Source organism: Mixophyes fleayi, chromosome 3 (genome assembly GCF_038048845.1).
Source record: "Mixophyes fleayi isolate aMixFle1 chromosome 3, aMixFle1.hap1, whole genome shotgun sequence".
Lineage (NCBI taxonomy): Eukaryota > Metazoa > Chordata > Amphibia > Anura > Limnodynastidae > Mixophyes > Mixophyes fleayi.
In genome coordinates this window covers 23,746,991-23,819,079 of record NC_134404.1, presented here as the reverse complement: position 1 = coordinate 23,819,079, position 72,089 = coordinate 23,746,991, and the positions used below count along the sequence as shown (strand labels likewise).

At 41.0% G+C, this 72,089-nt stretch overlaps 2 protein-coding genes across 2 annotated transcripts; both read right to left on the bottom strand.

Annotated features, from left to right (window-relative positions):
- Positions 1 to 28,790: 28,790 nt before the first annotated feature.
- LOC142142610 (interleukin-17A-like) lies at positions 28,791 to 31,402 on the bottom strand. The gene is made up of 3 exons (XM_075200484.1): positions 31,338 to 31,402; positions 30,693 to 30,901; positions 28,791 to 29,283 (listed from the first exon to the last, which is right to left on the bottom strand). The coding sequence occupies exons 1-3, from the start codon at positions 31,362 to 31,364 to the stop codon at positions 29,046 to 29,048; spliced, it is 474 nt and encodes a 157-aa protein (XP_075056585.1). The 5' UTR covers positions 31,365 to 31,402; the 3' UTR covers positions 28,791 to 29,045.
- Positions 31,403 to 41,487: 10,085 nt separating this feature from the next.
- Positions 41,488 to 42,940, bottom strand: LOC142142608 (interleukin-17F-like). Its single transcript, XM_075200483.1, has 2 exons — positions 42,858 to 42,940; positions 41,488 to 41,818 (listed from the first exon to the last, which is right to left on the bottom strand). The coding sequence occupies exons 1-2, from the start codon at positions 42,926 to 42,928 to the stop codon at positions 41,581 to 41,583; spliced, it is 309 nt and encodes a 102-aa protein (XP_075056584.1). The 5' UTR covers positions 42,929 to 42,940; the 3' UTR covers positions 41,488 to 41,580.
- Positions 42,941 to 72,089: the final 29,149 nt, after the last annotated feature.

Here is a 72,089-nt window from a genome sequence, read left to right as displayed (position 1 = left end):
GAATTATTATACTATGTCTGTGCCGCTAATGATTTAAGTGCTGTCAGCTGGAGAGGTCAATGCGCAATCAGCCAATCAGAAATCCCCGTCATCATTATTGCGCATCGTTATACCAGGCCTCCAATACCCGCAAGGCATACACCTCCAAAGAGGGGTATCTGTGGGTGGGTACAAGTCTAATGCAGTTGAACTGATGTAATAACACCCTTACTGTATTCAATTTACACTTCTCTGCCCCTTCCCTCCTCGACTCCACCGGTCCTGTCTGTCATATGCAAATATCTAGGTTTACACTTTTGTGTTTGTGCAGTATGAAAATACGTAAAAAAAAGTGTAAGCCCAACTCTAAATCAGCCTCACTGTGTTCACATTCTACTGCCACGTGTAATCTGTCTCCGTCTTGACTCCAATTAGATAAAAGTTTCCAACTTTTCCCTTCCAACACTTTACCACAATGTACTGCTGTGAATTGCTCCCTCTTGAAGCCACAAGATGGGTACTCATCTTATCCACTGTTCCACGTAAAGGCCCGGCCAACATTATATTGTGTCAGTGATGAACACAATAAATCTCGCAGGATGTGAGTAGATGACTGAGAAATGGAAAGCCACCTGACCTACTTACTGCGCCCTTTTCGGTAAAAGATTTCTAGACAAACTTATTCTGGTAAGTTCCCCCTCTCTGCACATGCACGCTGCTTAATCTGTACTGCTAACTAGTAACGGCCTCCTCATTCAATAATCATACCTCATTCCTAGTTATGCATTTATGTCTACATCTAATATTGGAGATACAACACTATCTATCTATCTGTCTATTTAATATCTATCTATCTATCTATCTATCTATCTATCTATCTATCTATCTATCTATATGATTTCTATCTATCTATCTATCTATCTATCTATCTATCTATCTATCTATATGAATTATATCTATCTATCTATCTATCTATCTATCTATCTATCTAATATCTATCTGTCTAATATCTATCTATCTAATATCTATCTCATATCTATCTATCTATCTATCTATCTATATGAATTATATCTATCTATCAATCTATCTATCTATCTATCTATCTATCTATCTATCTATCTCTATGAATTATATCTATCTATCTATCTATCTATCTAGCTATCTAATATTTATCTGTCTAATATCTATCTATCTAATATCTATCTATCTCATATCTATCTATCTATCTATCTATCTATCTATCTATCTATCTCCTATCTATCTATCTATCTATCTATCTATCTATCTATCTATCTATATGAATTATATCTATCTATCTATATGAATAATATCTATCTATCTACCTATCTACCTATCTATCTATCTATCTATCTATCTATCTATCTATCTTTCTATCTATCTATCTAATATCTATCTATCTAAAATCTATCTCATATCTATCTATCTATCTATCTATCTATCTATCTATCTAATATCTATCTATCTATCTATCTATCTATCTATCTATCTATCTGAATTATATCTATCTATCTATCTATCTATCTATCTATCTATCTATCTATCTATCTATCTATCTAATATATATCTGTCTCATATCTATCTATCTATCTATCTATCTATCTATCTATCTATCTATCTATATGTCTATCTAATATCTATCTATCTATCTATCTATCTATCTATCTATCTATCTATCTATCTGTGTATGAATCCACTTGATTCCTTTTAAACACATTAAATAACTTCACTAGTTCCAGTGGAAGATTGCTTGTTTACCACTGAGCCTAGTTGTTACAACGACATAAAGGGTCTGACTTGCTGCAGTGATAAGTGAAGAGCCGGATCCCTCTCCTATTAGGTATTTTAGGTTTTGGCTGCAGGAAGCCTAGAGACCAGTCAGCTGTTGTTTTTTCATTATTTAAAGACTGTTTCCACAAAAGGAAAAGCAGATGATGCTCTACGAGCCTGTGGACAACGTGTGATAAAATATTGCATTACAAGCTGTGTTTGTATGTTCTGGGTGAGTTTTGTATACAAAGTCCCAGTGACTCTGTTGACCACCTCACAGGTCACAATATTATTTTCATACACTTTCGGACAAATACTGCAGCGACCTGGCTGGATGGTAAGAGACAGAGCAATGACACAAACACACAGCAGTTCCTAGCACATCTAGGACACATTGGCACACAGCAGTGGCAAAAAGGAAAAACGGGGGTCCGCCCTCCCTCCCACCCCCCGCTATGTTGGGTCTTAAAAAGGAATTCAAAACTTGCGAGATCCGAGATGTTTAGTTCTCCAGGAACCGAGCCTGAGCATATCTATTTTGGATCCCTGTTGTTTTCTAAAATTACATAATTTTGCAATTTTTTTTGTTCCTAAATTATTATTAACCTCAAAAACATTAATTTCTAGTAATTTCCAGTCAATTTTTGTCAAGTGACAAGAACACTGCTACCCCTCCTGTTTCTGTGTGAGCAATGGCACTGAGCAATGTCACTGGAGAATGAAGAGTGACAAGAACACTGCTACCCCTCCTGTTTCTGTGTGAGCAATGGCACTGAGCAATGTCACTGGAGACTGGAGAGTGACAAGAACACTGCTACCCCTCCTGTTTCTGTGTGAGCAATGGCACTGAGCAATGTCACTGGAGAATGAAGAGTGACAAGAACACTGCTACCCCTGTTTCTGTGTGAGCGATGGCGCTGGATCTCCTGGGGAGGGAGGTACTTATGGAATCCAAAACCTGCGACATCCGACAACGCAACAATGACGTTTTGCCTTGATTCAGATCTGAGGACGCGCGAAAGTACCGAACCGGCTCGCAAGCCTAATCAGATCCCCTAAGTTCGGGTGGGCTCGGTTTTCAGAAAACCAAGCCCGAGCATCTCTAAAAGTTGTTAATTTTTTTATAAAAACTTTTTTGCATTCTGATAGGACTTTATAGTGCACCTATGCCTATAAGTACTTATACCCAGCTTCAAATGAAAACGTATCTTGAGATTTCTTGGATTTGAATACGGGCGTACGTGCATACAAGTTACATGCTTTTTTAGTTTAAACGCAAGGTTAAGGTTTTCCCAAAGCTGAATCAGGCCCATCCTGTATAACTAACCCCAGCCCTCTAGATAATGTGTTACCAGTGTAAGATGCTTCTTTTCAGTACTAGAAAATAGACTTGTCCCTTTCAACATTAACACTTTTTGCTTTCTACAAAAACAGAGCCGGTAAATGTGTAAAGTAATAATCCGGAACTGACTCAGATTTTTTCATGTACGTTGTGGCTTCTAAAAGTCTTTAGTACGACCGCAATTCTTTTTATGTGGTAAAGCTGAGGAATAGAGAGACAGACTGTGAATTGAAACCATGTCTTAGTACCTCTTAAACTTGCATTGACATTTGTGTGCTGGAATCTCAATTCCAGGTGATAATGTTCTTAGAATTCTAACATGTTTCTACATGTCCTAGAAACTGCCCCAATCTCTGGCCATACGCCGTGTTCCCCGCTTGTGCCAGAAGACTACTGGGCCCAGATATAAATTACGGAGTTATTATTATCAAGTGTGCTCAAACATTAAACTAGCGTCAAATTAGCTAAACAATTTTATGTCAGGGATAAGCCCCTCTAGCTACTCCCTGATTAAATATCTTATCTTATATTCTAACAGTCATAGAATATATCACCTCTATTCTGTCAGGAAACCGCTCCTGAAACCCTTTTTCAGTCACAAACCGCACTCTGCGCACTCGTGACTTGGAAGCATACTGTAAGGGAACACAGGATTCCAGTCCCAAATCCCATACTCACCTCTTTCTCTAAGGCTACAGATTTCACTGGTCCCGTCCCAACACAAACGCAGGCTTCACACCTCTCAGCAACTGCCACCAGCTACGAATAAGGCCCGTCCAAACCTATGACTTAATCACCCAATTGCGCACATGCTGTGCTCTGGTAGCTAAATAGTTAACTCTTCTCACTCTGGTATCTAAAGAATGAATCCAGCCAAGCAATCCGTCTCTTCTAAACAGGCAATGGATTCATTTAGAGCAACAAGGACAGAACTATTACATTTTAGATTTAATATACAAAAAGTACAATGCTTACAGATAATAAAAACAATTAGATAAAGATTTGACATACAAATAAAAAATTGCAAACAGTTATAAAAACAAATGGGATGAAAGTACAGAGCATCACTTACATATAATAATCTGTATGCCTGGGGCAGGCAGGAAAGATGGACAGTCCTTCAATTAGATTGATCCCCAAGAAGCTGACAGTGGCCTAGTGGTTAGCACTTCTGCTTTAGAGCACTGGGGTCATGTGTTCGCTTCCTGACCATGGCCTTATCTATGAGGAGTTTGTATGTTCTCCCTGTGTTTGCGTGGGTTTCCTCCAGGTGCTCTGGTTTCCTCACACACTCCAAAAACATACTGGTAGGTTAATTGGCTGCTATCAAAAATTGATCGTAGTCTCTGTCTCCCTCTCTGTATGTCTGTCTGTGTGTGAGTGTGTGTCTCTATATTACGGAATTTACACTGTAAGCTCCAATGGGGCAGGGACTGATGTGAATGAGTTCTTTGTACAGCGCTGTGGAATTAGTGGCACTATATAAATTGATGATGTGTAATACGTTAAAAATAATGTATAATATTGTATTTAACAATAGATTTTGAAAGACATTTTGATGTTACCCTCAAAATGTCACTATGGTGTGAAATGTTTTTAGTGGCTAATTCTGTCTTTAAAAAAAGGATTATTTATGTAAAGGAATACTTTCTTCATCTGTGTTGGTTTATATACAGTAAGGATTAAATATAATTGTGCACCCAGACTATGTGAATAAACAGTGGGCATCACAGTGACTCAGTGGTTAGCAGTTCTGCCTCACAGCACTGGGCTTACAAGTTCGATTCTCAACCATGGCCTTATCTGTGTGTAGTTTTTATGTTCTCCCCGTGTTTGTGTGGGTTTCCTCTGGGTGCTCTGGTTTCTTCCCACACTTCAAAAACATACTATTAGGTTAATTGGCTGCTATTAAATTGACCTTAGTCTCTTTCAGTGTGTGTGTTAGGGAATTAAGACAGTAAGCTCCAATGGGGCAGGGACTGATGTGAGTTTTCTGTACAGCGCTGTGGTGCTATATAGATGATGATTATTTTATTTTCATGAATCTACCTATTTGTCTACTGCATACATGGGCATAACTACTGGGGTTAGCAGGGTTAGCAGCTGGCAATGGTTTTGCCAGGGTCCCTCTGGTGTCGGGTCCTATCTAGCTGCCACCCATGTTGCTCTTGGCTGTGCACAGAGTAAAAGAGAGTGGGGTCCACAGTCAGCAGAGAGCTTAGTTCTGGCCAGAGATGAAGAGGATGCTGATGAAATTGGGAGTTTGCACAGCGGAGCAACAGACAGCCAGAGGAGAAGGGAGGGGAAGGGAGGAGAAGGGAGGAGAAAGGAGGGGAAGGGAGGGGAAGGGAGGAGAAGGGAGTGGAAGGGAGGAGAAGGGAGGGGAAGGGAGGGTGCTTTTTTAACACTGCATATCTGTGTGTATCTAGCAAAACGAAAACATGAGGTATAAGTTCATATTTTGATCAAAGAGCTCACAACTGTCTTTTTTGTTTTGTATACATATATGGGCATTTATATTGCCACGCAGCTGGCACCATATATAATATGGGATATACTGAGTGTGGGTTTGTTTTTGCCAGGGTGTTTCTGTACCTAGAAACTTTGGGAGCCCCATCAAAATTGTGCTATATACCTCACAAGTTTATAGTTATGCTACTGGCTCCTGTACGGAATGCTCCTATACCAACATGGCCCTATCTAGGCCTCTCTGCACCATGGCCTCATTATCTTGAAGACCCCTGCACCATAATGAACTATTTGACCATTTGACTATTGTTCCCATTGAACCATTTTATCTCTTATTACACCTTCCCTTTAGAATATAAGCTCTCACGGGCACGGTCCTCTACCTCTACCTCTATATGTCTGTTTCTAAGACACATTTAAGACATTTGAGTTCAAATGCAGACAAGATAGCCACCGGAGACAGACAGACATATCCCTGCAGAGTTTGCTCCTTCCAGCATCCCTAAAATCCACAAAATGCCTGCCAGAGACTTTACTAATTAGATCACATCACCCCTGTATCAGTATTGCTATTCCCCCCACCACCAGGGATTTGGGGACAAGCACCCTGTGGCACTTGATTGGGGCCTAAGATTGAGGCCTAGTGCTTCCGTTACAACCAGTGACCTTGTGGGACTGACTCTGTCCTCCCCACCCTAGCCCTCAGCACCTTCTCCAGGCTCGCCAGGCAGAAGGTGCTGAGGGCCTGGCTGACTACGTCATCAGCGGCCAACCTCTTGTCTCATCCATAGTGGCCACTTGCTTTATCCACAGCCTAGCCCCTATTCTTCCTTCATGATTCATGGTCTGCTGAGCTCCCTTCCTCCGCTCAAAAATCTACTGAGTTTGAGTGCTACCACAGCTCACCTCACTAATGTAGATCCTCTTCCATCCTGCGCCAATGTCTGCTGGAATCAAAGGCCTTGAACAGTGCCTCAATACTGCACCCACCACCAGAAGGGGCATGATCCTGTCACCTGGAATCTCTTCTCTTCTACAGTTTGTGGGATGCAAGCCTTAGCCCCTGCTCACCTTCCTCTATATCTTCTACTGTCTCATCCTCTACTCTGTCCCATTCTACTTTCTCTCTGCCTGGACTACCTCAGACCCACCTGCTGCCACTATGAACCTTACGCTTAGTGCCTTTGTGCTCCACTACTATGTACCTCTACTCTGTCCCATTCTACCTTCTCTCTGCCTGGACTACCTCAGACCCACCTGCTGCCACTATGGACCTTACGCTTAGTGCCTTAGTGCTCAACTACTATGTACCTCTGCTTTGCTGATTGCTTTCCATGTCTCTATATAGCCCCATCAACTTGTCCATACCTTAAAACTAAACTGTTCCACTAGATTCTACTGTGTCTCCTCAGTCCCCTCTATAATGTAAGTGCTAATGGGTAGGGTGCTCTCATGCCTGATGCTGTTGTTGAATTTTCTCAGTATGATATGTCATTTGTTCTGCTCATTGCATCCATGCATTGATTATCCTGCTAATTTGAACCTATGTAACTGTTATTAGGTTTACTGTTTTCATATTTGTAATATATGCCAGGCGGTACCGAATCTACATACAAATAAGTGATGGTTATGATGACTTGATGCTGGTGGACAATCTGATTGAATGTGGGAGTATATTCCACAGAAAGTCTTGGAAGTGGCAGTGTGAATATTTTATCCAAGGATACTGCAAGGTTGACGTTAAGGATAACACACTGTGATCACTCCACTGGCAAACAGAGGTTTATTAGGTTTTGATTATATATCATATGCAGCATGTATCCTAAGGGACTTACAATGGGTTTTATTTTGAGAAAGTTACACCTTTCCATGAATCATAGTAATAAGCTGTGTTATGGCATTAGCTTAATCACTTTGACCCAAGATGACTTTGTAAATATTTAGTCTATTGATATGTTCGTTTTATTGTACACTATCTCTTGGCAGTCTACAAGTAGCAAAGTTGTCTAGACGTGTTAGATTATCTAGGATCACATTGTACTTTGCAATGTATTGTTTTTTTCTAAACACCTAGACTAGTTTACACTAAGCTCTGCTGCGTGAGGAGGTCAGTCAGTGGTAGTCATTGGGCATGATGTTTTCAGCATAAAAGTATAATATGACCATCCTCATGGGTGTCTTGGACTTAGCTATGTATTTTTGGCTTTAGGTATTATAATTATCTTTTATTTATAAGGAGACACAAAAGGTCTGCAGCACCGTCCAAGAAATTTATAGTAGTATACAATACACAGACAGCAACAATCCATAACACACTGCATAATACATAAAAAGCAAAATAATACAAAGTCTAAACATTTGCTAATTACCAAATTATGCACAGATTACTTGGTAAAGCAGACCAAGTGACTTACAGAAGAGTGAGTAGGATTGATGTTAATGTCCAACATAAGTAGGCCTGGGCTAAAGAAAATAGGTAATAATAGGTGATAATAGAAGGAGAACACGAGAATAAAGGGCCCTGCTTGTGAAGCTTACATTCTAAAGAGAATAGGATATTTCAAATAGGTTGGCATCGAGTGGGGGAGTAGAGACTATAGTTGACGCAAAGTTAGGAGGAGGGCTGATAGGCTTGAATAGGAAGTGACTTTTAATGGCATGCTTGTAACCTTGGAGAGTAGAGTTTTTTCTAAGGGCATGGGAGATCATTGCAGAAGTGGGGAACAAATATTTACAGAGGTACAGAGGGTGATGCCGGGCGAAGTCCTGGAGGTGGGAGATGGAAGAGGCAATCAGTGTGGAAGTGAGGCTGTGGTTGTTGACAAATTGGAGGGGGTGGGAAAGAGTGAGAGTAGAGATGAGTTTGGAAATATAGCGGGGATTGGTTGAGAGCTTTGTAGGTGCATGTGTGGAGTTTAAATTTCATTCTGTAGGGCACTGAGTGCCAATGTAGTGACTGGAAGAAAGGAACAGCAGTGAAAAATAAGGTAGGCAGCAGCACTGATGACAGACTGAAGAGGGGCAATGCGGGATTGGGTAACCCATACAGATGGAAGTTACAGTAATGAAGGTGAGAGATTACCAGGGAGTCAATTACAGTTTTGAAAGCTTCCACAGTGTGAAAGACTTAGATATATTCCCAGGATGAAAGATGAAGAATTTGGAGAGGGACGGAATGTGCGGATTAAAGGAAAGGGACGAGTCAACGGATGACCCCTAGCAGCAGACTTGAGACAGACAAGAGGGTATTGTTATCAACAAAAAGAGAGAAGGGGTGGTAAGGGATCCCTGGAGGGAGGGAAGATGATTATTTCAGCTGGTGCAAGAGATACAACAGAAAACATGTACCCTAGAAATGCCCAAAGCTTAAATCGGATGTTGCTGCAAGCACTTGAGCTTGGCACGACTTTAATGAACATTGAATCAGACTAGAGGTGTTTGCGATAAAGAATAAGGCGAGTGGAAGGATAGAAGGCAGAGGTTACAGGAGAGAAAAGTGGGAGGATCAACAAGGAAATGGAAAGTAGTTAAGACAGTAGAAATTAGCAGCAGCAATGCAATAGAACAGCAAAATCAATAATGGAAGAGCAAAACAATGGTGGTGGTGAAAGAGCACAATGATGTGGGCGATGACAACCTAAGGCACACTACTACTATGGCAGAGCCATGCAGTGGTCATAGTACGGCAATGCAGTAAGAGGTTAAGTAGCACAGTCATAGAGCTGAAACAAGGAGGTCTGTGGAGGTTGGAGACTAACAGGACAGGAGCAGAAGGTCAGTGTGAGATGAATGGATGGATGTGATCTAGAGGGATCCTGGGCAGCGGACGAGCGTGTTGGCCGTTGCTCTCCTGTAGTTGTGTTTCCTTCCAGATAGAATTCTCCCCTCCTGTTCACCTCTTGTGTATCTCTTACTATGGTATCTAAATCTACAAGCCCACACATCTAACAAACCCAGTCTTGTAACCAGCCCACAATAGCAAAACATCCGAACAAGGTTAATTAGCCTATGGTGAATTGATTAAATAGTGTAGTAGAGTTATGTGATCAGTATCTGGAATTAATCCCACACTACAAAGATACCAATTCGTGTTTTAAGCAAACAGTTTACAGGAGTAGGCATACTGTTACCTAAATAACATACAGCATATCTGATCCCATTACAGATAACGGTAGTTGGTTTTTATACCTTATATTTATTATTTTTAATTATGTGAGTATGGGGGTGTTTCAGCTGGTCCTCCATTACTGTCTGGATCTACTCTAAAATCATTAGTGTGGGAGAGAAGACAAAGTTGATTCACTGACGACTATGCACCTTTTAAGGTAAGCTATCTTGCCACGACATAGGTGTGTGCAAGTTTCAAAATATTGTGTGCCTCTCTGCGCTTGTAATAATAGTGGTTTAGTCCCTAAACGGTAAACTGCAGCCTCTATCATATTTATGGCATGCTAGGAGCAGAGATGCTCTAAGAAGCTATTTGCAGTGTATTTACTAGCTGTTATTGCTCAGGAAGTCTGCACACAAACTGAACCAGTTTTATGAGTCATTTTTTTGTATGTGTAGATGTGAGTTTCTTTAAAAATGACAGCTCAATGTGTGGTTAAAAAAGAAATGTTAGCTCCCTGTTCCATTACTGCAGGATGAGGCTCCCCCATCATCTTTAGGACAGTGTCCTGACGGGATATGAAGCTTACCCTGCAATCATGTGGGTTACTGTGACATTATTGGCCCTGGTTCTGTGTATGAATCCACCAATCCGTGCAATTCATTTCTGAAAATCAAGTCTGACAAGCTGTCAGTCTGTGTCTGCTCTGTTACAAAAGGAACCTGCCGCAGAGTAACAGTGGAGACCCTGGGGGACTGTCTCCGGTGTAAATAAAACGTAACCTCGAGCCATTTATTGGATTATTTGAAAATCAGCAACATTTTTGTCTTAGAAATGTATATTTATCAACTTGGGCAAATCTCGTATTGTAATAATTAACATTATTCCAATGGTATTGCTTATTGAACCATTTAAATGCGTTTAATGACAAATGAGGCTGCATAGGACGAATGCACTTAAAGGGCGACAGGGTTTGTAGTAAGCTGAACACTGACCTGAAGGTGTTAACATGGGTTGGCCCGACCAATGTGTAATCCAGTGGAAGGGACCTTGATTGTTATAGGAGGCTGCACTTCCTGTCTGGTTCATTCCACAGCACGAGATCCCACCCACCCACTCCTTTGGTAGGGTATGGCCGGTGATGTTGCGGTAGGAAGGCACTGCGTTCAGCGGCTGATTTGTGGGCGCATTGGTAGTTGTCGTAGGTCACTGCCCTCCGTTGAGGCACCAGTAACTCCCTTTTTTGGCCCTTCGGTGAGGAGGGTCCCTGTTCGACTCGGTGAGGGAGGGCAGAGTGAGTTTTAAAAGGGGCAGTCACTCTGACGCCAACTCAGCGCAAAAAGTTATGTTGGGATTTGTTCCCCGTGGTGGTGGACGTACGGCGGTTTGCGCCAGTCCACTCGTGATAATGTTTGTCAGCTTGAGAGTTGTTTCGCAGTGCCCTTTCTCCGCCACCATAGATCTAGTTAAAATTAAAATCATAATAAAAGTTCTGGCAATTTTTAATAACTTATTCAAGTCTCCGTGTCTTTATTTGCATGCAAAGGTTTTTTAGAATTATAAGGTTGATGTAAGGTTTATGAAACATACACGGTGAGCCCTTTATAAAAATCAATAAAGTTAATGTTTTTAGAAGAAGAAAAATTTAACCTGCACCAAACCAGCGACAGAAGGGTTAATTTTCTAACACCGCATTTAGGAGCAAAATTTGCATTTAACCACAGCAACCAAAGAGCAACTAGTTTCTATCGGTCTAGTGTACATTAGACCATGAAAGCAAACGTTTTATTGGTTGTTGTAGCTTAATAATTTGCTTGGTTATTCTGACTTGGCAGGGTCTATTATATGTGTAACTGAATTGACATTCCTTGGAGGTCCAAACTGCAGGGGCAAAGGCAGGATTTGTAGAGGGAGGTTTCCACATCACGCCACCAGTGGGCGGGACCAGTATGCATGGGGGTGTGGCTATAATATTAGACAATGCTGGGCTGCTCTCCAACTCTTCATATCCCTATAATATACATGGGCAGTGCTGCGTGCACTACTGTTAGGGGCACACAGCTCTCCCTTTTCAAGCAGAGCCGTGTGAAGCGGGGGCAGGGTCCAGCCACCTCAATTATTCAGTGCCCCAGGATTGGAGGGGGGTTTCCAGACACTAGAAAACCCCCCTCGGTTTGCCTATGAACTGATACCACTATCCTCCCTCTCTCAACCGCACAAACCCTCCTTACAACAGACTGTGCGCTCATTGACTACAAACATGAATATTCAGCTTCTCACAGGTTATACAAGAGAGTGATTGGACTGGAAGGGAGGGTATGTTATGTGACTGTCATTATTATGTGTCGTTATTTAATTCTAATAAGCAGTTAGACAAAGTTTATAACCTCCTCACTGTCTAAAAATATGGGAGTATTTGCTAAACAATTATAGGCCTAACATTTCTTTGATTATTATCATCATTTATTTTTATAGCGCCACCGAATACACAGCGCTGTACAGAAAGAATACTTGTCACTCACATCAGTCCGTGCCCCGTTGGAGTTCCGAGTCTAAAGGCTAGATTTACTAAACTGCGGGTTTGAAAAAGTGGAGATGTTGCCTATAGCAACCAATCAGATTCTAGTTCTCATTTATTTAGTACATTCTACAAAATGACAGCTAGAATTTGATTGGTTGCTATAGGCAACATCTCCACTTTTTCAAACCCGCAGTTTAGTAAATATACCCATAAATTTCTTAACACACACTAGAGTTCATTTTGTCAGAAGCCAATTAACCTACCAGCAGATTTTTGGAGTGTGGGAGTAAACAAGGTCACCCGGTGGAAACCCACACGGGAAGTGTTATCACTGAGCCACTCTGCCCACCTGACAAAAAAAATGTACAGAGATAACGATCTTGTAAACAAGTAAAAGATAACCCAAAATTTTCTAAGAATTTGTAAAGATAACTGTTTATTCGAAAATGTGTTTAGATATCAATTTAGAAAAATAAACATAATTTACTGACTTAAAAGAACATTATACATAAAACAATAGTTAAAATAGCTCTTTGTTTTTTACAGAGTGAAACAAGGACAGTAACATATTTCTGAGATTATTTATTTCATCTATTTGCTTAGTATAGCAAGCCATTTACCAGCATAACTTTGTCATTGAGAATTCTCTTCCACGATTAAGCATTAGTAAAATTGCATTGTCTTATATAAATCCAGAATAAAAATACATCTATCATATAAAGTTCATTAAATATTTTGTTTGGCACATGCATTCCTGGTAATTATCAACATCATCATTTATTTAGATTTATGGTAGGGGCTGCAGGGGCAAGAGCAGGATTTGTAGATGGGGGTCTTCACACCACCAGTGGGCGTGACCAGCATGCATAGGGGCGTGGCTATAATTTTAGAGAGTGCTTGGCTGCTCTCCTACTCCTCCTATCCCCATAATACACATGGGCAATGCTGTGTGCACTACTGTTTGGTACGCGCAGCTCTCCCTTTTCAGGCAGAGTCGTGTGAAGCGGGGGCAGGGTCCAGCCACCGCAATTATACAGTGCCCCAGGCTTGGAGGGGGGTTTCCAGGCACTAGTTCCCCCCCCTCCCTCGGTTTGCCTATGGGATATAGTTAGGTTTGCTGCAAGTACACCCAACTGTAACCATCTGCGTGTCCAACCAGAAATTTTGCTGACAATTTTTATTCTCTCTGCGGAGTACCAGTATCTCATGTTTGATGGGCAACGAATACATGGCGGGGTCCTCTTTTCCGTCTGCATCCCGACACTGTTTATGAAGACAAACGGCTTCAGCGATGATCACAGGAAATCTGTTGTCATCTTTGTCTATTCTAATGAAAGGATACAGAAATGAGATGATGTATTAGTCAAACGTTGTATGGTTTTCGATAATGGGAACACATTGTTGTATTAAAGTTCTGCGCACTTGTTGCCTGTTTTGTCCTGTGTGATGTCACAGTGAATAAAAAAGAAAAAGTGAAGTTGTTGTCCGTAGTAACCAATCAGATTCTAGCAATCATTTTCTAGAATGTACTAGAGAAGCGAGAGCTAGAATCTGATTGGTGGCTACGGATAACAATTTCACTTTTTCTTTTTAGAAGGGTTGATAAATCTACCACACAGAATATATGTCCAACATTAGAGTTAGGTGACGACTCTTGTGTGCAATTTTGTGACAGCAATGTATATAAGATGATTATCTGGAATTTAGGTCCTTTTAGCTTCCATATCACATGTCTCCAGACTAAGACCTAACCAGCCTCCACATGGAAACTGACAAGGTGCCGTTTTCAATCTCCCCCACATACGTAGACATGGATATCACTCTAGCGCATAGTATAGAGAAAACATATTGTTACTTTATTCACTAATAATTTGTCATCAACAAAATATTTTCTGCTTACACAAGTAAAACGAAAAATTAAACATAGTCCCTTATTCTCAAATGCTGCTGTATGAGGACCAGGGGCCTGATTCATTAAGCATCTTAACTTGAGTAACTTCTAATTTCAGTCTCCTGGACAAAACCATGTTACACTGCAAGGGGTGCAAATTAGGATTCTGTTTTGCACATAAGTTAAATACTGACTGTTTTTTCATGTAGCACACAAATATCAACTTTAAATTTCAGTGTACAAATAAGCTATCAAGTATTTGTGTGCTACATGAAAAAACAGTCAGTATTTAACTTATGTGCAAAACAGAATACTAATTTGCACCCCTTGCATTGCAACATGGTTTTTTCCAGGAGACTGAAATAAGAAGTTTCTCAAGTTAAGATCCTTAATGAATCAGGCCCCAGGTTTATTCTGGAGTGAGAAAGTGTGATGGAATTCACGTATTACCTGTAATTCCACGGTGAGAGAGAGTCCACATTTATTTCGCCTCCAGAAACATAAAGTTGGTTGATGCTGCTGAAATTAAGATTGAGTTTGATATTTCGAGGGAACATCACATCTTTAGATAAATGGCATTTTTTACTCTCGGAAATTTCAAGAATGAGACATAGCAAAGTCACCTGTAAGAGAGGGAGAAAAGCTTATTGAAAAAGCTGCTTTAAATGGCTGATAAATATCCTTCATTTGCTACATGCCAAATAGATAAATGAGGAATGCACAGGATAAAAAATGAGGGACCAATACTTGCATACATCAAACTTATTTAACAAAATAATACTTGTAATAAAGACCACACGGGACAGCTCTCCACCACAAGAATGTAACCCAGTTGACCAGCTGGAAAATTAGTGTCACATTGGCAACGCGTTTCACGGGTGCTCCTCTTCAACTGTGAAACGCGTTTAAAAATCATTTGATATATGGGAACAGTTTCACCCTCATTTTTATAATTTTCTGTTATCATCCTTCATATATCAACTAAGGTTAAAGGATTAATATTTTCATGAACGTTATGGTTGGTTTTATTTACTTGCAGTTCTGTGGATATTAATATAATTGCTATACTCCTATAGCAAAATCAAACAGCTTTTCATAATAGAACAGATTAGGTTTAGTGGCTGTTATCGAGCTCAGAACAAGGTTGATGTTTTGTGAAAAGAGGGTAATTTCATTTAGCAGCAAAACATCTGCTAAATATTAAGACTGATTTTCAAATGCTCTGTAAGCATCTTAGTATTTATTTTAAGCAACTAATATTTATTTGATAAGGACAATAATTATAAACACTATACATAACATACATTTAGTTTTCCAATCCTATATAAATACCCAACCCTATTGGATATATTAATTAAATATTCAGGAGGGTTTAAGAGCGGCTATTAGGGAAATAATAAGAAAACATAATATCATCCTAAATGACAATTATTTATTAATTTGTTTCATATTATGCTGTGCTTAATTTGCAAATATTTTTTTTTTCAGGAGCCAGAAATTATATCCATCCATCTCTCTCTCACACATTCTCTTTCTCTGAAACTTACTCTCTCTGTCTTTCTCTCAATCTCTTACCACTGAAGCCGCTCTTAGCAAATACATTCTCAGCGTCTCTGTAGTCTGCTTTCTGAAGAGTGGTCTCCTGTGAAAGGCTCCTATGTTTTTGTTGTGTAAAGCCCAAATCATTTATATTGCTGTCGACAAGTACCAGGATTTCCGATTGCATAAACTGTGGCTTCATATTTTGATCAACCATACCACAGCATAATGGAAAAAAATAATATGTCAGAGGTTTAATTTTATAATATGCTACAAATAAAACACATTAAATCTCCCCAGGATTAGAACTGGGTCACACAACTGCATACGGTTGAAGCCACAGAGATGATCTTTTTTTCATGCTCCTGCCTGTAACAATTTGTGGTCATGGTGACATTATATTCATCGCAGATGAAAAAGGTCAAATTTAGGAAGTTTTAAAAAAATATGCAAATTTAATAAATCACGCTAGTTCCAGTAAAATAGCATGCTGAGGATCATTTACAATCTGGAAACGTGGGGGCGAGAATGGGTGTTTACGGAGACGCACAAATTAGTGCAGTAAGATGGCCGTGATTGAGAAAGGTGCCCACTGTGTCAGTTCCATAGCCAGACATGTTTGGATATGGCCAATCTAAACAGAAGCTGGGATGTGCGTCAAAATGAACCTATTTTTACCCATCAATGCTAAATGTGATTATTTTATTTTCCAGGTCATGATATTCTTTTTGCTTCATTTGGTGGCAGCAGTTTTTGGATTTTGGCCATTAATTTCATTGCAATGACAAGGGTGGGATTATAGGTGGGGCAAGGGCAGCCGGGGAACTGGCTCTGACTCCTCCACACAACAGGGGCCTCCAAAAACTCTAAAAAGGGGGGGGCTGATAAAAAGTAGCTGCATTGCCTCTCCTATTGGTCTGCGTTGAAATGCCCGCCTAGACTTTCCATGTTGCACTTGCTTCTGATGGAACTTTGTTACAGCACCACCACAGTCCCAGAAAAAGGTCTTCAGCCAGCAGTTCCCAAAGAAAAGTTGCCAAAGAAAACCTAAGCTGCCTCATTAAGAGCTCGGGACAAATAACCCAGGGAAGCCCACCAGTTACATGCACTTGGAACCGCTCAAATCCTATTACTGCCATGGTGATGTCTTTTGTTTAATCCAGCTGTGTTTAATACATGAGGCGTATTAATAGACACACAAAAATCAATGTCAAGAAATCTAAATGTAAAACGGGTCAGCATTATGGCGCAGTGTTGGGCAGCACCGGAGCGTTCGGTTCCAATTTGACCAGGGTGCTGCCTCCGTGGACTTTCTATGGTCCTTATGTGTCCATGTGGGTTTTCTCCAATGGTCCAAAGACATTGGCTTCTATTTTAATTAGATATTTGGCTTCTATATAAATTGGCCCTTAATGTGCCGTTGTGTGTCTGTACCTGTGAACTTAGATTGTAAGCTCCATCGGGGCAAGGACTGATGTGTATAAAAAAATAAATGGTCAGCCTCAACATACCCCTACTGTTCTATTATAAATTAGGGAAAGCAGTACTTTAGGAGAAAAAAATGAAACGTTCAAAGGAATTAAGAGGGTGTACCAAATATATTATTAGGCAGCAAAAGGGACTCTGTCCCAAAGGAAAAGAAGGACCTAAAGTACAGACTTAGTACAGCTACATAACAAATTTATTCAGGCAGCTATATGATTTGGAAAACAATTAGAATAAAATAACATTGGGGCAGCACGGTGGCTCATTGGTTAGCACTTCTGGCTCACAGCACTGAGTTCAATTCCCGACCATGGCCTTATCTGTGCGGAGTTTGTATGTTCTCCCCTTGTTTACGTGGGTTTCCTCCGGGTGCTCCGGTTTCCTCCCACACTCCAAAAACATACTAGTAGGTTAATAGGCAGCTATAAATTGACCCAAGTCTCTCTCTCTCTCAGTCTGTGTGTGTGTGTGTGTTAGGGAATTTAGTCTGTAAGTTCCAATGGGGCAGGGACTGATGTAAGTGAGTTCTCTGTGAAGCGCTGTGGAATAAGTGGCGCTATATAAATAAATGATGATGATATAATTCAAACTAACGGGCCAGATGACTATTAATGTAATTAGTGTTCTGCCCTATAGGATACTGATTGAGGATGGGTGAATCATCATGGTGGGTGTATCTTTATGATGGTGCCATGAGAGCTCCATCACATTTTTGCTACAGGGCCTAAACATTTCTAGATATGCCCCGTTGAGTGTAACTAAATCTTGAAAGATGCGCCAGGCACCTCTATTGTTTTATATCAACCCCCAGCAGCAAAAATATGAGTAAAATAAAGGGTCTGATCCAGAGTCAGATGTACACCCGTTTTCATAGCGTATATTGCTTTTATACATACGCTAAGAAAATGAACGTGTGCAATTGCCGCTATCAGACCCGTGGCTTCTGAAGAAGAGGGAGAGTGAAGGGGTGTTCTAGCATAGGCCATGTACAGTAAGGGTGTGATCGAGCAGTGCTGTGTAAAAGTCAAATAATTGGATGAAGCCGTTTAATAACCATTGATATAATTGGCTTTATGTGAAAATATGCGAATAGCACGCTACAGCATGGAAGGGCGTATTACGCAATAACACTACCGAACACTTCTACATACATTTACACTCACACATATATTTGTAAATAGTTCACCTTAATAAAGTTCCAGCACATAGTCTTTTATAATCAAATGTAATAGATTTAATAGTTTAATATAATAATGTAAAAATCCCTTTATTGATAACTAAGGTTCAGGATATAGGAAATGTATCATATTTAGTGTCATACTAATCCACTTTCTACCATTATACATCCGCTACAATCGGCTAAGCGATCGCACCTTGCGTATGCTAGTTATGGATGATAAAGGATTAATGCTTAGCATGATATTGTGTTTGGAGTGCTAATAGGCTGCTTTGAACCAGTATTTCGGCGGGCTCCTGAAGGAAGACACGTAGTCAGCTGTTGGAGAGCTGACCCCCACCCGTGGAGAGCATCGTTTGAACCAACCTATGACCTGTATTGTACTGGACTGTCCTAAATCCTGAACCAATGGAAACATGCCATAACATCACCACTGTTTTTTATGTACCACAAACGGTATATAAACCAGGCACTGAGATCATCATTCAGTCTACTTTGACCTCAGGCTCCAGGACTGAATGACTGTTTGCTGGATCCAGTGCGCTGCGTATGTATCGGCTGCACTTTTTTTTTATTTTATTGTTATTTGTTACATCTTGCTATTAAATCTTGTTTGTGCGTTGGAACCACATTGATCGCAGCGGACAATATTTATTGATAGCGACTAAATGAACATAACAGGTGTACAGACTCAGACGGGGACGTAATTTCAGATACGGCTCAAGGGGTGGGGTATGGTATCCCGATGCTTGGGATACCGACAACCACTATTTCTACAAAAAAAATTAGTTAGTTAAATAACGACCTGATGACAATATACACTTATATTCACAGTGATGGCATTGGTTTCCGAAGAGTAATGCGACGCCTGGTAATTCCAAAGATGCTGCATGTTTGGCACACCCTAACCCTAACCGTATGATTAAGATACCACTTTAAATGTCTTCGATGACATCACAATCCAGCGTTAGCATGCAGCATCTTTGGAATTACCAGGCGTCGCATACCAGACTCTTCGGAAATGAACGTTGTCATTATTAAACTATTAAGATTTTTTTTTTGTAGGAATAGTGGTTGGTGGTATCCCAAGCATCAGGATACCGATTTCCACCGGGCTCAAGAAGCGTTTTATTTGTGGATGGTCAGGGGCAGGTCTAAGTAACAGATGATGATATTGATGGCGGACGCCCAAACTAGCACGATGCTTGTATTTACAGGTATTGTATTGTATTGTTTGCTAATGATTCTTTAGTAGCGGCTCGGCCATAGATTATGATTTTCTCAGTGTTTTGTAGCAATCATAAAAAAAAATATTATTTTTTTGTAATCATGTTGGGAAGTTGTTCCTGCTGTATTAGGTTATTCAAGTTTAAATTATGCTTCATAGCAATTGCATTCGTAACATATAAAATAAAAGGTTTTTAACATGTTCGTAAGTTGGACGTAAGTATCTGAGGGGTGCGTCCGGTTTCAGACGGACGAATCTGCCGCTCATTCAGACCTGGATACATTTTCAACTCCCAAGGTGAGGAACAATAATATTTGTTTCTAAAATATTCTGTAAGGCCATTCCAGGTGATGTTGCTCAGGTAATATATTGCAAATCTCCACTATAAACCCTGGCAGGTATTTAAATGGTTGAGTAACTCTGCAAACAGCGGTTTAATAAGGATGTAACATGAACTCTCCTTCTATCTCAATTTCTGCTAAATTAATCTTACTTTGTTCTGAGCAATAAGGCGAGTTTTACATTGAATTACTGCCTAATTCAACGACATTAATTGTCAAGATAACAGACATAATTCTGCACACATAAAGCCATTTTCATGATGGCATTATGTGATTAATTAATTCTGTTTATATAACAAAGTTGCTAGTTTAATATATTGCTGTATAAGAAGCCAAAATAACAAATAAACAAAAACCTCAACATAAGAAACATTTTTAATAATAACATAATAGATCATGTAATGAATAATGTATTATAATGCAAATATTGCCTTTCAATGACTTTAATTCAAACTGCATTTTGGGATAGGAAAGGAATTTATTTTTGGTTTTACTCTATCTATATATGAGGACGGACTGCCTATTGAAACCTAAAAAGGATGCAGTACATATATTTATTCTGAGTTTACAACATTCAGTTTGCTGTCATTTGCTCATTATTATATGTGCTTTTCAGCCTTGTTATGTCATGAAGCATAGCAGTTTATTTTTTTATCGGCTGTTGTCTATTCTTTGGATATAACTATATCCAGACGGCAGCTATGTGTCATATACGTCAGCAATGAAGATAAACAAATCTGACTGATGATATAAGGACCTGTCTGAAAAAGACTTAATTAAGCCAAGATGATAAAACGATTTATGACATCAAGGTTGTAGAAGGGCGTGTATTATCCAATAGGTATACATTATTTGATGGTGGAACTCTATAATGGAGTGTAGTTGGTTTCCTGTGGCAATATATTTGCCTGTTTTGCTGTCACACTTCTGGTATTACAAACGGAACCCAATAGCCAGGTAGTTCTGTAGTAAACAGGATTTATTTTGATATAGAAATAAATCTCAAATGTCCAGCAAGCAAGTCCAAAGTATCAACAAGATAAAGGTCTTGTAGAGGTATCAAGGAATTGTATTCCAAATCACAAGGGAGCAAGGTTCTGTGGAAGCATCTGGTTCAGACACAAACAAAATACTCGAGCAAAGGCTTCATATCAGGAATTGCCTTTTCTAGGCCCAAACAGGAAATAAGATCCAAGATGGAATCTTCCTGAGACAGTTCTGGCCATCTTGGATAAAAGGCTATTGTAAGGGCAAGTTCATAACAGAGATCCAAGATGGAAACTTCATGAGGCAATCACGGCCACCTTGAATGAGGGCAAATCTAAGGGCAAGAACATAACATTTGTTGGTGTTTAGTTCTATGGCGGTGACCCTGTGTGTAGGATGTGGCTCGTCTGCTGAGTCACTATAATGAGACATCTTTAAGTGGCTCAGTAATAACATTTTCATGCAATAATTAAAGTAAAGCTAATTAATGCCCAAGAAATGTGTGTATGTGTTTTCTTACTATCATTTTAACCACAGCAAGATCTTTTGTAGAGGCTTTTGTTAGTCTCAGTAACAATTTCCTGGCTTGGAATCTTTTCAAAATGCAGTCCTAGTAAGAGAAGAGGAACCTGCATGAATAGCGCAGCTCTGTGTGCCATTACTAAGGCAGGAAACTACATCTACCATAATACATTGCATGCATAAGAGATAAACAGAATCTGGCACTGCTCGTTACCGTCATGATCTCTTTTGTGTCTGGATTTTTACTTAGCCCAGAGTCTGCTTGCAGGCTTTGCCTTCATTGCTTTAAGACTTTAAGGGGCAGATTCAATTTTAAAAAAAAATCACCAGTAGGTGTCCTGGAACAGACGTTAGACACTACGCAGTGATTTATTTAGTGAAAGTACCGGACACTTTTGCTCGCGCCCCATAGAGGTGCCAGGAAAAATCAGCATTACTTTTTACTGTGTAAACGCGTCCAATTGAATCTTCCCCCTACTGCTTGTTGTTTTGTGTTGACCAAAATCATCAGTTAACTCATTATCTACCCTATATAAACCTACTCTTCAGACACATCCACACTCTGCTGGGATTAATTAGTGACAAAAGATATGCGCAGAATATCAGAAGGATGAGGGGGGGATTCCAAACGTAGTAGAACTATCGGCGAGTGAGGGGGTGAATACATTAATTTATCAGGAACCCCTTTGTCCTCACTTTTTTCAAATATTGTTTTAACGTGTTATTGAGATTAACGGTAACGTGCCGTCCCACTTAGATCAGTGATAGGCAACCTGAAACACCTCAGGGGCCACATGGGCGGCCCTCTTACCTTCAAAGGGGCCACACATTAGCATTTATCTCAGTAATAAGATAAACAATACATTTAATGAAAGAAAGAGACACCTATCCGTTATAACATAGCAGCAGGCATTTTAAACGATTGCTGCAAGATATATCATACACATCCGACAATCAGCCCTTGCATTCCTGGAGTTTGCACCATGTGGGCATTACCATTATTACTGAAATATTGTTGGGCCTCTTTACAGCTTTTCAGAACATCAGTGAGACACGTAGATGGTTAAGTACTTTGTCTGCGGTTGCTACGACCAGTGTTGCAGTCCACTGTGCTAATATCTGTTCCCTTATCATAGAGGGTTCCCTTTGCCTAGATAGGAACCGATTTTGGAGGAACCTTTGTTTGAGGACATTGCTCTCTGTCCGGATAGTTGGTGCGCACCTATACTGATGTGAGTTCATTGATCGTTTCAATCCGGAGATCGGCGCTTGGCAAGTACAGGCGGAGTTCATGAGAGGTATCATATATTTCTTTCTACCTCGCTGTAGTCGGCCAATATCAGCGGCTATCATCTTTGGTAATCTAACTGCGTGTTGTCCTCATAGTATATCGGAACATTGCTGGCATGTCAATATATATGGGATATTTTTTTCTCCCTAATTGAATTTATGTGAGCCAGGTACCATCTGGAGGTCTGGATTCTTGTTTATTCATGCACAACGTGTATTGGTTGAATTATATTACACTTATATGCTATAGCTAGAATTGCATATTTTAATTTGTTTTAATATGTTTGTTTTTATATTATAATGTCATGTGATTTACATTACATAATTTGTTAATTTTGTTATATATTTCTTCTAGTGATATGTGCTTGCGCTGGGACTTTTGGATTTCTTAGTAATTATTTTTATGGGTTGTCGCTTTCCCATCTTCTAGCTGCGGCTCATTTCCAGATATATCTGTTTACCTTTTATTATTTATATAAAATTTTTGTAGCGCCCAATTATTTTGTATTTATAGCTTTGCAGCTAAATTGCCTTATGGGGCTCTGTCTATTACTAATAAAGAGCATATAAATTGTTTACCCCTTTGATCTTCCCACCGCTATTCCACTATTTAATTATGATTTTTGAAAAAGGGTGGACTTTTTATTGAATCCTTTGGGACCACACAATTGATTATTATCTGTTATATAGTGTTATTTAAGTGTATATGTTTTATATCATTATTATATTATTATTTTTTAATAAATATTTATGTTGTGGTTTACAGTTCACGTGATAAGAACCAATAATTATTTCGGGTCATTAACTCTTTTGGCGGTTATGAGTAGCGCCCCTATTGTTTTCAATTTTTTCAATACATTTATAATTTATCTGCACAGTGCCCCCTAGATTTCATTTGTATTTAAATCTGACAAATAAAATAGAAAAGTGCTGGGGGGTCATAATGTGAAGGCTCGGAGCTTTTATTTTATAGTGACAGCTTAAAACAAAGGCCAAAACTAATGGTATAGTCAGGGTAGCTTTATAAAGAGAGAGTCATATAATGTCTAAGTAGCTCTGTGGTTAGCACTTCTGCTTTACAGCACTGGGGTCATGAGTTCAATTTCCAACCATGGCCTTATCTGTGTGGAGTTTGTATGTTCTCCCCGTGTTTGCGTGGGTATCCTCCGGGTGCTCTGGTTTCCTCCCACACTCCAAAAACATACTAGTAGGTTAAATGACCCCTGACAAAAATAACCCTAGTCTCTGTGTGTATGTGTGTGTGTGTGTGTGTTAGGGAATTTAGACTGTAAGCTCCAATGGGGCAGGGACTGATGTGAGTGAGTTCTCTGTACAGCGCTGCGGAATTAGTGGCGCTATATAAATAAATGGTAATAATAATAATAATGTAATCTGTTCATGTGAAAGCATGATTGTGGAGATAATATACCTGGGATACTGCGAGGGTGGCATTCTAAAGAGGGGATTTAAAAAGGGGTAGCACTGTATACAGATATATAATGCCAAAACCATGTCACAGTCTTACCAAACAACTCCCTTCTAGGGCCTGTGGAAATTACATTGTTGATAGGTATATTATATTAAAAAAATATAGGATTTTGGTGACAATGATTTATGCAAACTGCTGATGTCATTGAAACTTTCTGATATTACAGTTTTCTCTCTGTATCTGTGAAAGTTGATTATTGATCTGAGTTCCCCAGGTGCAGTAAGGAAGTGACCTTTGTCCCTAAAGTGGAAGTAATGTTACTGTTGTACATTCCTTGATGTTGGCTGATGACAATGACTTCCACGTGTGTTGTGTGACTCTCCTGTCATCGTCGTGCCCAGGACTCCCTAACACAGTAGGTAACAATGGGACACGGACTTGTCTTTTGGTCAATGATAGACGTAGATTTTTATACTGAATAAATGGATTTAATTACCTAATCATACCAGGATCTCTACTGCAGCCAGACCACTAATATGTATTAAAGGTTTTTATGTTGCAGATTATTAACTTACTAACACCTACAGAAATATGTAGAACATTGACTAGACACTAGTAATCCTTTGAAAACATCCAGTAATATTTTGCAAGGAATTTAAGACACCAAAGAATGGCCTCCAAATTTAAATTTGTTATATAAAGTCATTACTTTCCATACTTTCATAACATTTTACGATATACAAAGTAACCAAAAAGTATATATAATATATATTTTCAAAGTATTTGATTTTTCTTTAATATGTGAGCAAAATATCATAAAACGTAATATGTTTACAGATGGTCCACATTAACGTGACATGTTTTTATGAGAATAAATAAATATATCTAAATAATATAAATAAATCAACAATTATTAACATACCAAATATAGGGAAATATATATATATATATTTCAATTCATTAACATTTAATTATATAATTCCAGAATATTCTGCCAATAAATACCTACTGCTTAAACCAAGTGATTTTCTTTTTTTAAGTCTGTTTGAAACCTTTCTGTCTTCTTGTTCATTTGCATGAAATATCGGATCTCTTACTGAAATGCTGGCGCTGACTACCGGCCTTGACACAGTAATTGTCCTGCTCTCCAGTTTGATGAACGTGTACAGGTCTCTCTCTTCAATCTCTACAAGAATTTACTGTAATATTAACTGTATTTTATGTGACCCCTGGAATCCAAACACTTCACCAAGGAATCTGAAATGACCCATAAGAGACCGGTTGGATTTGATAACAGAAAACAAAACAACTTTACAGTAACATGAAGAAAATTATAATATTATTATAGTATAACTAGGTCTCTATATGTAACCTGATTTTTGGAGCTGTATTGGGATGACTATCCATAAGTGCTTATTCATTTGGTGCCTAATTCATTAAGAAAAGTTAAGCTAAAAAATGAGTAAATTTTCTTACTCAAGTTTTCTGGTCAAAACCATGTTACAATACAAGGGGTGCAAATTAGTTTATTATTTTGCACTTAAGGAAAATACTGTCTGTTTTTTCATGTAGAACACAAATACTTGATAGCTTTATTTTGACATGAAGTATAAAGTTGATCCAGGACATGCTCTACCCCAAATATAAATCTGCCATCACATTTTAAATTTACCTCCCCCTCCAATGCAACATGACTTTGCCTTACTTACTTACTTTTGCTTAACTTTCCTTAATGAATCAGGCCCATGAACTCTATCTTAATAATAGTAATAATAAGAAAACACTATAGGGATGTAGTACAAAGCAAACTAAAACATACTGAGGGCAGACCATTGCCAGAGGGCAGATAAATTGCCCAGGCTGAGCCACCTGGCACCAGAAATACAGGGGGTGATGGGAAAGGCACCACACTAGTCAGATAATATCATTACCCCCCCATCCACATACTCACCCTGCTGTATCGAACAATGGGCCAGGTCCCAAGGTAGAACGAAGGGGCAGGGGAGAGTACCCTGATTTTTTGGGGTATATGTTGGGTTAGCTAATGCTCTATCCATTGGTGCTTTCCCATAAAAACACTATCTTAACAATAATAATAGAAAAACACTATAAGGATGTAATGGACGTCATCCAGATAAAGACATAACACAGCGATTCAATATATAGACAGCAACTATGAGATTGTATAGTAATTTAGTAATAATTGCACACTTACCAGAAATGCTTCTCTCATTATATCCAATGTAAGGTATTCAGTCCCAATGTCTCTTATTTTTTTTATTATGAGAAACTTTGCTGTGCAAAGGGATTTCCACTGGAGTATGTGGCCTTGTGTCATTAAATCTACAAGAAAGAGGCTTTCTTAAGGTGATAATTAACTGGGTTCTCATACTTTGTCTTCCTGTATTTGCCTGGAATCGGTCATAGCTGTCTAACTAATCAGGTCGACTCTTAGCAGCAGATGTGTAAGCAGAACCTTGCAAGTCAATGCGCAGTACAGCTCTAAGGAATGAGGTCACGGTTTCTAGTCTTGGTTTGTATTTCGTAGTCTCTAAACAGCAAACATAAGTAGTTTTACTGTAATATTAACACCTTTTTTCTGTTCTATGAACTGTTATTCAGCAAACAGGGAGTTTAAGTGCACCGCTTGTTCATGCATTCACACTTTGACCTACTTTGAGTGTCACTAGACGTTAGCAGTAGTTAAGTTCAGATTACTATCATTTTTACTGTTGATTTATATTCATAGTGCTAGACAGTGAAGAAAACATTATATACATAAAACGGAGTCATATAAGGAAGACAAAATGAATACAGAGGTGTAAACAAATTGTACGTAGGACGCTGTTTGTGAAAGAGCTTACAATCTAGTGAGAAAAGGGCAGAGCCTGGAGAAGAAGGGAAAGTGTGATTCAAAGTGGAGATTAGGACCGTAGTGAGTGTGTGTAGTATAGGTGGGAGTAGGATAGGCTCTAGTAAGCGGGGGAGTGGTCAGATAACACTAGTTAATGTATTTAAAGTTGTATTAACCCCCCCCAAAAAAAATATATAATTTAGAGTGTTTCTTTCATTATAATATTTTAGAATTGTCTTATTCTAACGATGTTGACTTCCAAATGGAGCAAAGGTGAATTTATACAGTTGTCTGACTAGAGAGGAAATAAAGCTGACTGCAAATATTTCCAAGGCTTCATATCTGAGCTGTTTCATGTTGGAACGGATTTTGCTATTTATAGTAGAAGAGCTAGAAAGTACAACAAAATTGGGGTCATGGGTTTGTATGTTCTCTCCTTGTTTGCCTGGGTTTCCTCCCACGGTCCAAAGACATTCTAGTAGGTTTGTGTCAAATTGGATCCTAAAGTATATGTCTGTGTTCGGTAGGAATTTTAGACTGTAAGCTCTTATGGAGCTTTGACTGATATGAATAATTCCATATTCGATGTATGGCGCTATATTATTATAAAGATAATAATAATAATATAGAACAGTGTAGTTTACCTTAATGATTCATATGTGAAAACTTTACTTTGCATCCTCTAAACGCCTGATAACATGTGAGTATTGTTACATTCACATTGAACAGATCTCCTTCAAGTTGCATGTAATATACAGCGATAACAGGGATCATGCAACTAACATTTTAGGTACATTAGAATTTTTATGTAATGAATGTTCCCTTTTTTTGTGCTTTTCACATGATGGATCTGTATGTAACCCACATATGTTATATATTGTAACTTCTTCTGCATGGTTCCCTTAAACAAGGTTTTCATGAAAATCATAAAACTATATTGTTATAGTGTAATACAGAAGTAACCTAAATATTTCAAATGATGCTAAAAAATCCCCAATATACAGTTTCATAAAATAAATATATATGGTTTAGCTATTATTTCACTAATGCATTTTATAAACAGGATAATGTGTGTTAATTAGAGATGTTCACTGACCCCCGTGTTTTGGCTTTGCTTTTGGTTTTGGATCTGGATTTATTTCGTGTTTTGGTTTTGCTTTTGGCAAAACCACCCTCGCGTGTTTTGGTTTTGAACCCCTATTTTTTTTCTAAAATCCCTACTTATTTTTTCTAAAATCACATAATTTGGCTCTTTCTTTGTTCCTAAATTATTTTTAGCTTCAATAACATTACTTTCCAGTAATTTCCAGTCAATTTTTGTCAAGTGACAAGAACACTGCTACCCCTCCTGTTTCTGTGTGAGCAATGGCACTGAGCAATGGCACTGGAGACTGGAGAACGACATGAACACTGCTACCCCTGTTTCTGTGTGAGAAATGGTGCTGGATCTCCTGGGGAGGGAGGTACTTATGGAATCCAAAACCCGCAAGATCCGACAACAAAACGATGACGTTTTGCCTTGATTCGAGGACGCGCAAAAGTAGAGAGCCGGTTTGCGAGCCTACTCGGATTCCCTACGTTCCGGTGGGCTCTTTTTTCAGAAAACCGAGCATCTCTAGTGTTAATGTCACCTGCGGTCTCTTGCAACCAACTACCCCCACACCCCCAAACTCACACATTAGTGGCAGTCATTTTTAAAGTTCTCCTACAAGACAGAACTGCACATCTATAGTTTTGATTGTTCAAAAAGACGACAACAGTTAAATCAGGTTTGTGGGAATAAAATAAACATGCTTTACATAAATGTGATGCCTTCTTCAGGTTTAGTTTTCCACGCATTTAATTTATTGTTTTTCATATAAACATGAATAAATATATTGCAGATTTATCACACAGAAAGTTATTAATATATAAATACAATGTTAAAATATAATATCACTCTAGGATTTGCAATGTACATTGCTACACGGATACCTGCACTTAACTAGTGCTAGTTTTACTTCTGAACATCTTAACGATATTCGTAACAGCGCTGCCACAAAGTGTCCACATACAACTATCCAATAATTGCTCCTGGGACTTAATGTCGCCCTCTTTATTGTTGTTCTTGGATGCTGGGCCGGACGCAGGTGCAGCCCACAGTGACCAGCTGCTTGTCCAGCTTATAGACGGGATTACATCCTCTCATCTCACGGTGTATCACCAGGATCTCCTGTTTGATGGGGACGGAGTTCAGGCTGATGTCCACATTACCCTCCGAATCCAGGCACCCAGTGTGAAGACACTTTGCCTCTGCGATTCTTGGAGGGAATCTGTTGTTGTTTACATCAAAGCTGAGGACACAAACAGTCATTATAAGTCATTAACATGTAACTTGCTGATATTGAAACAGCTTTTACTAAGATGTCTAAAATGGAGTTATAAATGGTAACTATACTTAAAATTAAGATTCAATTTAAAGGCATTTTTTCCAGGCATTAGATTTTAGTTAGTTGTTCAGTTAGAAATTATAAAGCAACAATAGAATTCTAAGGCTGAGCAGACAACTGCTGATTGGCTGATTTAGGTTTGATCCGACAATTCTGCGTGTGTGTGGGTCACAAAAAATTATATTTAAACGAACAACCCGTGATTACAAATAATAAAAAAAGTCTGAAAATCTAGTTGGCCGATGATCACATTGCCATATGTATGGGATCATTATTTCTCTAACAAAGCTTTTGTAAACATTCATAGCAAAACAATATATATTTGAAGTATTCCTTGGCTTTATTAAATAAATGTTTGGTGCTGTCTACTAAGGACATGGTATTCTTGCCTTGATCTAGTGAGTCTTTTGAAGTGTTAATTCTGCACAAAGTGGAGGCAGATTATTTGCAACCAAACCAATATTCAGAAGAATGTAGCTTCTTAATCCACTGAGAGACTGGGTAGCCTTCATTCACATGAATATCAGATCAGACCACACAATAGTAGCCTTCAGTATATACAGCCAGCAAGTTTACTTCAAAGATGTCCCTATGTGAAAACATTTTGGCAAATTGCAATAACGGAGTTGAATTGTAATCCTATTTCTATATGAAATACAAAGGCTATAGTTTGCTCATTTTAAAAATCTAATTTAGCAAAATATATGGTTTAAACTTATTCTTCACACTGAATATGGCTTTCAGTAGTCAAGTGGATGTTCTTTCCATACACTAGAATGGAACATTGACCCAGTAGTAGACTATTTGGTTAACATTAGCAAATAATAACTTAATAGCATTCGATTTACTTAAAAGTAAACAAATAATAAATAAATAGTATTCACGTTACTACTTTAATAAGGACCAGACTGCTTAGACATTTGTGGCATCGATCTAGTAAAAGACACCAACCCATCTGTTGGCCACATACAATTATGACGTTCTTCTTACTGGTACTAACAATGAGAGATTCTAACATTCCATTCTCCTATTCCTATACATATATTCTAGTGTTCAGAAATTACTGCTACTGTCATCAGTTACCACAATAACTAGGAAGAGACTCATATGGACTTTGAAAATCAAAGTCATCGATACCAGCAATGCATAGACATTTATGTACCCGAAATCAAAATGAAAATGAACACTGAATTGAGTAAGAAACCAACAAACTGTGAGTGTAACTGTGCATCACATTATACATCAGCTACAATTACTATCAGCTTCATAAAAACAAGCTTGTTCTACCAGGTGAGAAGAAACTTGTGGGTTACCTGTAATCCCATGGAGAGATGGAACGTTTCTTCAAAGAACCACTCTGGTCATGGTCTTCATGATTACTCATGTTCAGGCTGACCGTCACTGAAGATGGGAACTTTGGCATACGTTGGCATCCTCCTTTCCTGGGATGATGTTGACCCAGGTTTTGGGCAGGCAATGGAGTGGTGGCTTCCAGGAGAATCAGCAGTAGTGTGACCTGAATCTGGGGGGATGAAGGAGGAATATAACTGATCTAATAAATAATATGTCATGTCTTTCTGATGCACAGAAGAGACTCTCTTAATATTATAATTCTAAATAATAGTATATCTTGTGTAATGTTTCACTGGATTGACTGTATGGTGCAAAAAAATTACAGTTTACATATTACACACTGTCCTAGGCTCAAATATCTCTTATCTCATCTATAGACAATACAGCTAGTGATATTACAGCTGTATACCTAACTAGTCTAACCTAGTCTAACTAGTCTAACCTCTAACTATGTCCCTTCCCATCAATTATACAAATGTATGTGACAAATACCAGTTGTAACATAGGATAGGACATTCAGTTCTTGGGCAAAGACTTACAGCTTATTGCATTCTCATAAAAAAATTTCCTTGTATATATAGTAAAATAAAATTCATGATTCTTACCATGCATTTTCTGCTTAGTTTGTCCATAGTATGGAGGGTTCTTGGGTCCTTCTGTGTGTCTGTGAGACCAGTGGGTGAATACTCTGAGACGCACAGAACCAGACCTTATATACAGAGTACAATGGGGTTTCCATTGGTTCTTGGTGCAGGTCTGTGGTTTCATTTTAAAGTGGTTTCCTCTGTGACACGTTTGTACCCAATAGTTTGTTGTCAAGCAGAAGGAAAATCTGAGGTTATAAATCATAGATAAGCTGAGCTTTCCAAACTAGAATCTGCTGGTAATTAATTAACCAAGGCAGAGAGTTCAGGTTAAGGAATTTGATTTTAAATTTGCATATTTCTTTACAATATCTCATCATGGAATTGGGCTGTGGTTTTCTTTAATACTTATTATGGATTTATGTATGACTTTATATAGTGTTCTTTCATACATCTATATGTATTAGTATGTCTGATCTAATTATAATATTGTTTACCATTTTTATAAAATATCAGATCTATGTATTTAATTTATATTTATTCATATTAATTTAGGATTCATCTTATATCTTCTACTGGGATTAAATGCTTATAGACCCTTTCATTTGTTTAATTTTAACAGTAAAATCAATTGAAAAACGATATTTCCGATAACTATATTAAGCCATCAATGAGTGCATTAATAAGATAACAATAGATTGATAATAATATAATTGTTTTGTGCCAAAATTCACTTGGTATGTGTGTGTATGTGATTTAATTTTTTACTTTTGGAATCTATATTTGCAAAAAAGGGCAGAACAGTGGCACATAACTGTGGTCGTGGGTTTGACTCCAATTCGCCTCACAGCACTGGGGTCATGAGTTCAATTCCCGACCATGGCCTTATTTATGAGGAGTTTGTATGTTCTCCCCGTGTTTGCGTGGGTTTCCTCCGGGTGCTCTGGTTTCCTTCCACACTCCAAAAAACATTCTGGTAGGTTAATTGGCTGCTAACAAATTGACCCTAGTCTGTGTGTGCCTCTCTCTGTCTGTGTGTGTGTATGTTAGGGAATTTAGACTGTAAGCTCCAATGGGGCAGGGACTGATGTGAGTGAGTTCTCTGTACAGCGCTGCGGAATTAGTGGCGCTATATAAATAAATGATGATGATGATGATGAATTACAGTCCTATATGGGAGTTTGTTTGTATTGTTTTCTCATATTTGCGTGGGTTTCCCGATGCTCCAGTTTCCTCCCACAGGCCAAAGACATAATGATAGGCTAATTGGCTTCTGACAATACTTCAAACTGTGTGTCCATGTGGTAGGAAATATAGATTGCAAGGTCCAGTGAAAGTGTTGTGCAATAGGTAGGTGCTATATAAATAACTTCATAATAATGGGACTCTCTACTTTGTTTGCTTTTCAAGATGACAAAGGGGTAAATGTATTGTATGTTTGACAGCTAAATTTAAAATGACAATGTCTTTAAGGGCAAACCTTGGGGCATAAAGGGCGATATGTGCATTTAATAAAATTGAATGATAATCCGACACCACAAAAACCTCCTGTTACGAGGAGAAAGATCTAACAATAATATAACTGCTCTCAGGAATAAGAAAGGGAGATCTAATGTATAAAAGTGGGGAAATATCAATGATGTTGAAAGATTATTACACAATTCTATATGTCCAAGTTCAAATAAATCTAAATAACAAAGAATCGTTTTGGAACTCTATTTGGTTTATCACAGATGACCAGATAGAGTCTCGTGTAGCTCTCACAGCCACAGAGGAAGCCATAAAAACAATCAAGACATTAAAGCCTCTTATGGCACCCAGGCCCAGTAGTTTGACTGGAGAATTCTACAAGTTCCTACCAAAGTCGATAGGTAAATACTTACAGGAGCTCTCAGCGCCGGATTTAGACCTCATAGGGTCCTAGGCAAGATACTGGTTTGAGCTCTCGTTCCTTATTTGTCAACTTTGATCTAATAACCAATCTTACCCACTGCACCCTTCATCATCACACTGTGCCCTCCACAGGGGCGGATCTAGAAAAATGCTGTACACGGGGCGATTTAGGGGGGGGGGGCAATTTAGGCCCTGCCCCTTTCTAGCATCTTAGGCTGCCGATGGCTGCACACTATGTGCAGGTCCGTCCAGCCGTGACAGGCAGGGACAGTGTGCTGCCCGGCTGCTCTGATTGTGTTTTAAACACAGTCAGAGCAGCCGGGCAGCACACTGTCCCTGCCTGTCACGGCTGGACAGACCTGCACATACTGTGCAGCCGTCGGCAGCAAGTGTCTGCTATGGGGGGCGATCGCCCCCCCCCACCTGGATCCGCCACTGGCCCTCCATCATGCTTTTGCCCTTTTATCATCACACTGTGCCCCCTTCACCATCACACTGTGCCCTCCATATTTTTGCTCCCCTTGTTTATTTCCCCTCACACTCCCTGTTCCACATTTCTGTCATCATGCCCCTCTGTGCCCTTAATGCCTGTTCCATATTTCTGTCATCATGCCCCTCTGTTCCATATTTGTCATCATGCCCCTTTTACATATCTGCCGTCATGCCCCTTTTACATATCTGCCATTATGCCCCTGTTACATATCTGCCATCATGCCCCTTTTACATATCTGGCATCATGCCCCTTTTACATATCTGTCATCATGCCCCTCTGCTACATATTTTGCCATTATGTCCCTCATGCCCCTCTATTTTTGTCATTAGGCCCCTCTGCTCAATATTTTTGCCATTATGCCTCTCATGCCCCTCTATTTTTGTCATTATGCCCCTCTGCTGCATATTTTTGCCATTAGGCCCCTCATGCCCCTCTATTTTTGTCATCATGCCCCTCTGCTCCATATTTTTGCCATTATGCCCCTCTATTTTTGTCATTATGCCCCTCTGCTGCATATTTTGGCCATTATGCCCCTCATGCCCCTCTGCTACATATTATTGGCATCATGCCCCCTCCCTTAATACATGTTCCAAATTTCTCTGGCATGGCCCCTCTGTTAGTTACCTTACCTTCTTATTGGGCTTGTTTACTCGATGGCGCGCTGCCGCTGCTCCTCCTCCTCTCTGTGCTCCTCGCCGACTTCTCACTGAAAATTACGTCGTTAGCGACGTCATCACGCCTGACGTCATTTTCAGTAGGAGAGAAGGAGAGGAGACTGCCGGGTCCCGACGATCGGTCAGCTGACTTTTTTCTTTTTCTTTTTCTTTATTTGTCTTCTTCCTTTTCAGCGTTATGCCGGTGGACAGAGGGGGATGGCAGGCGGAGGGGAGCGCCCCTCTGCCTTGCCTACCCTGCTCACCGTCGGCTCTGGCAGGGCCCTCTGGGTACCGCTGGGCCCTAGGCAGTTGCCTAGGGTGCCAAGCAGGAAATCCGGCCCTGGGAGCTCTATGACAAAAGATAATATTCTCCCAATATACTAAAATTCTGCCATCATAAAAAGGTTGCCAAAGCCTGGGAGAAATCTGGAATTTCCAGCATCCTATTGGCCAATCTCATTTCTGAATGTAGAAGATAAAATGTTAACAAAAGTCCAAGCAAAGAGACTGAATATTGACATATTGTATAAATATAATTAATCAGCAAAAATAAATAAAATCACTAACATTCTCAATAACTGGAAGAATTTTGATTTATCTCTACTATCAAGGAATGCCCATAAGAAATCTGCAATCTTCTCAAAGTTATTTTATCCATTGAAAAGGCTTAATATATGTTTGACCAAACCGGTCATGCACAAACTATTAACAAATTACTTATGGCAAGGTAAAATCTAAGGATAGCCAAAATAAAATAGTAGCAGGAAAAGAAGGGGGACGGGATAGGTCACCAAGACATTTTAACGTTTGCACATTTAGATACATCTAAGATTGGTTATTAGATCAAAGTTGACAAATAAGGAACGAGAGCACAAAGTCTTCCACTCATAAACTCCGGCAGCTTATTACATATATGCTGAGTTCCTGCGCAACTAAGTTGTTGGTAGGCAAATTTTTTATTTAAATACAGGTACAAAGCTTGGTTATATATCAACAAAAAGTACAATCACCAAATTTCATAATATATTATGGAAAAAAAACTAATTTTGAACACGGAGGCCCTGAGTCATTAAGGAGAGTAAGGCATAAAAAAAGGAGTAAACCTCATCCTGGACAAAACCATGTTACAATGCAAGGGGTCAAATTAGTTTATTATTTTGCACATAAAAGATAATACTGTCTGCTTTTACATGTAGCACACAAATACTTGATAGCTTTATTTTTACACTGAAATTTAAAGTTGATTTAGGACAAATCCCAACTTTAAATCTGTCCCCACATTTTAAATTTACCTCCCCCTCCAATGAAACATGCCCAGGTGCAAAGTTGTTCCTTTTTTTTGCTTTGCTTTCCTTAGTAACTCAGGCCCAGAATGTAAAACAAGATTTTTCAGGAATGGAGGTAGAGGGGAAATGCCTCTATGTAGGACATATCTCATACAGGAGGGACATTATAGTCTTACTAACAGTTAAAGGAAAATGCTCTTTAGACAATAATCAGTTCTCTGAATTAATTGGATAACTTGTTGCACTTTTTGAAAAGTAACAAATATAAAATTAGATATATTTTAAAGATCTCGTCCAAGTCAATAAAGCAAGTTGGCCGATAACCTCTCTAACTACAAACACAGGAGATATTATTACGATATTTGAGAACAGTATGAAACAGCTTCAGGAAATACACTTAAGACACTTAATAGGGCATATATTTCACAAGCCCAGAGAAAACACATGATGCTAGATAAGACAGGAAGATGTTTGAAATGTACAAGAGAACGGGTTTCCTTCTTCCTTAACTTCTGTGAATGCGGGAAGGTTAAAACATTCTCGGGAAAAGTGATGTCATTTGTGAATACGACTATTAAAATTAAATGACACAAAGAATGAATACATATGTTTTATTGTTACTTTGACACTTGGATCCCTGAATGTCCAATAGCGGATATTAAACCGCTACTTACGTAGTAATGACGGTAGCTAAACAAATCAATTCATTCAAACCTCCAACCCCAGCCTTTCTCTATGAATTGAAAAATTACTAGGCATTGTACACTTTGATAGAAGGGTCAGAATCACAGATGTACGGAAGGGTGTGTTAAGTTTCACAATAAATGGGGACCTTACATTGAAACACTCTGAAACTGAAAGCAAAATCTTGAAAATATTTGAATATACTGACTGGTACATTTTATGTGAATTCAACAACTTTAGTTGTTATGGGTTTGTTTGGTTGTTTTGTAATAAGATGGTACAAATTTGAATTGTTGTACTACCTCAGAGATATATGGATGACTTTTGTCTTTCACTATTATTTCAGTACATAATTCAATCATCTGTATATGGATGTAAATGAAAGACAACATTCTCAGATGAATCTGTAGTTTGTAACATTAGATTACAATATTTGTTTCTTTTTGACAATTCAAACTAAAAAGATTTATAAAAAAATGCACAAAATAACATTGCTTTATTTTAAGCTGTGACTACAGCGCAGTCTGAATCTGAACGCTATTGCTCGAGTGCACCCTTACTGTACACGTCTACATTACAACAACTCCTTATGTCTGTAGGGGCATGACGGGGAAGGGAAGGGGTTAAGTGACAAGAAGTCGCAGGTCTAAATAAGCTTAGTTGCGTATATTCACTTTCTGAGTATGCGCGATGCACAAAAATGCAAAGGTCACACAAGCAGGCGTATGTCTTACTCTTAATCAGACCCATAGTGTGCTTAGTCATCATGGCTGGTATCAGATGACACCACGTACTTATTCTGCTGTGGCTGATGCAATGTTTTCCCTCCTTCCGTAGAATATTCCATGTTTGTAATAACTTTACCTTGAGATTTCATCACCATTTATTTATATAGCGCCACTAATTCCGCAGCGCTGTACAAAAAAACTCATTCACATCAGTCCCTGCTGTATTTGAGCTTACAGTCTAAATTCTCTAGCACACACACACACACAGACACACAGGAGAAAGTGACTAGGGTCAATTTATTAGCAGCCAATTAACCTACCAGTATGTTTTTGGAGTGTGTGAGGAAACCGGAGGACCCGGAGGAAAGCCACGCAAGCACGGGGAGAACATACAAACTTCACACAGATAAGACCATGGTCGGGAATTGATCTCATGACCCTAGTGCTGTGAGACAGAAGTGCTAACAACTGAGCCATTGAGATTTGAAACTGAACTTTGTTTGTCTGTCGTTATTTATTTTTACTACACCAACTAATCATGTCATAGACTCATGTAGGTGGGGCCCTCCTAGGTTCCTCGGAAAACAGTTCGGAACCTTTTTTTTTTATAAGTTGCACAAACGTTTGCCTGTGTGTCATTGAGAAAGGTGTGACGTACGCCACTGGAACTTTGAACACAATAAACATATTTATGTTTATTTTTCACCTATTCTCAAGTCCAGAGAATGTTTATTTTACATTTCATCAGAGGCAGCAAGTGATATGGTCATATGACGGGCAGCACTGTGGCACAGCAGCAAAATCAGCCCATTGGAAACAAGCAGTTTCTCCGGCTCTATTAGCATGTAAACATCGCATCTGGCGTGTTGCATAGATTGAAGAATCACATATTACATACATGACAAATCTGATTTTTTCCTAGGAGTCTGGTCCCCTTGGGCAGACTTTTCCCCTTCATATTACTCACCTTTGCCCGGTCCCATTTGCCACTTTATGATTCGCTCCTTCCCTTCCCACCCCAGCCCCTGTTTCCTGCTAATTACTCATTGTTATATATAATAATATTTGATTTTATTTAAAACCCTGTAACTGTTCCTGGCTATTTATCACATATAATGTGATCTTAGACTAACAGACTAAGGGGTCTATTTATTATAGGGAGAAAATCCCTAAACAATGGGAATTGTCTCTGGATTTAGGGTTTCTCCCTATTTAACAAAGGCCCCAGGATGGTGATGATTATCGTTTTCTATAGTCATGGGGCTCAGATGTGCAGCTATAGAAATCTTCCATATCACCTCAATATTGATAACTAGACTCTATGTATAATCTGTCCTAAACTGATATGTACTTTATTCAAAATAAGAGTAAGAGGACGAAGGTTATATCAAGTTGAAAACAAAGTGAACATGTTTTACTTACATGTGATGCCTTCATCAGTTACTAATCAAGACTTGTTTTCCACTTTTGTATCTTTTATATAAACATGAATAAATAATTGCATAATTATTACGTAGAGAGTTATAAATATATAAATACATTGTTATAAAATAATATCACTCTAGAATTTGCAATAAAACAATGCTACACGGATACCTGCACTTAACCGGCGCAAATACCGAAAGGTGTAATTATAAAGCTGACCAGACACCTGCTGATTGGCTGGTTGTGTTTTGACCATCAAGATGACCTAACTGTGACATGTGTTTGGCTCACAAACAGTTGTATTTGCCCGAACAAACCATGATCAGGAATATTTGGAAAGGTCTGGAAATCTAGCTGATGGTCACAGTGGAATATATGTGCGATCATTAATTCTCTCTCAAAGTTTTTGTAAACAGTCATAGCAAAACAATATATCATTGAGGTATTACATGGCCTTATGAACTTGATGTTGTGTGTATTAATAAAGTTTTTAAAAGAAGTATTGTACGATGGGCAGACCAGGAGCAATGGAGCCCCTTGTAATAACGTCTTTCTGTATGACTTACTAAAAAATGGATTTAATGATGCTAAATTAATGTAGATGTGTGTACAACTTAACTTGAAATTGATCATTATTAAATAAATATTTGGTGCTATCATCTATGGTCTTGGTATTCTTACCTTGTCCTCAGGAGACTTTTACAGTGTTCCTGTCACCTACACAAAGAGGAGGCAGACATTTTATAAGCTAAACCAATATTCATGAAAATGCACTTGGGCTGCATTCCGATGAATATCTGATCAGACCAAAAAATGTCTGTCTTTGTTGTACATAACCATCCTGTTCACTTTAAATCTGTTCCTGATTGAATAAAGTTTGGCAAATTGCAATGCAGAGTTGAATTGTAAACCTGTATTTATTTTAAATATAAAGTAGCTTCTATGTTCATTTACAATATCAAACAAATTTAGTAAAATAAATGGTTTAAACGTATTCTGCACATGAATACAACTTTCATTAGTCAAGTGGATGTTCTGTCAATCCACTCCAATGGAGCAATTGATTTACTTAAAAATAACCAAATAAAAAATAAATTATATTCATGTTAATAGTTTAATAAGAACCAGGATACCTAGACATTTGCGGTATTGATCTTGTAAAAGTCACAGACCGATCTGTTAGCCACATACAATAATGAAGTTATTCTTACTGGCACATAACAATGTGAGACTGTAACATACCACATTCCTGTCCCTATACATATATTGTAACATTAAGAAATTACTGCTACTGTCATCAGCTCCAACACTAACTAGGGAGGGACTCGTATGGATTATGAAACTGAAGGTCATTGATTCCACCAATCCAGAGACATTTATGTTCCCCAAACCAACAGGAAAATTAACCCTGGATTGAGTAAGAAACAGGCAGATTATGAGGTTGAATTGTAAAATGTTATTTTACAAACTCTAACATGTGAGCATTGGCTGTGTTACATACACTGTGTGCTGCTCTCCTGCACACTGCATGTAATATGTCGCTGTAACAGGGATCATGCATGCAACATTTTAGACGCGTAAGACATTTACCGTAATCATTTTTCCTTTATTTGGCGCCTGAAATGTCGAAACTGTGTATGATAATATGCTGCACCTACTTCTGCATTTTCACTGAAACAAGCTTCTTATGGGAACTAAAAAAGTATATTGCTATAGGTTTTTTTTTAAAAAAAAAACAACCAAAACATTACAATAATGTTAAATATCTAGGACATAGTTTTATAAAATAAAATTATTTTTGCCTAATAATTTCACTAATGTATCTTCTCAATAAGCTAATGTGTTGTAATAACAATAAAGCAACCTAAATATTCCACATAATCTTAATATCCACAATATACAGTGATGTAAAAAAAATAAAGTTTTAACTTATTATTTCAATGAAACATTTACTTATTTGGATAATGTGTGTTAAAGTCACCTGCGGCCCCTTCTAACATTCCCCTCCTCGCGCCCCCATTCAGATCAAAAACAGAAAACACCCCACACTAATTAGTATTAGTATTTCAAAGTTCTCCTACAAGACAGCTGCTCACCAATAGTTTTGATTGCTTAAAATGGTGACAAAGGTTAAATCAAGTTTGTGGAAATAAAAAAACAAGCTTTATATAAATAAGATGCCTTCTTCAATTATTAGTTTTCCACCTTTCATTTATTGCTTTTCATATAAACATGAATAAATATATTACAGACTTATTACACAGAAAGTTATAAATATATAAATACATTGTTAAAAATAATATCACTCTAGGACAGTGGTCAGGAAACAGGGGTAAATTACCCCAAATGGGGTAAAAATGAAATTCCTGGGGGTATTGCTGCCGATTCACATGCTGTCAGTTGGATTGTAGACCCCTTTAAATATGAAATTGCTGTTGTACCAGAAGAGCCTCAAGGGTTGGCAGAGGCACTTCCTGAGCTTCGATGCAATAATGAAGCACGTGTTGCATTTCAAAACAAAGCAGATCTGTCATATTTTTGGATGTCAACAGCTGCAAAGGCATCAAAATTACACATGAGATGGCAGTCAAAAAGTTGCTGCCTTTTGCAACAACCTACCTTTGCGAACAAGGATTTTTCACTCTAACGTACATAAAAACAAAGCAGAGAAATCGATGGGACACTGAAGACTGTATCCAAACTGCTCTGACATCAAAGTGCCCCAATATTGATGCTCTCGTATCAAAAATGAAGCAACATCATTTCTCCAAAACCTGAAGTTTTGAAGTTGAAGCTTTCAAAGAAATTTGGAATAGATTCAATACCATTTTGAATTCCAATAATTAATAATATATGATTTCCTTCCTTTCAAATCAAGGAGGTAACGTCAGCGTATCTAAATATATTTGGGGCTAAAAAGTAAAAAAGTTCCCTGACCCCTGCTCTAGGATTTGCAATGTACGTTGCTACACGGATACCTGCACTTAACTAGTGCTAGTTTTACTTCTGAACATCTTAATAATATTTGCAACAGCGCTGCCACAAAGTGCCCACATACAACTATCCAATAATTGCTGCTGGGACTGATTGTCGCCCTCTTTATTGTTGGTCTTGGATGTTGGGCCGGACGCAGGTGCAGCCCACAGTGACCAGCTGCTTGTCCAGCTTATAGACGGGATTACATCCTCTCATCTCACGGTGTATCACCAGGATCTCCTGTCTGATGGGGACGGAGTTCAGGCTGATGTCCACATTACCCTCCGAATCCAGACACCCGGTGTGAAGACACTTTGCCTCCGCGATTCTTGGAGGGAATCTGTTGTTGTTTACATCAAAGCTGCGGACACAAAACAAACAGTAGTTATAAATCATTAACTTGTAGCTTGTAGATACTGAAACAACTTTTTCAAGATTAATAAAATGGAGTTATAGGAAGTAAATAAACTTCAAGTTTAAGTTATTTGTTTTTAGCTAGTTGTCCAGCCAGAAATATGTAAATATAAATCTGACCACACAACTGTTGACTGGCTGATTTATTTTAACCTGACATTGCCACGTGTGTGGGCCACAAACACTTGGGTTTGTGTGAACAAATAATAGAAAAGTCTGAACATCTAATCGGCCGATGATCACATTGGCATTTGTGTGGCATCATTATTTCTCTTTCAAATTTCTTGTAAACAGTCATAGCAACACATTATGTAATAGAGGTATACAATGTCCTTATGAACTTAATGTTGAGTGCAGGGGAGGGATGGAAAATTTCAGCCCCAGGGGTGAGACTCGACTCAGCGTCCTATTTTAAAGGAAAGAAATTCAGGTGGCCCATTGAACCAGCCCAAGGCAGCCCACTATGGGACCAGCCCAGCCTTCCCCTGGTTGTGTGTATCAATAATGTTTTATAATAATGTTGGGATAGGATGATTGTTTGACCAAGAGCAATGAAGCCCTTTGATATACACATAAGAAATGGGCTACTTAGTCATTTGTGACTTTGATCCAGTAAAATAAATCAACCCATCTGTTGGCCACAAACAGTTATGACGTTCTTACTGGTACATAACAATGTGGGAGACTAACATTCCACGTTCCTTTCCCTATACATATATTCTTGTTTTCAGAAATAACTGCTACTTCCATCAGTTCCCACGCACACTAGGAAGGGACTAGTATGTACTATGAACTGAACGTCATTGATACTACCAATGCGTAACTGTACCCCAAACCAACAAGAAAATAAACCCTGAATGGAGAAGGAAATCCACAAACTGTGAGGTTGGGGTGTAACTGTGCATCACAATATACATCAACTACAGTTACTATCAGCTTCATAAAAACAGCTTGTTCTACCAGGTGAGAAGAAAGATTTGGGTTACCTGTAATCCCATGGAGAGATGGAACGTTTCTTCATAGAACCGCTCTGGTCATGGGCTTCATGATTACTCATGTTCAGGCTGACTGTCACTGTGGATGAGGACCTTGTGACATGTGGGCATCCACCTTTTCTGAGATGATGTTGACCCAGGCTTTGGGCAGGCAATGAAGTGGTAACTTCCAGGAGAATCAGCAGTAATGTGACCAGAATCTGGGGGATAGACGGGGGAATATAAGTGATCATGTAAATAGTTTGTCATATCTTTGTAATGTAGAGAAAAAAAATCTAACGTTATAGCTCTAAATAAAAACTACTTCTAGTGTTTCACTGGATTGACTGTGGGATACATGCAAAGAAAAATCTACCTATCACACACTGTGTCCTAGGATCATGAAGCTCTTGTTTCTTTTATTTGAGAGGTCTCTGATCTATAGAGATTCCGATCAGTTAGTGATACAGATGATTACTGTAGCAAAAAATGAAAAAAATTCTGGCAACCAAAGTTGGACTGAGGTATAATCCCACCAGAAAAATCAGGGGTCCACAAAATAGTGTTCTGTAGAGTGAGATTTTGACTTGCTCTTAACTTGTCCAACTTTCAACTCCCTTCCCATCAATTATACCCATGTATGTCACAAACACCAGTAGTAAAACAGGGTAGGACTTGAAGCCTATCTGAGTGGGCAAGTCTGCCTGAAATAGGCACAGTTAGTCCCACAGTTAGATGACACCAACAAAGACCTCTTTTCCTGGCAAGTTTTAAGAAGTTATCTGATTCTCATACAAAATTCCTTGTATACATATAAAATAAAATGTAATCATTCTTACCATGGATTTTCCTCTCAGTTTGTCCATAGTATTGAGGTTTCTTGGTTCCTTCTGTGTGTCTGTGAGACCAGTGGGTGAATATTTTGAGACGTACAGGACCAGACCTTTTATACAGAGTACGCTGGGGTTTCTATTGGTTCTTGGTGCAGGTCTGTGGTTTCATTTTAAAGTGGTTTCCTCTGTGACACGTTTGTACCCAATACTCTTATGTCAAGCAGAAGGAAAAACCTAAATTGTAGATAAGATGAGCTTTCCGAACTAGAATCTGCTGGTAATTGATTAACCAAGGCAGAGTAATCAGGCTAAGGAATGAATTTATAAATTTGCATATTTTTCTACAATATCTCACAGTAGAATTGGGTTGTGGCTTTCTTTATTACTAATATGAGTTTATATATTAGTTTAAATACTAAAAGGTAAATGTATCAAGCTGAGAGTTTTCCGGTGGGTTTGAAAAAACAATCAGATTCTAGATATCATTTATTTAGTACATTCTACAAAGTGACAGCTAGAATCTGATTGGTTGCTATAGGTAACATCTACACTTTTCAAACCTGCTGGAAATCTCCCAGCTTGACACATTTACCACTAAATGTTCTTTCATATACATGTATGTGTTAGTATGTCTGATCTAATCCTAACATTTTTTACCATTTTAATTTAAATACATTTCATTTATAAAGATTCATTTTTTTTAATGACGGTAGCTAAACAAATCATTTTATTCAAACCTCCAACCCCAGCCTTTCTCTACATATTGAAAAATTACTAGGCATTGTACACTTTGATAGAAGGGCAAGAATCACAGATGTACGGAAGGGTGTGTTAAGTTTCACAATAAATGGGGACCTTACATTGAAACACTCTGAAACTGAAAGCAAAATCATGAAAATATTTGAATATACTGACTGGTACATTTTATGTACATCTGACAACTTTAGTTGTTATGGGTTTGTTTGGTTGTTTTGTAATAAGATGGCACAAATTTGAATTGTTGTACTACATCATTGATATATGGATGACTTTTGTCTTTCACTATTATTTCAGTACAAAATTCAATCATCTGTATATGGATGTAAATGAGAGAGAACATTCTCAGATAAATCTGCTGTTTGTAACATTCTATTACAATATTTGTTTCTTTTTAAAAATTCAAACTAAAAAGATTTATAAAAAGAATGCACAAAAAAACATTGATTTTTTTTTTAGCTGTGACTACAACCCAGTCTGAATCTGAATGCCATTGCTCGAGTGCACCCTTACTGTACACGTCTACATTAGAACAACTCCTTATGTCTGTTGGGAGATGACGGGGAAGGGAAGGGGTGAAGTGACAAGAAGTTGCAGGTCTAAATAAGCTCAGTTGCGTACGTTTACTTTCTGAGTATGCGCGATACACAGAAATGCAAAGGTCACACAAGCATGCGTATGTCTTACTCCTTATCAGGCCCATAGTGTGCTTAGTCGTCATGGCTGGTATCAGATGACGCCACGTACTTATTCTGCTGTGGCTGATGCAATGTTTTCCTTCCTTCCGTAGAATATTCCATGTTTGTAACAACTTTACCTTGAGATTTCATCACCATTTATTTATATAGCGCCACTAATTCCGCAGCGCTGTACAGAAAACTCATTCACATCAGTCCCTGCCATATTTGAGCTTACAGTCTAAATTCTCTAGCACACACACAGACACACAAGAGAGAGTGACTAGGGTCAATTTGTTAGCAGCCAATTAACCTACCAGTATGTTTTTGGAGTGTGTGAGGAAACCGGAGCACCCGGAGGAAACCCACGCAAACACAGGGAGAACATACAAAATCCACACAGATAAGACCATGGTCGGGAATTGAACTCATGACCCCAGTGCTGTGAGACAGAAGTGCTTACAACTGAGCCATCGAGATTTGAAACTGAACTTTGTTTGTCTGTCGTTATTTATTTTTACTACACCAACTAATCATGTCATAGACTCATGTAGGTGGGGCCCTCCTAGGTTCCTCGGAAAACAGTTCGGAACCTTTTTTTTTATAAGTTGCACAAACGTTTGCCCGGGTGTCCTTGAGAAAGGTGTGACTTACGCCACTGGAACTTTGAACACAATAAACATATTTTTGTTTATTTTTCACCTATTCTCAAGTCTAGAGAATGTTTATTTTACATTTCATCAGAGGCAGCAAGTTACATGGTCATATGACGGGCAGCACTGTGGCACAGCAGCAAAATCAGTCCATTGGAAACAAGCAGTTTCTCCTGCTCTATCAGCATTTAAACATCACATCTGGCGTGTTGCATAGATTGAAGAATCACATATTACATACATGACAAATCTGATTTTTTCTTAGGAGTCTGCTCCCCTTGGGCAGACTCTTCCCCTTCTTAATACTCACCTTTGCCTGGTCCCATTTGCCTCTTTCTGATTCGCTCCTTCCCTTCCCACCCCAGCCCCTGTTACCTCTTAATTACACATTGTTATATATAATAATATTTGATTTTATTTAAAACCCTGTAACTCTTCCTGGCTATTTCTCACATATAATGTGATCTTAGAATAACAGACTAAGGGGTCTATTTATTATAGGGAGAAAATCCCTAAACAATGGGAATTGTCTCTGGATTTAGGGTTTCTCCCTATTTAACAAAGGCCCCAGGATGGTGATGACTATCGTTGGCTATAGTCATGGGGCTCAGATGTGCAGCTATAGAAATCTTCCATATCACCTCAATATTGATAACTAGACTCTATGTATAATCTGTCCTAAACTGATATGTACTTTAAAAAAAATAAGGGGTGGGGGGACAAAGGTTAAATCAAGATGAAAATAAAGTGAACATGTTTTACTTACATGTGATGCCTTCATCAGTTACTAATCCAGACGTGTTTTCCACTTTGTATCTTTTATATAAACATGAATAAAAATTGCAGAATTATTACCTAAAGAGGTATAAATATATAAATACATTGTTATAAAATAATATCACTCTAGAATTTGCAATAAAACATTGTTACACGGATACCTGCACTTAACCAGCGCAAATACCGAAAGGTGTAATTATAAAGCTGACCAGACATCCAGTGTCAGACTGGGGCATGAAGGGCCCACCGGGGGACTGCAACGCTAGAGGCCCACCAGTGGGGGTGTGGCCAGCCATCATAGAGGCGGGACCAGACAGCTCACGAAGGACAGCTAGTACAATAGTGTAGTATATAAAGAATGCAGTGTGTATATAGAGTACACAGTCTTGACCTGCCCCTTAGATTGGGTAGAACAGTCACCAAAAATTGGGATTGTTCCAGTAAACCAGGCTTGGCTAACCTGTGGCACTCCAGGTGTTGTGAAACTACAAGCCCCAGCATGCTTTGCCAATATATAGCAGCTTATTGCTGGAAGGGTATGCTGGAACTTGTAGTTCCACAACACTTGGAGTGCCACAGGTTAGCTAAGCTTGCACTAGACTCATTTGACAGACTGTCCTACCTGTTGTTGTCACTTTTACCACCTGTGGCTTCTGGTTTCTTTAGTTGCGGCTTGTCTGGATCCTGGAATATTGAGGGTCCTATTTGGAAAAAATAATGGATACATTTAGAAAACACCAAGTATCCCCGCTATTAAATCAACAGCACCCACATTTAATAAATAGGCCTCTCTCCAGCCCCAACATTAAAGTAATAGTACTCACATTTGATAAATAGATCTATTTCCCTCCAACCGACCCCAACATTAAATTAATACTATTCCCATTTAATAAATAAACCTATTACCCTCCCTCCAAACAGCCCCAGCAAGAAATTAATAGCATTTATGTTTAATACATCTATTTCCCACATTAAATATTAATATTCACATTTAATAGATAGCCCTCCTCCCCACACTCAGCCCTACATTCAATTATAGACTCAAACCACCCCATCACCCCCTCCCTATAGTGTTCTCTGTACAGCCCCCCTCCCTATAGTTTAGCAAAGGCAGCCCCCTCTAATTATAGTTAAGCAAAGGCAGCCCCCCTCACTATAGTTTAGTATAGATAGGCAGCCCCCCTATGCCACATAGTAGTGCCCCAAAACAATATTATGCCACACAGTAGTGCCCCAAACAATGTTATGCCACACAGTAGTACCCGAAATTCACATATGCCACGTAATACTGTCCCCAATTCATATTATGCCCACAATAGTGTCCCCAATTCAAATTATACCCTCAATAGTGCCCCCCAATTCACATATGCCATGGAATAGTGCTCTCTCAATTCGCGCACACACTAATATATATATATATATATATATATATATATATATATATTCTCTGCAGTAAGCCTCTGCTTACCCAGTAGCTAGAGAACAGATGGAGGATATATATATAAGATAATTCTGTGTCAAGTGAAAGTCCTGGAATTTGGTGGAAATTAAAAGACATATCCAATAATATTAAATAAAAATAAGAAAATCTACTTACCCATATTTTGATTGATGCAGCCTCTGCTCCTTAGTCCTTCAGCGGCGGCGGGAGCATAAGACAGTCAGCTGACAGGAGGAGGAGGGGGCAGGTCACATGATCGCAGCTGTGATCGCATTTGAAAGATGACTGCAGCCAGTCATCTGTAGCAGCAGGGACGCCGATCACCAGGTGAGCTGACCCCCCCCCCCCCCCTTTGATCCAGAACGTGGCTGTCGGCTGGATGACAGGATACGTATGTTCAGCAGCCATTCATTAATTCCTGGTTTAAGTTAAATATTCTACGAGTATTCCCTTTATTATTCCGCTCCCGCTCAGTTTGTGTGTAACACACTTACTGACAACATACCTTGACAAAGACTTTTTATCACAAGTCGAAACGCGTTGGTTAGATTTGAAGGCGGATGAGACCCGACCGAGTGGGGCTTAGCGGTGGAGTTCGCGGTGGTGATAGGACATTGTGACCATCTCTTATCATTTGTGACGCGAGCATTTCATCTGCCCAAGGTACGGGTCCATTTGCTCATGTGTTTTTTACCCTCACTGTTTTAATAAAGGGTATTACGCCAGATTTGTTCCTTTCTCTTTTTCTTTGGGTGAAATATCCGAGTATGACATCAGGAGTGGAGAAGGAACACTTATTTGTGATGTGAAGGCGTTATTATCATCGTATCTGAGTAAGCATACACCCATAAGGGAGGTGTCACGAACAGGGTGCTGCTGTAATAATCCACACACAGGATTTACTTGGATTTATCATTTTAATTGTGGTTTTATGCTATATGTTTATACAGATTGCACTATCATCCCTGTTTTTGTTGGGTATATCAATACCATATATTTCAGATTACGGAGGTACAAATTGTGTCTGCAGCTACTTCTATATTCAGCAGTATATATGAAGGTTATCCCTTATCCACTGTTTAGAAGATTTTGTCAGCAACGTCCATCCTCTATCTCATGTGCGTAGAGACAGCGCCATATGTATGTATATAATTGTGTGATATATAGGTTTAAATCTGAAGCACCAGTGGATCTTCACATATACATATTTTGGCTGCTATTTGAGTGAAGCGCCACAGTGGCAGTTGCCTATCTTTCAACACTTACTGACAAGAAGTCTGATGTGCGTAGGGGGAACTGTTCCCTGTGGTCAAACCTTATCTGGAAATATCTGACAAGAATCCCTGGACCTGGTCTCCCAGCAGCCACACGCTCCTCTGTCTAACACGCTGGCAGGATCTGGGCACACGTACTGCGTGTAACACGGGTGATATCAGGATGGTGATTGGGGAACTCTCCACACCAGGCCGGCAGTGAGAATGATTACAAAGGTTTATAACAAGCAGACGAGATGAACTCTGTACACACAGCAGCAGGGACGCCGGGGAGGGCAGCAGGGATACCGAACATGTGAGCTGAATGGGCTCCCCCCAATTCTAGAAGGGGGTGTGGCCGTAAGGCAGAGGGGCCTACCGGTGGTTTTTCCGGTAGTCCTGTGGGCCAGTCCGACACTGCAGACACCTGCTGATTGGCTGGTTGTGTTTTGACCATCAAGGTGATCTAACTGTGACATGTGTTTGGCTTACAAACAGTTGTATTTGTCCGAACAAACCATGATCAGGAATATTTGGAAAGGTCTGGAAATCTAGCTGATGGTCACAGTGGAATATATGTGTGATCATTAAATCTCTCACAAAGTTTTTGTAAACAGTCACAGCAAAACAATATGTCATTGAGGTATTACACGGTCTTATGAACTTAATGTTGTGTGTATCAATAAAGCTTTATAAAGAAGTACGGGATGATTGACAGACCAGGAGCAATGGAGCCCCTTGTAATAACGTCTCTCTGTCTGACTTCTTAAAAAACGGATTTAATGGTGCTGAATTAATGTAGATGTGTGGCCAACTTAACTTAAAATTGATCATTATATTTGGTACTATCGTCTATGGTCTTTTTATTCTTACCTTGTCCTCATGAGACTTTTACAGTGTTCCTGTCACCTATACAAACAGGAGGCAGACATTTTATAAGCTAAACCAATATTCATGAAAATGCACTTGGGCTGCATTCCTATGAATATCTGACCAGACCACAAAATGTCTGCCTTTGTTGTACATAATCATCCTGTTCAATTTAAAACTGTCCCTGTTTGAATAAAATTTGGCTAATTGCAATGCAGAGTTGAATTGTAAACCTGTATCTATTCAAAATATAAAGTAGCTTCTACGTTCATTTACAATATCAAACAAATTTAGTAAAATACATGGTTTAAACTGATGCTGCACATGAATACGACTTTCATTAGTCAAGTGGATGTTCTGTCAATCCACTCCAATGGAACAATTGATTGACTTAAAAGTAACCAAATAATATTCATGTTAATAGTTTAATAAGAACCAGGATACCTAGACATTTGTGGCACTGATCTAGTAAAAGCAAACGATCCAACTGTTGGCCACATACAATTATGAAGTTCTTCTTATTGGTACTAACAATGTGAGTTTCTAACATACCACGTTCCTCTCCCTATACATATATTCTAACATTAAGAAATTACTGCTACTTTCATCGGCTCCAACACTAACTAGGGAGGGTCTCATATGGGTTATGAAACTGAAAGTCATTTATACCACCAATGCAGAGACATTTATGTTCTCCAAACCGACAGGAAAATTAAACCTCGATTGAGTAAGAAAAACGCAAACTATGAGGTTGAGTTGTAAAATGTTATTTTAAATGCTCTAACATGTGAGCATTGGCTGTGTTACATACACCCTGTGCAGCTCTCCTTCACACTGCATGTAATATGTTGCTGTAACAGGGATCATGCATGCAAAATTTTAGACACATTAGAGGCTCATTGTAATGAGTGTGCCCTTTTTGGCGTTTGAAATGTCGAAACTGTATATAATCCACATATTAATCAAATTTAAAACCATATATTTTATTGATATGCATTAAAATATTGTAAGTGGTTTTATACAGAGTCGCAAAATAATAAAACATTTTTTATAGTGATTAAGTGAAGTAACTGTGTAATAATAAAAGTGCAGACCAGCTGTAATGGCTTTGTATTCCCCCAATTAATAATTATAAATTGTATAAATATTATCTGCCAATTTTTTAATTGGGCTGTATTGTTACTTATCAACACAGTTATAATTCAATTAAATATAATTGTATTCCTCTGATGATTATTATAATTGTATCATCAGATTCTGTACCTTATTAATCAATTATATCAATTAATATCAATCAAAAATTGATATTAAGAATCTGAATCTCCTATAAGACCACCCTATCAGAATCTCAACATATGATAGTATTGTAACAACACTATCATATGTTGAGATTCTGATAGTGTGGTCTTTTAGTGGATTTAGATTCTTAATATCAATTTAATTTCTGATACTAGTTATATACTTATAAGTAGTATATAATAAATAACACTAAAGCTTCAGGGTATTAAGAACCCAGGTGTTGGTCTTGTGGTGGACTACAATAGCTATTTTTACTAAAACCTACAAGTCAGGTCATATATGGATCGCTACTAATAATTGATTATTAAGGTAGAGAATCTGATGATAAAATTATAATAATCATCAGAGGAATACAACTATATTTAATTGAATTATAACTGTGTTGATAAATAACAACACAGCCCAATTATAAATTTGGCAGATAATATTTATACCATTTATAATTATTAATTGGGGGAATACAAAGCCATTGCAGCTGGTCTGCACTTTTATTATCACACATTTACTTCACTTAATCACTATAAAAAAATGTTTTTATTATTTCGTGACTCTGAATGAAACAACTTACAATATTTTAATGCATATCAATAAAATATATGGTTTTAAATTTGATTAATATTCCCTAAAGTGCCTCAATACATAAACTCTCTCTATTCTATTTTTGAATCTGTCACAGTATGTGAGTAAATGGGTGCACCACTCAGAATTATATAGTATTAAATGTAAAGGAATTACTGAATAGGGAATTATTTATGAGCAATATCATTGATTATATTTTCTGGTGTGGTTTATTTTCTTTTCTACTATGTATTATATAATCCACATATGTCGTATGCTGCACTTACTTCTGCATTTTCCCTGAAACAAGCTCCTTATGAGAACTAAAAAATTATAATGTTATAGTTTTAAGAAAAAAAACCCATCCTAAATATTCCAATAATATTAAATAAGTAGGACATAACAGTTTTCTAAAAAATATTTTTTTTGCCTTTTATTTCACTAATGTATTTTATCAATAAGCTAATGTGTTAAATTCAAAAAACAAGCTAAATATTTCACATAATCTTAAAATCCACCATATACAGTGTTATAAAAAAACATATTTTCACCTATTATTTCATAAATACATTTTGTTAATAAGATAATATGTGTTAAGGCACCTGCAACCTCTTCTAACACTCCCCCTCCAGCCCCCATTCAGAATAAAAAACAAAAAACACCCCACACTAATTAGTATCAGTATATTTATATTCTCCTACAAGACAGGACTGCTCACCAATAGTTTTGATTGCTTAAAATGGTGACAAAGGTTAAATTAAGTTTATTCAAATAAAATAAACATGCTTTACATAAATGTGATGCCTTCTTCAGTTACTAGTTTTTCACGTATTTAATTTATTGTTTTTCATATAAACATGAATAAATATATTGCAGACTTATTACACATAAAGTTACAAATATATAAATACATTGTTAAAATATAATATCACTCTAGTATTTGCAATGTACATTGCTACACGGATACCTGCACTTAACTAGTGCTAGTTTTACTTCTGAACATCTTAATAATATGCATAACAGCGCTGTCACAAAGTGTTCACATACAACTATCCAATAGTTGCTGCTGGGACTGAATGTCGCCCTCTTTATTGTTGTTCTTGGATGTTGGGCCGGACGCAGGTGCAGCCCACAGTGACCAGCTGCTTGTCCAGCTTATAGATGGGATTACATCCTCTCATCTCACGGTGTATCACCAGGATCTCCTGTCTGATGGGGATGGAGTTCAGGCTAATGTCCACATTACCCTCCGAATCTAGACACCCGGTGTGAAGACACTTTGCCTCCGCGATTCTTGGAGGGAACCTGTTGTTGTTTACATCAAAGCTTCAGACAGAAAAAAACAGTAGTTATAAATCATTAGATTCTAGAAGTAAATAAACTTAAAGTTTAAGTTATTTGTTTTTAGCTAGTTGTCCAAACAGTAAAATGTAAATATAAATCTGACCATACAGTTGCTGATTGGCTGATTTTTTTTAAACCTGACATTGCCACATGTGTGGGCCACAAACACTCAGGTTTGTCAGAACAAACCATGATCAGAAATAATAGAAAAGTCTGAACATTTACTCGGCTGATGATCACATTGGTATTTATGTGGGATCCTTATTTCTCTTACAAAGTTCTTGTAAACAGTCATAGCAACACATTATGTAATAGAGGTATTCCATGTCCTTATGAACTTAATGTTGTGTGTATCAATAATGTTTTATAATGTTGGGATGGGATGATTGTTTGACCAAGAGCAATGAAGTCCCTTGATATACACATAAAAACTGGGCTACCTAGTGATTTGTGATATAGTAAAATAAATCGACCCATCTGTTGGCCACAAACAGGTATGACGTTCTTACTGGTACATAACAAAGTGGGAGACTAACATTCCACGTTTCTCTCCCTATACATATATTCTTTCTTTCAGAAATAGCTGCTACAGCCATCAGTTTCCACGTCATTGATACTACCAAGGCGTAACTACCCTAAACCAACAAGAAAATCAACCCTTAATGGAGTAAAAAATCCACAAACTGTGAGGTTGGGGTGAAACCGTGCATCACAATATACATCAGCTACAGTTACTATCAGCTTAAGAAAAGCAAGTTTGTCCTACCACAGGTGAGAAGAAACATTTGGGTTACCTGTAATCCCATGGAGAGATGGAACGTTTCTTCATAGAACCGCTCTGGTCATGGGCTTCTTGTCTGCTCATGTTCAGGCTGACTGTCACTGTAGATGAGGACTTTGTGACAGGTGGGCATCCTCCATTCCTGGCGATGATGTTGATCCAGGCTTTGGGCAGGCAATGAAGTGGTGACTTCCACGAGAATCAGCATTAGTGTGACCTGAATCTGGGGGATAGACGGAGGATTGTAAGTGATCATGTAAATAAAATGTCACATGTCTCTAATGTAGAGAAAAGACTCTCTAATATTATAGCTCTAAATAAAATATTCTACTTACTATTATTTCATTAGATTGACTGTAGGATGCATGCAAAGAACAATCTACCTATCACACACTGTGTGATATTCAAATATCTCTTTCTTCTTTCATTTTAGATCTCTGATCTACAGAGATTACGATCAGCTAGTGATACAAATGCTTACTGTAGCAATAAATAAAAATGTATTTGGCAACCAATGTTGGACTGAGGTATGTAAGTCCCACCAGAAAAATCAGGGGCTCACAAAAATAGTGTTCTGCGGGAAGGAGTTTGATTAAACCACTGAGATTTTAACTCGCACTTAACTAGTTCAACCTACAACTACCTTTCTTCCCATCAATTATACCCGTGTATGTCACAAACACCAGTAGTGAAACAGGGTAGGACTTGGAGCCATTCTGAGTGGGCAAGTCTGCCTGAAATAGGCACAGTAAGTCCAACAGTTAGATGGCACCAATAAAGACCTCTTTTCCTGGCAAGGTTTTAGAAGTTAGAACAACAGAAAAGAAGAAAGAGATAGAAATGGATTGATAGAGCACTCCTAATCCAAGCTAAATTATATAAAATGTATCTAACATTGCAGCCACATGCCTGTGCTGATATTAGTGTTATGGAAGACAATCAGATGACCACCAATAGGTTTGTGTTGTGGTACACTGTACAGGGCAGATGCCTTTATTTATAATAATTCCTTAAAAACATATTTCATAGATATTGAAATATCCTCATAATAAAGAAGTGAAATAAAAGAGAAAATTAACGTGAAAAAATGATTTTTTATTTTTTTAAAATTTTACAAAGGTGTATAAAATAATACCACAGACAGTGGAGCCAGAAAGGTGGCAAGTGTATATAGTTGTATGTTATCATGGTCCGAAAACCATCTTCCCCAATTTGTATATAACCAGCGGGAATGTATATAGACCAAAAAACATCCAAAAGGACCTATGTATGAGACCTTCTAATAAAACAAGGTCATGTGTTCCTCAGTAGGTTTAATTGATAACTGGTCATAAAACGAATACCCTGCTACATCAAATAAGGTCAGATACACTATTACAGTATATATATGTGCAAGTGGTGTCACTTGCTATTAATATCTCACTGAAGCGCCAATTGATAGTGAGCAACCATGTTGACCCAGATTAGTATTACAGCCGCTATCCAAAGTGACCTATGTATGAGGACTATTGATAATACAAAGTCCCATTCCTCTCAATTGATAAATAATAGCTGGCCACAAAGCAAAAGACCTGCTGAGATGGGTGTTGTTGCAAGTACTCTTCAGCTCCTTGCCTCTTCCACGAGGTCCTCCTGCCCTTCTACCCCTCTCTCTACCCCGCTTGGGGCTTTCACCTCTCATCTAGCTGTACATTGAGCTTCGGAGTTACTGTGCTTTTTGTTAACTGTACCGTGCTGTCTCACCCTGTATCGTGTTCCTGTCTGTCCCTGTACGGCGCTACGGATAGCTAGTGGCGCCCTATAAATAAAAAATAATAATAATAATAACAATACAGCGTATAAAGGCAAGTGATGCCACTTTGTTGTTAAAATATCACCGGAGCGTCAGATAATAGCAGATGATCGCTGCTAACCTAGAGTAATTGTGCAGCGCTGCTAATTAGTAGTAAGGAACAATAGTAGTGCAGCGGCTGTCCAAATTGGTCTATGTATGAGGACCATAAGTAATAGAGAGTCCCATGCCCCTCAATTGCACTAAATATTAGCTGGCCACAAAGCAAAGGACCTACTGAGTTTGATACGGTTAGAGACGCTAGTACAGCGTATATATGCAAGTGACACCACTTACTATTAATATCTCACTGAGGCGTCAGATAATAGCAAAGAATCGCTGCTGGCATGGAATAATAGTGCAGCACTGCTAGAGATAATATTTTAAATAGTTACTGACCATTAAACATATTCAATCAGGGAGCGCTGGCGATATCGCCGCTCACTGGCTCCTACTTCTGGGTATGATGTCAAAATGGAAAGAGCACCCCCTCATCATAACAATGATTTTGATATATAGATGAGGCTTATCCTAACTCTGTGTGGATTAGTCCCCTTTTTCTTCGAAGGTTTTAGAAGTTATCTGATTCTCATACTAATTCCTTGTATACATATAAAATAAATTGAATTATTCTTACCATGGATTTTCCTCTCCGTTTGTCCATAGTATTGAGGGTTCTTGTGTCCTTCTGTGTATCTGTGAGGCCAGTGGGTGAATACTCTGAGACACACAGGACCAGACCTTTTATACAGAGTACAATGGGGTTTCCATTGGTTCATGGCACAGGCCTGTGGTTTCATTTTAAAGTGGTTTCCTCTGTGACATGTTTGTACCAACTACTTTTATGTCAAGTAGAAGGAAAAACCTAAATCATAGATAAGATGAGCTTTCCGAACTAGAATCTGCTGGTAAGGAATTAACCAAGGCAGAGTAATCAGGCTAAGGAATGAATTTATAAATTTGCATAATTTTCTACAATATCTCGCAGTAGAATTGGGTTGTGGCTTTCTTTAGTACTAATATGACTTTATGTACTACTTTAAATACTAAAAGGTAAATGTATCAAGCTGAGAGTTTTAGGGCGGGTTTGAAAAAACAATCAGATTCTAGCTATCATTTATGTAGTACATTCAACAAAATGACAGTTAGAATCTGATTGGTTGCTATAGGTAACATCTACACTTTTCAAACCCGCCGGAAATCTCTCAGCTCGATACATTTACCCCTAAGTGTTCTTTCATGCACATGTATGTGTTAGTATGTCTGATCTAATCCTAATATTTTTTACCATTTTAATTTCAATAAGTTTCATTTATAAAGATTCATATTTTTTCTTCCAGTGAGATTATATTGTTATAGACCCTTTAATCTTACAAAAGGTTTGTCTAAGTGTAGCAGTAATATCAATGGAAAAACCTATCTCCAATAATGAAATAGAGCATCAAATGAATGTGAAACTATGATAACATTACTTAGATCATTTTGGAATGCTTAATTTTTTTTTATTTGTGGCAAAATTTCACCACTAAGTGCTGCCTCCTATAGCCTCCTGCCCTGACCTTCTGCCTAGACAATAACTATTCTCTGCCTTGCTGCCTGCCCTGCCCTTTGTCAGGACTCTGGACCTTGCCCCTCCTATTTACGGTTAGTGAGAGTACCTGCATTTTTCCTATGTACATAGTCCTCTGTGTTTGTTTGGCACTTGACACCTAAGTGTCTCCGATATCTCTGGTAACCTGGCAATCTCAGAATAAGCCTCGTACTACTGCGTACCTGGGTACTTGTGAGCTCAGTCCTCTTCTAAGGGAAAGAGGACTGCTACAGAGGAAGACAATTGTGGAGGACTTACCTGGCCGGGGCCGTCGTCATCCCTCGGGCGGCGGTTCCCTCCGTTCAGCCGGGACGGTGAGCCAATCAGGGCTCACCTCCCGGCCATTTCAAAAAAGAAAATGGCGACGGACCAATCCGGGCCCGCCATGTCATCACGTGGCGTCGCGTCGACGCTACATGATGACGTTAGCGCGGCGCCGACTATTTAAGTCAGCGCGCGCCGCCATGGGCAGTCCGTCGGCGGAGAGATCAAGAAGAGGACGTGTCGCGGAGAGCTGCGGGATCAAGACTAGAAGAGAAGACAGCGGAGACCAGCAGTGGCGGCAGAGAGCCCTTGTTAGGGCTAAGAGCGCCTCTGCTGCCTGAAGACCGGCGTGATCAAGAACAGAAGCCGGCGGCAGAGCGTAGAAGCAGCGGCAGACGGGGAAGGAGTCCAGGAGAAGCTCCCCGAAGACAGCCCCAGGTAAGGCCTTGCCAGGCAACTCCTCTCCCGGGCCCACGCCCGCAGCACACGAAATAAAGTCGGGCACTAGGCCCGTGGGCACAGTCGGGCACAAGGCCCGTTGGCACCGTGAAGTAGGGGCACAAGGCCCAGGGACCTGGGCACTAGGCCCCAACGAAGTTAGTGGGCCAGTAGGCCATTAGTATACATGATAAAGGGGACAAGCCCCTATTAGTTAGACAGGGGCGTGAGAGCCCAGGTACAAGGGCACAAGGCCCTTAGGTAGTTAGTGGCCTAGAGGCCATAGGAAGGCCAGAGGGCCTGGTTAGGGGCTAGTAGCCCGTAGGCTATTAAGGGCACAAGGCCCTCAGTCAGCTAGGGAGGCCACAGGCCTCAGGCAGGGGCTAGGACCCCTAGGTAGTAGGGCACAAGGCCCTAGTTAGTGGGCTCAGAGCCCTGAGGTAGAGAGGGGGCTGAGGCCCGTTAATCAGAGCACAAGGCTCTGTGTGTAGCTGGGCAGAGACCCATGGTGTGTAGGGCATAAGGCCCTGGTGGTGTGTGGTAGAGGCGTGGGAGCCTCGTGAGTGTAGGCGCGGTCCTGTGTGAGGTGAGCACACGTGGTTAGGAGGTACAGTAGAGCGTAGGCTCCTGTGGTGCTGTAGCAACCTGCTGGTTGGCTAGCAGCGGTGTGCTCGGGTAAGTAGCGTGCAAAGTACTGTATACTGTATTTATTCTGTCTGTGCGGCGAGTATAGTTTACATGACGGTATTTTGGGTGTGCTACATAACTGTGTCCAGGGGCAAGACGTCAGGCCCCCATTAAAGGTAGGCTCTTGTTCCTGTGGTTTTCCTGTGCTAACCCGTGTTGTGGGGACAAGTGTAGTTACCAGCATACACATAGTCAGGGGAGAACACACGTAGTTTCCCTGTCCCTTAGGTCCCCGGGGTCACACTGGTACCCAGAGGGGGTGGCTGAGTGAGTCGGTGGCAGTGCAGCACACCTTGAGGCAGTTCCAGGGGCGGCCGTGGTTCTGATCAAGGGTCCTCAAGGCCGGTTCCGTGCAGGTGGACCTGTGGTTCCGGACGTAGGGACACATGTGAGATACCCGAGTACAGGCAGTCGGGCGGTTCAGTTCGATCGGCTGTTCCGTGCGGCAGTCAGCCCGCGGGTTAGTGTGCTGTTCTACGGAGCCTCAGCCGGGCTTAAAGAACCGGTCCTTAGGGTCCGTGGGTGACCCCATAGCAAGAAGGCAGCTTCTTGGTACGACCTGGGTGAGGGGGTTAGGAACCGCCCTCCGGTTTAGGCTGTGAACACCGGCTGGTGTTCCCCGTAGCGTGTAAGTGAGCAGTTCTGTTCTGCACCACACCTAGTTAGTCCTAGTGTTTTGACTTAGTTGCGTTGCCGACCATTAGAACGTTGTTAGGGTCGGGTCGCTGTTGCAGTCAGTCCAGTTTGGTGGGTGCCATCTTAGTCTCACGGAGAGCGTAGAGGGAGGCTGTGTGTTCTTGTCATCCGCAGGAGTCGGGAAGGTGCAGGAGAACCGGATCGGAAGTGGGAGTGTCCCGGTGAGTATCACGCTCGATTCCTCCTTTCGGTTAGGCCCTCACCGGCAGGTGTGTGAGGTACTTGAGGCGGGATTAGTCCTCGGACTAGTCTTGGCCTTCAGTGCCTGTAGTCCCCCGCGTCTCGGCAAGAACAAAGTGAGGAGGCGGCAAGGAGCTTGGACTGACTGTGCCCTTGTTCTTTGCCGTAGTCTCGAACAGCCCTTACTTGGTAGACTCGGTTTAACTGTGTTTTTCCCTCTTAGGTGTTACTTGCGGGCGTCCGGAGAAAACCCAATCCGGGACCGAGGTAGGATCCAGTCATCCACGCGGATCGTGGTAAATTCGGAGGTATTAGGAGTTAGTCGCACTGTGAGGCACATCTCCGATAGGGACCTTACATTTTGGCGTAGTCGGCAGGATCCGCGTTCGTGATGACGGATTCACGACCAACCACGCCTCCCCCCGAGCGCAACCCGCCTAATGTGATGGCCGTGGGTGCCGCGTTGTCCCACCTGCCGAAGTTCGATGGAAAGAATCTTGCTTTCGCCGACTGGCAGGAACGGCTGCATGGCACTGCCCGGTTGTATCATATCACCGGTGCCATGAAGGTGGAGCTGGCTCTGAACGCCCTGGAAGGGGATGCCAGGAAGACGGTTCTTCTTCGACCCAAACCAGATAGGGACACCTTGGACGCCATCTTCAAAATCTTGGGAGAATTGTACGGTGACACCTCCTCTGCGGCAGTTCTGAGGAAGAGGTTCTTCGGGCATGTGCAGAGGGAGGACGAGAGTCTGACCCAGTTTGGCAACGCTCTCCTAGAATTGGCGGGAGAACTCTGGAAGAGAGACCTACGGGGGTCGGCCGCCATGGGAGACTCGGATGTGCTACTGCGAGACCAATTTGCCCTGGGGCTCTGGAACATGCCACTCCGGCACATTCTACTGGACAAGGTGCGGGACCAACCTAACCTGGCGTTCCAGGAAATACAAGCGGAGGCTGTGTCCCGGGACAGAGATGATCACTACGGGCCTTATGTGGTAGCGCCCCAGCAGGTCCTGCTCACCAGTAGCCCGTCCGAAGCAGAGGCCCACCCGTTGGAGAGTTGTGTGAAAGATCTAAAGGAAGCTCTCTTAGCCATGAAGGAAGAAGTCGCCCAATTGCGGCAGGAAGTCCGTCGGCCGAGGGATCGCCGAGGTGAAGGGGGACCTATAGAGGAACGGCGAAGCGCCCCCAGGTCCCAGCAGGGCCCAAGACCGGGCGTTCGCTGCTGGAGATGCCAACGCGTGGGACATTATGCCTGTAACTGTCCCGAACCTCCAAACCAGGCACCGTTAAACTAGAGTCCCTCGCGGTGAAGGGGCCACCCGCGGGGGAGATGGGGGCAAACCCCAACTTCACCAACTCTGCTGATTTGGTGGGGGAGTGCCCTACCGTAGTAGCCACGTTAGGGGGTAAACCACAACAGTGCCTGCTGGACACGGGGTCTCAGGTGACCACTATGTCGGAGCGGTGTTTCCTGGAAAACTACGCTCACCTGCAGAAGAGCCGGGCCCAAACGTGGATTAAGCTGACCGCCGCCAACAATTTGCCCATCCCTGTCGTGGGAGTAGTCTGGTTTGAAATTGAAGTATGCGGACAGACCTTGGGAAAGAAGGGCATTCTGGTGGTTGGTGGAAAAGAGCTTCGTCATGGCCCGGTGATCCTGGGGATGAACGCCCTACAGAATTTGGATCAGGCCTTATTCCACGCCAAAGGGCCTCAATACTGGAGAGAGTTGGACGTACCCCGGCCCGTGCAGCAGGTTTTCCAGAGGATGGTACGACGGTGTGATGAAGAACCGACTGAGTCGGGACTGGAGCTCCTTGGCTACCTACGGACCAACTATCGACAGACGGTCGAAGTACCCCCTGGTCAGGAGGTGCTGCAATATATGGAGGTGAGGACAAACCGGAGATTAGAGGGAAGAGTGGTGTTGGTGGAACCGGTCAGTCCGGAACGAACGGCGGAAGGACCTCTTGTTGCCCGTGCGTTGGCCAGGGTACATCGAGGAAGGGTACCCGTGCGGTTATGTAATGTGCAGGACCATACTCAGACGATGGGTCCTGGTACGACTGTTCTCCCGAAGTGAAGAGGATTTTGGGTACACGGAGGAACTGGAACATAATATCCGTACCGGAGACAGTCTGCCCATTAGGGAGAGATATCGGCCAATCCCGCCCAAGTTGTACCAAGAGGTCAAGCTGATGATTAGGCAGATGTTGGATAGCCACGTGATTACCGAAAGTAAGAGCCCGTGGGCAGCTCCTATCGTCTTAGTACGGAAGAAAGATGGCGCTATCAGGTTCTGTGTGGACTATCGGCGGTTAAATAGTTGTACTGTCCGCGACGCGTATCCATTGCCCAGGATTGAGGAATCGCTAGCTGCGCTAGGGAAGGCGAGATATTTCTCCACTCTGGATCTTGCCAGCGGATACTGGCAAGTACCAGTGGCGGCAGAGGACCGGCAGAAGACGGCCTTCATCACACCAATGGGTCTGTTTGAGTTCTGTAGGATGCCTTTTGGGCTCACTAATGCTCCCGCCACCTTCCAACGGTTAATGGAGAGATGTCTGGGAAACCTGAACTTCGACGCTCTTCTGATCTATTTGGATGATATCATCATCTTCGCTCCCACGGTCAAGGAACATCTGGATCGACTCGACGTCGTCCTACAGCGCTTGGAGAAATTCGGCCTGAAGTTGAAGCCGCGAAAGTGTCATCTTCTGAAATCTCGGTTGGAATACCTGGGACATATTGTGTCCCGGGATGGGGTGAGCCCCACTCCGGATAAGGTTTCTGCGGTGTTGGACTGGAAGATCCCTCGAACGGTGACGGAACTGAGAGCATTTCTGGGGTTAGTGGGCTACTATCGGAGATTCATCAAAGACTTCGCGAAGGTGGCTGGCCCGCTAAACGAATTATTGAGGGGCGTTGCCACTACGGCTAAGAATCAAGCCATAGCCTGGGGAGACGCTCAGGAAAAGGCGTTCACGACGCTCAAAGAAGACCTGACGACGGCTCCGGTGTTGGCGTACGCTGACTTCGAAAAGCCCTTCGTTCTGTATACTGATGGAAGTCTCAAGGGCCTGGGGGCCGTGCTAGCACAAGTCCAAGACGGCAAAGAACGGGTCATTGCCTACGGAAGCCGGAGTCTGCGGGATTCAGAAAGAAACCCCGATAATTACAGTTCTTTTAAGCTGGAGTTGCTAGCAGTGGTTTGGGCAGTAACCGAAAAGTTCACGGAATACTTGACCGGCGCTGAGTTCGACATAGTGACCGATCACAATCCCTTGGCCTACTTGGGCACGGCCAAGTTAGGGGCGCTGGAACAGCGCTGGATGGCTCGGTTGGCCAAGTTCGGATATAAGATCCGGTATCGACCCGGAAAGGCTAATGGAAATGCGGATGCGTTGTCCCGTTATCCCCTGCAAGGGCCGGAGGGGCCTAGTGATGAGGACAGAGAAGGGGAGGAGATCCCGGATCTGACCCAGTTGACATCTCCTGTTTGTGCTCTGAGTGTGCCCAAGACGACCGTAGATTGGGCCGAACGGCAGGCTCAGGATGCTCCATTGCGGTGTGTCCGCCGATGGAAGCAACAGGGACATTGGCCCTCTAGTGAAGAACGGCGTCGACTGTCCATAGCCGGACGACGGCTATTGCACAGATGGGATCAACTGGCAGTGAGGGAAGGGGTGCTAGTTCGCCGAGCCTACCTGGAGCAAGAGCTCCGTCCTGTATGGCAGGTGGTGGTGCCTGAGTCCATGGCGCAGGACTTGGTACTGGAAGCCCATGAAAAAGGCGCTCATCTCGGGGCGGCCAAGACCCATCAATGGCTACGCAGGCAGTACTGCGTACCTGGCGCCAAGGCGTTGGCGGAAGAGGTCTGCCGAGCCTGTCCACGATGTGGGGTAAGTAAGGCTGGGGAGCAGCATGCGCCCGTGCAAACCATCCAGACGGGGCGACCCTTAGAGCTGCTTATGATTGATTACGTCCTGGTTGGGGAGTCAAGTAGTGGTCATAGCTACGCGTTGGTCATGACCGACCACTTTACAAAGTTCACCGTCGTCGTGCCCACACGAAACCAGACTGCGGAAGCAGCTACGCGCGCCATTGGGGAGCACTTCATTCGGAGATATGGGTGCCCGGAGCGGATTCACTCGGATCAGGGAGCCTGTTTTCAGGGACGCCTCATGGAGGGTCTGTGTGACACTTATGGGGTACAGAAGTCCCGGACCACTCCTTATCACCCTCAAGGTAATGGCGCCTGTGAAAGGTTCAATCGGACCTTGCTGCAAATGCTCAGGGCTCTGGAGGCTGGGCAAAAGAACCGCTGGCCGGAGTTCGTGCAGGACTTGGTGTGGGTATACAATAACCGGGTACATAGTACCACCGGTTATACCCCATACTTCCTTTTGTTTGGGCGGCCTGGAAGGGAGTGGCGTGATTTGGAGTTGTCCGTCCCCGAAGAAGCGGACAGTTGGACTCCCAGCGGCTGGGTGACCGAGCAGAGGAGGAAGCTGAAGATTGCCGGGGACGTGGTTAGGGGGCAGCTACGGTCCAAAGTCCATCACGGGCCAACCAACAGCACGGCTTCCCCCTTCGTAGTGGGTCAGCGGGTACTGGTAAGAGTTAAGAGGCTGGGAAATAAACTCAGCGATCGGTGGGAAGTGTTGCCACATGTAGTGCAACGGCGCATGGCTCCTGACCTTCCTTTGTATGAGGTGGTCCCTGCGGAAGGGACTGGAAGACCGCGGGTGCTACATCGGAATATGTTACGTCCCTGTGGTTTTCTGGATTTGCCTTCCGACGTCCAAGAGAGAAGTGAGCCAGATCCTATACCCGCCCCGACGGGGGTGGATTGGTGGGCACCAATGACCGCCGACGACGTTGTTACTCCGGATGCTACTCCAGTGGACCTGGACCTTCCGACACCACCGCTTCAACCTAGAAGATCGCAGCGACCGAACTTGGGCCAGCCTGGAGGACGTTATACTGACCCGGATTTCGTGTGGACCAGGGTTTTGTCGGCAGGGACTGCCGACATTAAAAACGGGGGAAATGTGGAGGACTTACCTGGCCGGGGCCGTCGTCATCCCTCGGGCGGCGGTTCCCTCCGTTCAGCCGGGACGGTGAGCCAATCAGGGCTCACCTTCCGGCCATTTCAAAAAAGAAAATGGCGACGGACCAATCCGGGCCCGCCATGTCATCACGTGGCGTCGCGTTGACGCTACGTGATGACGTTAGCGCGGCGCCGACTATTTAAGTCAGCGCGCGTGCCGCCATGGGCAGTCCGCCGGCGGAGAGATCAAGAAGAGGACGTGTTGCGGAGAGCTGCGGGATCAAGACTAGAAGAGAAGACAGCGGAGACCAGCAGTGGCGGCAGAGAGCCCTTGTTAGGGCTAAGAGCGCCTCTGCTGCCTGAAGACCGGCGTGATCAAGAACAGAAGCCGGCGGCAGAGCGTAGAAGCAGCGGCAGACGGGAAAGGAGTCCAGGAGAAGCTCCCCAAAGACAGCCCCAGGTAAGGCCTTGCCAGGCAACTCCTCTCCCGGGCCCACGCCCGCAGCACACGAAATAAAGTCGGGCACTAGGCCCGTGGGCACAGTCGGGCACAAGGCCCGTTGGCACCGTGAAGTAGGGGCACAAGGCCCAGGGACCTGGGCACTAGGCCCCAACGAAGTTAGTGGGCCAGTAGGCCATTAGTATACATGATAAAGGGGACAAGCCCCTATTAGTTAGACAGGGGCGTGAGAGCCCAGGTACAAGGGCACAAGGCCCTTAGGTAGTTAGTGGCCTAGAGGCCATAGGAAGGCCAGAGGGCCTGGTTAGGGGCTAGTAGCCCGTAGGCTATTAAGAGCACAAGGCCCTCAGTCAGCTAGGGAGGCCACAGGCCTCAGGCAGGGGCTAGGACCCCTAGGTAGTAGGGCACAAGGCCCTAGTTAGTGGGCTCAGAGCCCTGAGGTAGAGAGGGGGCTGAGGCCCGTTAATCAGAGCACAAGGCTCTGTGTGTAGCTGGGCAGAGACCCATGGTGTGTAGGGCATAAGGCCCTGGTGGTGTGTGGTAGAGGCGTGGGAGCCTCGTGAGTGTAGGCGCGGTCCTGTGTGAGGTGAGCACACGTGGTTAGGAGGTACAGTAGAGCGTAGGCTCCTGTGGTGCTGTAGCAACCTGCTGGTTGGCTAGCAGCGGTGTGCTCGGGTAAGTAGCGTGCAAAGTACTGTATACTGTATTTATTCTGTCTGTGCGGCGAGTATAGTTTACATGACGGTATTTTGGGTGTGCTACATAACTGTGTCCAGGGGCAAGACGTCAGGCCCCCATTAAAGGTAGGCTCTTGTTCCTGTGGTTTTCCTGTGCTAACCCGTGTTGTGGGGACAAGTGTAGTTACCAGCATACACATAGTCAGGGGAGAACACACGTAGTTTCCCTGTCCCTTAGGTCCCCGGGGTCACACTGGTACCCAGAGGGGGTGGCTGAGTGAGTCGGTGGCAGTGCAGCACACCTTGAGGCAGTTCCAGGGGCGGCCGTGGTTCTGATCAAGGGTCCTCAAGGCCGGTTTCGTGCAGGTGGACCTGTGGTTCCGGACGTAGGGACACGTGTGAGATACCCGAGTACAGGCAGTCGGGCGGTTCAGTTCGATCGGCTGTTCCGTGCGGCAGTTGGCCCGCGGGTTAGTGTGCTGTTCTACGGAGCCTCAGCCGGGCTTAAAGAACCGGTCCTTAGGGTCCGTGGTTGACCCCATAGCAAGAAGGCAGCTTCTTGGTACGACCTGGGCGAGGGGGTTAGGAACCGCCCTCCGGTTTAGGCTGTGAACACCGGCTGGTGTTCCCCGTAGCGTGTAAGTGAGCAGTTCTGTTAGTGCACCACACCTAGTTAGTCCTAGTGTTTTGACTTAGTTGCGTTGCCGACCATTAGAACGTTGTTAGGGTCGGGTCGCTGTTGCAGTCAGTCCAGTTTGGTGGGTGCCATCTTAGTCTCACGGAGAGCGTAGAGGGAGGCTGTGTGTTCTTGTCATCCGCAGGAGTCGGGAAGGTGCAGGAGAACCGGATCGGAAGTGGGAGTGTCCCGGTGAGTATCACGCTCGATTCCTCCTTTCGGTTAGGCCCTCACCGGCAGGTGTGTGAGGTACTTGAGGCGGGATTAGTCCTCGGACTAGTCTTGGCCTTCAGTGCCTGTAGTCCCCCGCGTCTCGGCAAGAACAAAGTGAGGAGGCGGCAAGGAGCTTGGACTGACTGTGCCCTTGTTCTTTGCCGTAGTCTCGGACAGCCCTTACTTGGTAGACTCGGTTTAACTGTGTTTTTCCCTCTTAGGTGTTACTTGCGGGCGTCCGGAGAAAACCCAATCCGGGACCGAGGTAGGATCCAGTCATCCACGCGGATCGTGGTAAATTCGGAGGTATTAGGAGTTAGTCGCCCTGTGAGGCACATCTCCGATAGGGACCTTACACAATGACTAGTCAGGTTCTAGAGGTTTATTCTGGGTATTTAGCATCTGGCATCACACTACGATCTGGTTACAAGAGCACAGGCTACCAGCTCCAATATCACTGCACTGCAGTAATTAAGACATGTCTCTGAAAGACCACAGAACTAGCCGACAACTTAGTTTCCTTACCATTCCTTCACATATCTGGCCTGAAGCAATAAGTACTAATCCCTTAAAAACAAGTCATGCCATAGTTCCTCATCACCCAACCATCCAGCTGTTGCAGTCTTGGCTGAGGTTCTTAAACATTTATTTTTATTATAGCAACTGATCATATGATAGACTCATATTAAAGTCATTTTATCGCTTACCAATAAAACATTGTCCAATGCGATTGTTCTGGTTCCAAAGCACAAAGATATTCAATTGCAATATGTCGCATGATTTACAGCAAGCCATTATTATGCATTAAAGATGTTACAATAAAGCAGGAAAGTATAAAAACACATAATACATTACATTTTCCTTATAGTGCATCAACCAGGCCCAGGGGATACAGTCATGGTCACATGTAGTCAGGATCAGAGAGACAGAACAATGACCCAGCATGCTTATATGTAGCTTCAGTATAGAAAAAAACAGTGATGATATCACTATGTATACAGATAACAGTAAGTGAGGTTTTCATTGGTCCAGGGTTAATGATATTCCAGGTGCCTGCTGGTCATAGGTCAGTTCATTTGATCATTTCCCAACTGTTGTCTACGTTTTCCCTCTGAATAACCAGTTCAAACTGACCCACACACAAAGTACTTTTGAGTATTAATCTCATATTGCTTATATCTTGCGACCGCTAGATGCGATCGTTACTCTGTCCACACCGGGTTAATGCTGGTGAAATAAGCTTTAAGATGAGACCAAACTCTTTACCTTTACTATAGTATTATCTATGCATTAATAAACAATCTAATACATTTTACTAATAAATAAATGTGGATTGGAACCTTAATAAATGTGTATTATTTACAAGATAAGTGCGAATGTAAATGTGTGTTATGAACCTGTGCGATTGCATCATAACACGTAGCGTATTAATCGCAACGTAAAACAATATTAATGAATTTGGTTTACTTCATCCACTTATTTGACTTCAACACTCATGTAGGTGGGAGCCTCCTAGGTAGCCACGGGCCTCTACAACAAAAGTTAGGTATTCAGCTGACAGTCTGCAGGAAAAGCCTGCAGACAGGGTACACATTTGTACATCAGTACACCTAACCTAAAGATATACACGCTACACTTCTGTTCTGCACAAGATCTACGTCTCTCAGTCTGGGGAAGACGTATGTGGGGGCAGACGTGTGTTTTCTGCACAAAGTGTTTAGAAAATACAATTAAACAAGACAGTTGAACAAACATTGAACAACACTTGAAGACTTTTAGAAATCATCTACATCTGCGGCCTCTTTACTCTGCTACTTCTGATTGCACAGGACATTACAACTAGGTAATTTTTGAATTCCTGCATTTGTCGCTATATTCCTTCTAAATACCAATGTTTGCCAAATTATTTTTCTTGCTCTCCTTTCATGGCATTATCATTAGGACTATATCATCCTTCACCCTTCCTGCCCACCTCTGTCCACATTGCCCCTTCATTACTTCACTCAACTCTAGTTAACACTCATGATCTGTTGTCCAATTTAAAGTCAATATTTATAACAGTCTCACCCTGTCACAAGAAACTAAAAGGATATACATCTTACAATCATCCTTCCTATCTTTCTTCCTCCCTGCTTCTATTAGCTGGTTATATATCACCTAATCCAGGTCCCCCTCACTTCTCCCACACACATATATCTGCACGATACCGAAACACAGCACACCTCAAATGCATAACCTGTCTCCCCTCGCTTCCAAAGTCCTTTAAATGTGCCATTTGGAATGCATTCTCTGTTTGTAACAAACTTACCTCCAACCTCTTCCTCTCAAACAACCTCAACCTTCTAGCAATAACAAAAACATGGCTCAAGCAATCGGACACTGCCTTACCTGCAGCCCTTTCACATGGTGGCCTCCATTTCACCCACACCCCCAGACCTGGAGGCAGACAAGGCGGTGGGATTGGACTACTTCTCTCCCCACAGTGCTCATTCACAGTTCTACCAGATGTCCCATTACTCACGTTCACATCATTTGAACTACATAATGTTAGGATTTTTATCCCATTCTCTGTGCGTAGTGCTGTGATCTATCGCCCCCCTGGAACCCACCAACAATTTATTGAACATTTCACTGCATGACTCCCTAACTTCTCATCTTCTGACATCCCCACCATCATCATGGTTGATATCAACATCCCTATTGCTGATCCACGTTCCAATGCTGCTTCCAAACTGCTCTCTCTAACATCCTCACTTAACCTCTTCCAGTGGATTGAATCCTCTACTCATCAGGATAGTCACTGTCCTGATCTTGTTTTCTCTAGACTATGCTCAGTTTCTAATTTCCTTAACACTCCTTTCCCCCTCTCGGATCATCACCTTATTAGCTACGCGCTCACCCCCAGTTCTTTACACCCCCTGGTGTCAAACTCTCGCAAGCCTCCTCATACCCATAGGAATATTATCTCTATTGATTTTCAACAGTTTTCCACCTCTCTCCAACACCTTCTCTCCCCAATTTCTACATTCTCCTCCCCTGATCGGGCAGTACCCCATTTTCAACATACTCTAGCAACAGCCCTTGATCAAGTGGCTCCAGCGACACTACATACTTCGCGTAGAATCCACTGCCAACCGTGGCGCACTAAAGTAACACGAACTCTACAAAAACATTCTCGTAAAGCTGAACGTCACTGGCGTAAATCTTGTACCTCTAATGATTTCAGCACATATACTGATATCTACCACTCCTATCAAAATGCTCTACATACTGCTAAACAAACCTACTTCCAATCTCTCATCTATGCTCAGGCTTCTAACCCCAAACGCCTTTTTAACACATTTAAATCTCTTCTCAATCCTCCAACCCCAAACCTTCCGACTACCATCAGTGCACAAAATCTTGCTTCCTATTTCAAGGACAAGATTAATAAGAACAGACTAGAAATGGTATCCTCTCCCTCGACTAGCAATCAGCTCAATCTCTTCCCAACATCCTCTGACACCCTCTCTTCATTTGATCCAACAAATGCAGAGGACGTTTCTACTCTCTTCTTATCTTCCTACTCTACCTCTTGTCCTTTTGATCCCATTCCCTCACAAATTGGTGGGTCCTTGTCTCGTGTGTTCATTCCACCTTTCGTTAAAATCTGCAATCTATCTCTCTCTACTGGTTCCTTTCCATCACTTTTCAAGCGCGCAGTGATTAATCCTATTCTAAAAGTAAAGTAAACATGTTTTACATTCATATGATGCCTTCTTCAGTTATTAGCCTAGACTTGTTTTCCACTTATTTAATTCGTTTTTAATATGAACAGGAGTAAATGATTGCAGAATTATTACGTAGAGAGGTATAAATATATAAATACATTGTTAAAAAATAATCTCAGTCTAGAATTTGCAATAAAACACTGCTACACGGATACCTGCACTTAATCAGCACAAATACCGAAAAATTGAAATTATAAAGCTGACCAGACACCTGCTGGTTGGCTGGTTGTGTCTTGATCATCAAATTTATTTAAGATTGAAAGTTCTTGGGTCACAAATAGTTGGATTTGTCTGAACAAACCATAATCAGGAATATTATAAAAGGTCTGGAAATCTAGCTGATGGTCACAGAGAATATATGTGCGATCTTTAAATCTCTCACAACGTTTTTGTAAACAGTCATAGCAAAACAATATGCCATTGTGGTATTCCACGACCTTATCAACTTAATGTTGTGTGTATTGATAAAGTTTTATAAAGAAGTATGGGATGTTTTTGCAGACCAGAAGCAAATGAGCCCCTTGTAATAACGTCTTTCTGTCTGACTTACTAAAAATGGATTTAATGGTGCTGAATTAATGTAGATGTGTGGCCAACTTAACTTGAAATTGATCATTACTGAATAAATATTTGGTGCTATCGTCTATGGCAGTAGTTAGGGAACTTTTTTACCTTTTACAGACAAATATATTTAGATACGCCGACGTTACCCTCTTGATTTGAAAGGAAGGAAATCATATATTATTAATTATTGGAATTCAAAATTTTATTGAATCTATTCAAAATTTCTTTGAAAGCTTCAACTTCAAAACTTCAGCTTTTGGAGAAATGATGTTGCTTCATTTTTGATACGAGAGCATCAATATTGGGGCATTTTGATGTCAGAGCAATTTGCATACAGTCTTCAGCATCCAATCGATTTCTCTGCTTTGTTTTTATGTTCGTTAGAGTGGAAAATCCTTGTTCGCAAAGGTAGGTTGTTGCAAAAAGGCAGCAACTTTCTGACTGCCTCCTCATGTGTAATTTTGATGCCTTTGCAGCTGTTGACATCCAAAAATATGACAGATCTGCTTTGTTTTCAAATGCAATACGTGCTTCATTATTGCATCGAAGCTCAAGAAGTGCCTCTGCTAACCCTTGAGGCCCTTCTGGTACAACAGCAATTTCACATTTAAATGGGTCTACAATACAACTGACAGCATGTGAATCGGCAGCATTACCCCCCAGGAATCTCATTTTTACCCTATTTGGGGTAATTTAACCCTTTTCCCTGACCACTGGTCTATGGTCAAAGGACAAAGAGGCAGGCTTTATAAGCTAAGCCAATAATCATGAATATGCACTTGGGCTGCATTCCCATAGATATCAGATCAGGCCAAAAATTACTGTCTTTGTTGTACATAACCATCCTGTTCATATTAAAACTAGAGATGGTCACTGACCCCCGTGTTTTGGTTTTGG

Bases quoted from the DNA above. Each gene is read 5' to 3' on its own strand.
- LOC142142610 (XM_075200484.1), bottom strand. From the start codon at position 31,364: ATGGACAAACTAAGCAGAAAATGCATG. The intron at 30,902-31,337 runs GTAAGAATCATG...TCATCCCCCCAG, and splicing joins AACTAAGCAGAAAATGCATG to ATTCAGGTCACACTACTGCT. The intron at 29,284-30,692 runs GTAACCCACAAG...TTGTGTCCTCAG, and splicing joins ATCTCTCCATGGGATTACAG to CTTTGATGTAAACAACAACA.
- LOC142142608 (XM_075200483.1), bottom strand. From the start codon at position 42,928: ATGAGTAATCATGAAGCCCATGACCAGAGCGGTTCTATGAAGAAACGT. The intron at 41,819-42,857 runs GTAACCCAAATC...TTGTGTCCGCAG, and splicing joins ATCTCTCCATGGGATTACAG to CTTTGATGTAAACAACAACA.